The sequence below is a fragment of the Macrosteles quadrilineatus genome, unplaced genomic scaffold, assembly GCF_028750875.1.
Source record: "Macrosteles quadrilineatus isolate MER2022 unplaced genomic scaffold, UCM_ALF_1.0 Scaffold_3__2_contigs__length_128488019, whole genome shotgun sequence".
NCBI lineage: Eukaryota > Metazoa > Arthropoda > Insecta > Hemiptera > Cicadellidae > Macrosteles > Macrosteles quadrilineatus.
Window position 1 is genome coordinate 47226788 of NW_026542596.1, and position 50947 is coordinate 47277734.

Genomic DNA, 50947 nt, shown 5'->3' on the forward strand with positions numbered 1-50947 from the left:
ATTTCCCGCCATCTACCGTATGTAATGTAGCCTACTATTGTTTCAAGAACTGTTTGTAACATATTTAATGTAATATATATATATATATATATATATATATTCTTATTTATGGTTATATTATAATTGTCAAGCTGTGTTTACACGAGGCCAGTAGACAGATGCAGGTTACCTTTCAGATAACTTGAAATACACTAGGGACAGGTAATCAGGCTGTCTACTAGCCTTGTAAAGAACAGCTTGAAGGATAAAAAGTAATAAGAAAAAAATTTCAAAAATTATAAAGTATATATTTGGAAATAGCACAACAATGTAAGCTCAAACTTAATAACTTAACAAAAATAACTTTCTTGGAAAGGAAAAATATATTTTACACAAAAAAATTGAATTACGATGGAAACATTCCTTGTCTCCTCTTCTTAGCTGCCATTGCTCTGCGGTTGTGATTACCACGGGAAGATTTGTTGGTATTTTTAAACTCCCGATTTCTGACAACCTCTTTTTCTTGTCCTTGTCCTTTGGCTTTTCCTGTAATTGATCATTTACATTTGAATTAGTTTTTGTACAAGTGAAATTTATATAGTAGACAATAAGGTAACTCCAGGGGTATTTTGCCTTTATCTTGGTTAAATATTGACATGGTGTAGAAAAAGATGTATAACAAAATACATATAATGACAAAAAATAGAAAAAAATAAATGTAATGTAAAAACAGCCATACAATATAGAGCTTGAGAATAAACATAATGTTTAAAAAAATTATGTATTCAACCAAATAAGATTTGCAAAGAAAGAATATTACAGCAAAATATTAGTCGAAAACAATTAAAATCTTAACCCTCCGAGTGTCCCTTGTTTTGGCCTTAATGTCTGCCAAAACAATTTATATGCCTATTACGTTCTATTATATTATATGCCTAAACCTCTAAATTATATGCCTATTTTTTGCTCATTTGCTAGGTTTTATTAAAACGGATCTGAGAAGCTTGAAAACAATGTTAATTATACTGTTCTATATACCATTTTGTTTGGAAAATCATGGGCTTCAATATTATACATAGAACATAAGGAACATTTGTTTCAAAAAAATTTTTTAGGTAAAATAAATATTTTGGAAAATTTTCAAAAAAAAAATAAGTTCGCGCTCAATGAAATTGTATAAATTATAGGCCTATAAATATTTGAAAATAGCCACTTTGTTCTAAATTTTATGAGGATTACAAATATATAGTAATATAAGGAAGTAGATTTGCAAATAAATAAGTTATGGGCAAAAAACAGATTTCAGTACATAGCGATTAGCTAAGAATGCATAGCCTAACCATAGCTAGGAATCTGGCTGATAATTTACATCAATATCACTACCTACTTCTTCAGGATCATCAACCAGCCCTTCAAAATCACTTAAATCTTCTTATAATGCACCACGTATATCACTACTTTTTATTTTTAACACTAAAACAATGATAAACGTAATAAAACACATCAGTCATCGGTACGAGGTTAATCAAGCTGTTTACAAATACGCACGTCAGCTGTCTGCTACAATATTTTCGGAACTAAAATGAATAGCGCTTAGAGACAGACCTCCGGAGAAAGCTCTGAATCTGTAAAATAAAACGATACCTAACTCGATCCAGTTCAATCCGATTTTGTCAGTCATAGAGCTTTCGCCGTAAACAGTGTTTGTGAGTCGCTGCAGCGACAAATAACACTCGGAGGGTTAGAAACAATGGAACACTATCAAAACTCTTATTGGAGAAAATACGAAAGGATGTAGGTAGAACACATTGTATTGAAAGGTGATGATAAAGAATTAATGATAAGCCCTGAAGTAGTTGCATATTAACCCCCCCCCCCTCTGTTTTGTATTATTTTTTGTTTGTACAGTAGAACCTCGATAAATCGACACTTTGTGGTCTTAAGGGGTGTCGAACTACAGTAGAAACTTGATAACAAGACAATAGGGATTATAAAATAAGACTTGTTATCAAGGTTGATTTCTTATCGAGGTTTATCTGTTATGCATAAGGTTATGCAGATTTAGGCAAGTTGAAGTACATGTATTTTTATACAAAATTTTGTGGAGAACGCGATGGTACTGTTAAATGTTGATGAAAGTTTTAAAATAACCCAAAAAATGCAACATTTTTGCAATTATGCAATTTTTTCAAAAAATTTTAAGCAACTCTTCTCTGGGGGTGTTTATGAGATATATTTTTTCAAACCACGTTTACAAGTTCCATTTATGCTCCTCTTATACCCAATAAAAAGTTTAACGCTTATTCGCGACCACCCTGCATATATAAACTATACAATATTAGTAGGATTATAGGCCTACCAGGGACTTTAATAATTATTGTTATTGCAAATCGTTCAACCAAATTCATTGTAGTCTATACACTTGTGGCAAACGAAAAACTTGGGATCGTTCGAGTTAGACAATTTTTTGATACGTTGAGAAAAGTAGGGAAGATTGGAAGACGACGGACACCTTCAGCCATATATGGCAGGACATTTTCAAAGCTTGCAACTCGTCAAAAACACATTTAAAACATGGACGACACAAACAAAAAAAAAACATTAAAATGGTACGAATACACAATAAACATTTGTGTTCGTGTTGTCCGTGTTTTAAATGTGTTTTTGACGAGTTGAAGCTTTGAAAATTTGGTCTTCGCAACGAAACATGTACCTACCTAAGCTGATGAACAATATTAATCGTTGGACTATTTGACGGAGGTATGTAAAAAACCTATTATTGTCGTAACACAGTTTGGTTAATGTCTCAGTCTCAGACTTCGGTATGGGGGCACAGGTTTAATTCCTGGCATAATCACAAAAACTAGAATTGATGTTTTGTTTTTGTAATGGACTTTCGCATCAATATTCTACCTTTTCCCCAAGCATTATTGATTTGCAAGAATACCCTTTCAACTATTGCCGATATGCATTTCAAACAGAAAATGTATTCCAAAATCAGACCAAGATTTCAAACTAGAACTAAATTTAGTGGGGGGTCACGTCCCCCTTGATGCCCACCTGAGGCAATCAAGAAAATACTTTGTTTAACATTTTACTTCACCTTGGTTACAGCAAAACATAGCAGAAACATATAACTTTTGAACAAAGAATCGTAAATAAAAATAAGTTACCTAGCAACAAAATTCATATTTGAAATGAACTTTTAACAAGTCACAAGCTCTCTGTATCGTGAGTAATAATAATAAGAAATTGAAGAGTAAACTTTAAATTAGAAACATGTAGATAAGTTTTAATTGTATTCTTAGCTTTGCGAATCAATTATGAGAACGTTGATTATTTTGGACATAATTAAAAGTATCTTAATCAAATTTCTATCTTAGCTTTGTTAAACTCATCCCATTTCTATGATTGTAGTTTGATTAGCCATAAGTTTGATTTCAAAGGTTTTTTTTCTGATTGAGATAGGAAATCCTTAATTATTTAAGTTAAAATATCATTTTTTAAATGTACAAAACATCAAATTTATTTATAAGGAAAAACAATTACCTTCTGGTCCATTTTAAGTTTATTATTGAAGACTAGGCCTATTGGTTGTTTCATGACTTCCTAGTTCCAAGCTCTTTTTCACTAAACTTGCAAACATGAACACGTTTCAAAATTACATTAAGGAATGTAGAGTAGTACTGCATTCCATCAACACTCAAATGAATAAATTTTGAAAACTAATGTGTATAAGGAAGTTCTGAAGATGTCTATTATTATATTGAATCAAATATTGAGTTAGAAATTATCTATACACTTGGAGGCAGTTCACGAGTCACGGGTTATCCTTAGTTCGAGCGCAAAATCCAGTTATAGCCAGTTTTTTTGCGCCACGGCTTAGAAATCGGCTTCACGAGTACGAGGTTACGCGCGCTCGGGCGCAGACAGATAAACTTCACCCAATTATGACAAGGATAAACCCGAGCGCAAAAAGTCGGCTTCACGGGTTCAATTAGAGAAAACCCCGGGCCAAATGTCGGGTTCACGAGTCATGGTCTAGCGCAAACTGGATAATCTCAGGCGTAAATAACAATGGTTTTGGACTTCAACTTAACCCTGCTAGGGGGCAGGGTTAAGGTGACATCATGTCGGGATTATCTCATTTGCTCGTTTATTGTTTTTTTGTTAGCAAAAAGAATGTTATATTCGGATTCGCCATTAAATTCTGAAAAATTTCATTACCCTCAACATGATATTTATTTTTTTTTATTTTTTTACTACTGATTGCCGAAAACATGCAAAACATCGTAAAAAGTAACTGTTGAGACATTTTAATTAATTATTACTAAGTAAAAATATAACTAATAGCTTAACATATTCATATAAATTTAAATTGCCATCGAATCTTATTGCGTAAATGTTTTATATTTATTTTAGCAATTTTGAATCCTTTTATCTCAGCTGAATAATATCAAAATGAAAATGGTTCCATCAAACACTGTTAGGTTTGTCTAAGAATTTTTATTGTATAAAATTAGTACAATTATTGTTCCGCCATAAAATTCATATAAAACATAGGTCATTTTAACTAAGTATCCAAATTTTACTTTGTATGTTTTAAATTATATGTTTATATTACTATGTTTATGATTTAACATTTGTTAAAGAAAGACCTTTTCATCTGATAATGTCATTTGTCATATCGGGATTTACAATAAATTGCTTCAATTTGCTGAGGTAAAAGATTAATTCTATAGTTAAATATAAAAAACTTTGTATTACAACAAAATATTTTTTAAAATTATAACCTGTTTTCTCATGCTTAGGGCTGCGCTCTGCCCGTCTGGCGCGCGCAAATGTTCTTAGGGGTTTAGTTCTTAGGCCTGCTGTTTGTAGCCCCAATTGTGAACCGATTTAAAAGATCTTGGTGTCATAAAATGTTATTGTAGGTTTGCCATTTTATATTTACATTTATTACTGTATACGTATGAAGGCATATCGGCTCCTATAATAGCCAGTTGTTGCTCCAAATTTATTTTTTATACAAATTACTCATACATAAAAGATATTCATAAATCTTTGAAAAGAGCAGTCATTTTATTAAATAATTTGAACGTTTTGATACAACTGCAAACCTGATAAAGTATGTCTTATTTTTGAACATAATTGGTAATAGAATTTTATTGCAAACATTACTAAGATTTGTATAAACTTTTTTTAAAACATAATTGCATTTTCCCAATTCAAAGTATTCAGTAAAAGTATATTATTCATAATTCAATGATAAATTGAGTAACCTTAAACTTAAGTATAAAATGAATTCAAGTGCATATCCACAACCTTTTATACGATATCAGTAAATACTCTGTTTAATTATAATAATTTATGAACCAATCATTATGACGTAACGTCATCCTATTGTTTTGGAGCTCGTCGACCGCGAGCAGCGGCCCGGCAGGTGGCTGTTGCCAACCTCCCAACGAAAATTCCCAGTTAATCCCTGCTCTTGAGCGACGGCCAGCGTTGGTCTCGGCTAAGCTTGATCTCGGCTAACGCTCTATGTCGTGAACCCATTTTTTGACCGTCGGTTAAAATTGGTCGAGATCAACGATAACCGCGGGCCACGAAACCCCGTACTCGTGAACCGCCTCTTAGTTATCAATAGCTAGATAATTTTGATTTATTTTGGAAAACTATATGTTTTATTTGATGTTTGTTTACATAAAATAAAATAAAAATACTTAAGCCTATACTTTTAATGGCAGATTTTATTTTGAATGGACAGCTATTAGATTTAACCTTCAGTATCCAATAATCAATGATTTAACTGAGATCTGATAAGAAATGTTTTGCTAAAAAAAAATTTTAAACTTCTTTAATACTGATTTATATATTTCTAAAATGAAAATTATGTTGCATTAAATTAACACAATGTTACAAGTTTTTAATACTTTCTAACTAGTTTTAAGTAGCTCAGTGTCTCTGATGAAAGAAAACAGCAATAAGACCAAGGTAAGTCTGTTTAATTATTTATAGGCCAATTTTATGATGCAAAAATTGTTAGAAGTTACCTACCTGCTATTACTTAATTGTTTTTAAGCTAATGTGCCTAACATAAAATAACAATTTTAAGAATCATTTACTAGCTGGTTGAAGTGTAAATGTTATTTTTATATTGATTAGGATGGTCCTCATGTTTGGTATATGCTTTTTTTCACGAACAATAGGCAAAATTAAAAGAGCCAAGCTTTGAAAAATATTTGAGAAATAAACAAAATATTGCCAGTAAATGTTGGTTATGAGGTTTAACCTTACAAGATAATGGTAGTCAGAGTTCAAACAACTGCAAACACAGGAACACTAACTTTAAACTATTTGGGTTAAAATATGCACATAGGTAGCGAACCCATCTCAATAATTGATAATACAAAATTACACACATCAAGATGTATTCAAATTACACAGGGGTATATTTGATGTAATGGAGCATGTTGTCAAATTATTGGAACCTTAGGATCTGTATTAAAAAACATTTTAATCTGATATTTTATTGATTACAAAACAAAATAATGAAGTATACAATGTTACTGCTTTTGGTTGTTCAATGGCACGAAATTCTATGAAGGAGCAGGAAATAACAACATGTAAGGAGGAATCATGTAAATAACTATATTTCTCACACATGTTTCAGTTCCGGTAAGTCAAATATTACAAATCAACCTATTAAAAGCACATTTATCAATTTAACACATGTTTTCATTGAAACCGTATCCTTTTCACAACAACTTTACCTCAGCAAGTACAGTATTTAGCTTATGCAAGTGGCAGAAATTATGTTTCAAAATTTCTTATTTTGAAAATATTTGAAAATATTTGTAACTCCTTAATCATACTCGTTTAGTACTTTTATTGACATAATACTTTGAAATAAAATAAGTACTGTACCTAGTGTTCATGTTTCTTTTTCTCTTGTGTTTCAGATTGCTTGAGAGGAGACTTACACCTACAGCTTGTAGCCATGTTAGCTACCTTTTAGCAACACTGTTCAATAATCTTCGAAAGACTCTCGACACACACACACTACACCAGGGTGGTCCAAAGGACATTTTGCCGGTTTCCTCTTAGAGTCTTTTATAGGACTCATTGGAGACTTGTGACGTGTCGGCCCTGTCCCATGCGGTTACTTTATCTGACAAAGCCTAAACGTTTTCAATGCAATCATCTCATATCCCTGAAAACTTCAGACCTAGTTTCTCTATGAATATTCTCAGATTTTCTTCACATGTTATTTTACAACTCGCTTGTCTTGACCCGTAGTCTTCAGACCACCTTGCAACCCGCCTGTATCCCTCCCTGTGACATCTGTCACCGTGACAAACTACACATAGTTGGGTGAAGGAGTTACCCGCTTACGAGCCTGGTCAACATACTTCAAAGAACCATTACACCTCAGAATAGTAGTTTGTTCACTCCTCGAGTGTGGACCAGAAATGTTCTAGGTGTCAGACGAGGCAACTCAACACAGTTCACACTCCGCTTTAACAAAGTATTTATTTCTACATGGCTGCAGATTTATCAAGGCCTTATCACTCTGAATTGAGTCAGAAGAATGAAAAGGAAACTCTGGACACAACCCTACAACAGGTAGCTTTCCATGGTTATTTTGATAGTGCTCGTGTTTAAGGAATGTTACATTCTAGGCAGAAATAAAAATGTTAAAAAGTAAAAATTTTACAGATAATCAATCTGTAAAAATCTAGGAAATGTCTTTCTACATCTCACAGTAGTGTAATTAAAAATACAGCCATCAATAGTGAATGGGTAAAACCAAAAGCAATGTTCTTTCTTAAGAAATTATTATTCATTTATATAAATCTATATAAATAAAATTACAGTTTTGTCTGTACATTGCTTAGAATCATGCAGTTTTTGGTTATTTTTACGTTTCATAGCCTAAGAAAGCCGAAACGAGTCTTATCTCAATTTCTGTCTGTATGTCTGGTTTGTCCATTCTTTGGTTCCGTCTGTAACGCCAAAATGTCATTTTACGCGGCCTACTCCTAGAAAACTAGAGTACCGATCAAGGTTCTAATCATTTTTCTGTATTTACTGGATTAGTGAGAGTGTCTTTGGCTATAAAAACATGGCCTCGCTTCTTGGATAACAAAATAACGAACCATCAAAAACCCAATTTTGTTCGATTTTTGTCAAATTTTCTCCCAATGTTTACTATTACATTTTATGAAATAACGATCAGCTGTTTGGATTAGTTCTCACTTCTAGCTGTCACTGATATGTTTACATTAAAAGTTGTTTACAAATACCGCAACCATTTCGATCAAGTTTTGTTATCACATCCAAACCAAGTGAGATTAAAAACGTTGTGCCTTACTTAACCGGTTTAATTAATCGCAAGTGCAACGATTGTTCTTGAGTTTTGATAACCGGGGAAAATACCGTGAATCAGTGTTGTATTAGTGCTGGGAAACTTACATGTTCTTAATCATCATCACCAATAGCTTACAAAAAAGGTTTCCACTCATTGACGGTGCTTCAAGAACAGTTGTGTAAAGTGCAAAGTAAAAAATCCCTACTGCATTGGGTGATCGTGGATGTTGCTGCGATCTTGGAAGATGTTTCTGATTTTGCTGTGATCGTAACCTGTAGCTAAACTCGCTTTTCCAATGTGTCACTTTTGGTTTCTACTTACTTACATTTCGACAACGATATCGGTACTTTTCCTACTTAGGAAGTAAAACTACAAAACGTCCAAAACCTCAGATTTTTGCGTTTTTTGTAACATTTCCCCCGAATGTTTGCTAGATATATGTACCGATTACCGTTTAGAGATTACGTACCGGTAATATTTTAAATAAGAAACCTTTGTTTGGATAAAGGTGGTTTCTTCAAACTGTCATTAATATGTTAACATTAAAAGTTGCTTACAAATAATCCTATTAATGGAAAATAACTTTGATTTTCGAAAACTAAAAAAAAATTAAAACCAAGGGAGATTAATAACTTTGGTACTGCACCACATCAAGTGAAAGTTTTTTTTAGCAAACCATAGTGAGTTTTTAAAGCTTTACGTTGTTTACGTTACATGTTACATGTTTTGTGGCCTGTGTTTTTATTTATTTATATATTTGCCAACGGATTAACACCTATAATACAGTTTGATTAGAAGGACAGTTTGAATTGGTCGTAAGTACTATAGTTCTTTTCTTAAATGTAAACGTTGGTTTATGGTACTGCTACTTTTCCTTAGAACCGGTGGTAGCAGTAAGAATAATTTTTACGTACAAACACATCACTATTTACAACTATAGTATAAGTAACTATCGGTACTTTTCCTACTTAGGAAGTAAAACTACAAAACGTCCATAACCTCAGATTTTTGCGTTTTTTGTAACATTTCCTCCGAATGTTTGCTAGATATATGTACCGATTACCGTTTAGAGATTACGTACCGGTAACATGGCCTCGCTTCTTGGATAACAAAATAACGAACCATCAAAAACCCAATTTTGTTCGATTTTTGTCAAATTTTCTCCCAATGTTTACTATTACATTTTATGAAATAACGATCAGCTGTTTGGATTAGTTCTCACTTCTAGCTGTCACTGATATGTTTACATTAAAAGTTGTTTACAAATACCGCAACCATTTCGATCAAGTTTTGTTATCACATCCAAACCAAGTGCGATTAAAAACGTTGTGCCTTACTTAACCGGTTTAATTAATCGCAAGTGCAACGATTGTTCTTGAGTTTTGATAACCGGGGAAAATACCGTGAATCAGTGTTGTATTAGTGCTGGGAAACTTACATGTTCTTAATCATCATCACCAATAGCTTACAAAAAAGGTTTCCACTCATTGACGGTGCTTCAAGAACAGTTGTGTAAAGTGCAAAGTAAAAAATCCCTACTGCATTGGGTGATCGTGGATGTTGCTGCGATCTTGGAAGATGTTTCTGATTTTGCTGTGATCGTAACCTGTAGCTAAACTCGCTTTTCCAATGTGTCACTTTTGGTTTCTACTTACTTACATTTCGACAACGATATCGGTACTTTTCCTACTTAGGAAGTAAAACTACAAAACGTCCAAAACCTCAGATTTTTGCGTTTTTTGTAACATTTCCCCCGAATGTTTGCTAGATAAATGTACCGATTACCGTTTAGAGATTACGTACCGGTAATATTTTAAATAAGAAACCTTTGTTTGGATAAAGGTGGTTTCTTCAAACTGTCATTAATATGTTAACATTAAAAGTTGCTTACAAATAATCCTATTAATGGGAAATAACTTTGATTTTCGAAAACTAAAAAAAAATTAAAACCAAGGGAGATTAATAACTTTGGTACTGCACCACATCAAGTGAAAGTTTTTTTTAGCAAACCATAGTGAGTTTTTAAAGCTTTACGTTGTTTACGTTACATGTTACATGTTTTGTGGCCTGTGTTTTTATTTATTTATATATTTGCCAACGGATTAACACCTATAATACAGTTTGATTAGAAGGACAGTTTGAATTGGTCGTAAGTACTATAGTTCTTTTCTTAAATGTAAACGTTGGTTTATGGTACTGCTACTTTTCCTTAGAACCGGTGGTAGCAGTAAGAATAATTTTTACGTACAAACACATCACTATTTACAACTATAGTATAAGTAACTATCGGTACTTTTCCTACTTAGGAAGTAAAACTACAAAACGTCCATAACCTCAGATTTTTGCGTTTTTTGTAACATTTCCTCCGAATGTTTGCTAGATATATGTACCGATTACCGTTTAGAGATTACGTACCGGTAATATTTTAAATAAGAAACCTTTGTTTGGATAAAGGTGGTTTCTTCAAACTGTCATTAATATGTTAACATTAAAAGTTGCTTACAAATAATCCTATTAATGGGAAATAACTTTGATTTTCGAAAACTAAAAAAAAATTAAAACCAAGGGAGATTAATAACTTCGGTACTGCACCACATCAAGTGAAAGTTTTTTTAGCAAACCATAGTGAGTTTTTAAAGCTTTACGTTGTTTACGTTACATGTTACATGTTTTGTGGCCTGTGTTTTTATTTATTTATATATTTGCCAACGGATTAACACCTATAATACAGTTTGATTAGAAGGACAGTTTGAATTGGTCGTAGTGATGCACCTTATTTCTTATTAAATTTAATTGATGTCTTACTGTATAATTTTTGCGTTTTCTGTCTGTACTTCAAAATGTTTGTTATGCTAAGAAAATTATAAAACGTTAGTGAAAGATTTTTTTTTAGAAAACCATTATGAATTTTTAAAGCTTGGCGTTGTAAAGTATAAATGTTTTGTGGACTGTGTATTTATTTACTTATTTATATATTTGCCAACGGATTTACACCAATTTTACAGTTTGATTAGGCCTAAAAACGATTATCATAACATTCGATGACACTATAAAAACTTGCAAATAATTATTTTGTTTGTAATTTGCTTTGGTTAAAGCGTAGCAAATACCCTAATTCAATTCTGTATTTGTGTGTGTATGTCTGTTGGTAACGCATTAATGTCCTTATTTCTCAGTGTTTCGTGGAAAAGACAAGAACTCCTTTGTTAATGAACATTTCAACCTGAATAAAGTGTGCAGTAGTGAGGTTGAGGTAGTATTTTAACTACTTTTAACCAGTGTGAAAAGTAACTTTCAATTACAGGCCTACCTTAGGGCTATGCCTCATAGATCTATAAAGCAATTCCTTTTATCATTAGATTTAAAATATGGACTAACACGATAGGGTGACATTTAATTGCGAAGCATTCGTTTTGGCTTTGAAACTGTCAGATATTGTAGTTGCGAAGGTTTATATGTATTCCTATACAGTAATAGTTTTGCCAGCATATCTGGAAAAATGCACACTAAATATGCAAACCAACTCCTGTTCTGAATATAAGGTTTCAACTTACTACAAGATTCCCGTACGTAGAACGGGCAAACAACTACTATACAAATAAAGACAAGTAAAATGGAACTTAGCAATAAGAATATCAATAGGAAAATATCCCTAATGACTAGTTCCTACAATAACTACAGCAATAATACTAATTGATAAAACATAATCCTCACTTAAACGTGTTTTTTCTTCTAGACAAGCAACAAGAATCATCTCCCTTGCAACTTCTGAGCAAACGGTCAAAGAACAACTCATCCAGTTCATCTCCATAGGATTCCAAATTAAATCAGGTAAATACTCAACACAAAAATACCTTAGTTTGGTAATGTATCAGTCTCTATTTCTTTCTGAGGCGATGGGTAAGTGGCAACATTTCTAATAGTTAACCAGCATAAAAAAAACTTGTAACATTGTGATTCATCTTAAAGAATATATTTTTATTATCTAAATAATCCTATAAGTCAAAGGTGCTAAATAAAAACTAAACAAGATTTTAATTTGATAAGTTTACTGGAGAAGGGAAGTATGATGGCAGGAACGCAATCTGATAACGGAGGTACCTACTGGGCAGTACTGACCACCTACAGTCTCGACTTAAACTCCGTCGGATTAGCGGCGTCTTTTACTGATCAATTCCATAAGTTTCAATAAAGCAAAAACTGAATTATTAAAGTTAATTTTTTTAAATGTCTTGAACCTTTAAGTAAATTTTTTTTTAAATGTCTTGAACCTTGAAATAAACTGGGAAGTTAGTACACATTAACCTAGGTCAGTTTGATTTTGTATGTCCCAAATTAGCTTGAAAATTGCTCATTTAAGCACGTAATTTTCTAATTTTTTTGGGGGGGGAAGCCCCCAGACCGCCATCCTTTGCTGAGGGGTCAATATCTAAACACCTTTACATTTACAATAAAAAATACCCTAGCCGCAGCAAACCTGCAGATTAAGCGAATTTCCATTCGCCTGATTTGATTTTAACTTTAATCTATTTAAACACATTAAGTTTAATGAAGACCTAGGTTTGCAAGGAGGGTGATAAAATGTTTTTTTTTTATATATATATCAATATAACATGGGAATTTTAAATTACAGTTATTTTGAGCGCATGAAAACATTTCAATATGCCGTACTTAATTATTATTTTTTTAAGCTCCGTAAAATGGTCAGGAAAGAAATTGAAAAATTTGAAGTTTTAAGGATAAAAAATATGGAAACCAAATTTTTACCCCATAAATCCCGTTCCCATGGTCCAATCATGCTGGTTCGCAAACTCAGTCAAGTTTATCCAGCCCTACACATTAAAGCTAAATTTCATCAAAATCAGACAAAAATTACTCAAGTTATTGGGTTCACGGACACACATAACATATGAAATTTGAACGAATAGTGCTTTTGGCCTCTGGGGACATCAAAATGAAAAAGTAAATCGGTCCCGGGCCAAGGTCTTACTGTGCCACCTAAGTTAGTAGTTACTCTTCCCTGTAGGGAAATTTGCTAAAATCACCAATTGTATGTACCCAAAACTTCTGAACAAAATGCACATTACAGTAATTTACTAATTTAACAGTACAAAATTCTAATTTATCTTAACTGCCCCACAGCGTTGAAATAAATATCATCCGATAATCAAATTTATGATTTTTGATTGAGTCTTAAACTTAACTCATTAAAACGATTAATAGGTTCGGTTGTTCACCTTGCTTTTGCTGAAACTCGGCCGATTTGAATAACTAAAAGCTTAAATGACAGTCGGTATTTCTCTGAAGGTTCTTATATCAAAATATATATGATTTATAATATAATTAAAACTGGTGAGATACATTTAAAATTGAAGTAAGAATTAAAAAAGTTTTTTGGTCAAGTGAAACAGTAGATAAAATAATAAACCGATGCTTGATGTGAAATCTGTGCATGCATGCACCTTCAATTTGAAACCTCAATCATGAAAATTGGTTGGATAGAAGAGCCAAACAAACTCGGAAAAGAAAAACCAAATTTAACTCCCATAAGAAATACATGGGGAGCAAATTTTGTTTACGTATAAGCCGATTGGGACTGTAGTTATCTAATGTATATAATGTTATATAAGTTATATAATGTGTCACAAATGTAAGGTATGCACACACAGATTTCACATCAAGCATCGGCATATATTTATATGTTTATTATTTATATATATGCCGATGCTTGATGTGAAATCTTTGTGTGCATACCTTACATTTGTGACCTCAGTCATGAAAATCGGTTGGGTAAAAGAGCCAAACAAACTCGGAAAAGAAAAACCAAATTTGTTAAATTTGTATATAAGATTGCCATCTTATTTATAAACCCAGGGTTACCAAATCCATTCTTTGATGTCCTCATTAACTGGAAGACCAGAGCTAGGAGTTGGTAAGACGTTTTGGAACTAGAATATCAGTTCCAGACCAAAAATACAAAATTTAAACTGATATTAAATTTATTTTTACCAAAAACACTGTTTCTTAAATATTTTATAATTTTGGTACTTAAAAATTAATATATTTTTTTGTGTGTAACCATAACGATTATGAAAACTCACTCTCCCCTCCTCGCTGTGTAACGTTAAGTCGAACCCCTCCCTCCTTGAGTGTTATGTAATTTGTGAACGGCCCAGCTTTGCCGCTTAGATAGTAGAATAATTGACACTCTATTGTATTCTCTCTCCACTCTTACCTACGACATCATGCTGTGTGTGGCCGCCCCGACCTCGGCCTCTTCCTCTCGCCTCTTGTCTTCTCTGCTCAGCTCTTGCTCTCAGCTCTGCAGGATCCTCACAGAACAAGTCTCTCTTCTCTTTTTCTGGCTCCTCTTCCTCCTCGTAGTCTTGTGGCTCTTCTACTTTCTTATATTGCTGCAGGACTCTTGGCACTACAAAAGCTCGTCTGCAAGAAAAAAAAAGGTAGAAAAAATCAATTTACTGTTGACTTAAGGTGCAAAGTAATAATGATGAATGTAAGTCAGAAATCAAGGAAACTTATTGATAATGAAAAATTAATGGGGTCTACCTTTCACAAAATTTAGTTTAGCGGCTGAGATAAAATTTTATATTTCATATTACGTCTCCAAATTTTCTTTTTTGCGACATAAATAATTATCTTTTACTGTGGGTAGAACTAGACATTCCATTTCCACGTTAAAGTTGTACCCAGTCTAAGAATAAAAAAATATAATTTAGCCACTGATAGAGTGTGCTGTTGTAAATTACTGATTTCTCTCGAATATACGGTAAAACCTCACTAACTCGACATCCAGTAACTCAACAGCTGACGGGGGCACACAATTAAAGCAATTTTACAGAACATTTAGTTTTAGTTTGAATTGTTGAATACTCCAAATTTATTTAAAGATTGTCTACACAATATGTAAAACTATTCAAGTAGTAAATTTATCTGTAAAAATTAGTATGTTATGTACTCATTTATTGAAAACAAATTAAAAACGTCAATGTTCTGGAGAAATTTACAACCCCCAAACTCGACAACCTCTTGGTCTACAAATTGTTGAGGTAGTGAAGTTTTACTGGTACCGACATTTTTATCAAGACAAACAACAAACCGGAAAGACAACTTATCATAAACTATCATGTCTCTTATGCCAAATCAACTATTTCCGTAACAAGAACTAAGGGAGAAAATATAATTTTAGACTGTACCTCAATCTGTGAGTGGCACATTTAATTATGTTCTTTTTTTTATAAAAAAAGCTACGGCCTTTACAGAGTGTGTTAATTAAGTTTTAAGACTGATTTTTTCCCGTTCACGTGGCTCTGGCTGGGTAGAGGGGTTGCTAGCAAGATGCTAAGAGTGAAACATAGTGATGCAGTAAGTCAGAGTGTTTGTGATCACAACAAAACATCTTGAGAATAAAAATTCAGTGCTTGAAGGAGCAGCGTTATTCCATCAAATTGCGTGTATAGAATAGTGCGGAAAAGCTTTAATTGCTTCAACAGGCCTAAAAAGAAGAGGCAGTGGAACGTGTCGTGATTTTCATGCGGCACAAGCGGTTAAAAGATGGCCGCAAATATGATGATCGTAATGGAAGGCAGGATGTCAACTACAGTATTCAGAAGTCAATGGCATTCAACCATCTAGATCAGTTCATTCCAAACAATGAAAATGTTACATCCTCCTCATTCATTCATTAAATAACTACCGCTACTCCCAAAATGAGAAGAAAAATAAAAATGGCCGTTAGTCAACAACGTACCTCTCTGCTGTCTCAGTATCATCATTTCCGACCGCCACATCAACGTCATCATAAGTGTCATCGTACTCGTCGTCGTAATCCACTATGTCCTCCACAATGCTGAGCTCTTGATACACGTGTCGCATCTCTCGAACGTGAGACTTGTCATTCAGCATGTCAACCAAGTCCTTGTGCTTCTCTTGCCTGCATAGACATTTTAATTCCATTAAGACATAATTAAAGTCAGTATCATTATGCGATGCATTTACACAAGAGAACTAGAACAAACTTCAAAAGAAAAAAAAGTTGCAGTTTAAGAGCCATAATTAAAATAAAATAGCTTGGATATAGTTTTTAAAAGTAGACCTTACAAAAACTAGTTTAATATTATAAAAAAAAAACTATGAAGTTGGATCAGTCCCTGGAGAAACTATATCACACAAGTTGTATGGTTAAATATGTAAATAATCAACTACCTCTAGATATGTTCTGACACCTCGGAAATAACGTAGTTGAAAACTTGCGCTTAGCCATAAATAGTGGCTAATCCAAGACTTAATACTGTACAAGACTGAAAAAAGTACGATAACTTATCTAATTTTCTCACTTTACCTTTTTCCTTTGTGAATTCTTGACGTATCCACATGGTCACGTGTCATTATATCAAACTCATCGTTGTCAAAAGCATTGATCCTTTCATACACATTGGTCGCCTGGAAGGAACAAATATTAGTTAAAATTGTATTATTAAAACCCTTAAAAACTTAATATATAAAACAGTTCATAATGTAAAATAAAGAAAGATTGAAGCTATTTGTTCAAAAGCACAAGAAAACAAAGTAAACAAATCAATTAAAAACCCCTCTTTTTTACAAGCTGTAAACAGAGGGTTTTTAAGGATAGAGCAGTATTTTTACACTTTTTATAATTTTCTTAGTGACAGTCAACTGGATTTTATGTTTATGTTGGAATCTTGGTAAGATTTTTATTTTCTCCCCTTATTTGAGAATTTGTATGGGAAATTTAAATTTTGTTTAATAAAATATGTGTGTTGAAGAAAGTATGACTGTCATGAACCTTTCTGTAGCTAGGGGAAGATTCTTAATGATTTAAAATACATCTATGAAGGCTGTTCAAAGTAACAGACGTTTTGGTATAGCACAGCACATTATGTGTCAGATTGTTCTTACACTCAATTCTTTAAAAGGGTCCTTTGACATTTTTTTTAAATCTCACAAAGTTTTTATTATTGAACGATCGTCTGACGCTTGAATGCTACTTATTTTGTGGTAAACATGAGTTTTTTTTCTTAAAAAAAAAGGTTTCTTTAGGGCATAAGAAATTTTACACTGCAATATTTTAACTTAAGCGATCAAAAAGTTGAATGGTAGTTTTAGTTTAGACAAACCTCCGCTTCATCCGGAGGTATCAAAGGCAAATCACGTTCCAACATCAATAAACACTCGGGCAAGTTCTCTTCTAGAACTGCATTGATAACATCTGCACTGACATAGTTGTAGTACTCCAAACATTGCTGAAACAATTATATGAAATTATCTATGAACATTGGATAACAATTTAAACTAAGTAAAATTGACCTTAATAGTTCAAACATTTTTAACTTTAACCTACATGTTCCGTCCCCATGTTAAAGTTGTCATGCATTTATTATGCAAATGGGCATAATTGAAGGGAGCCAATGACAGATTGCTCTAAGTTAAATTGCTAATTTCTGCCAGATATGCAGACTTATTATCCAAGTAAAAAACTGATAGGAAGACTTATTTATTGTAAGCTATATCATCCACCACTATATCAGTGACAACAAATAAGGTAGAAAGTAGAATTTTAAACACCAGTACAATCTGTGACAGGTTCACTCAACTATGATCTTTATGATTGAACCATTGGCTATAATTCAAGATAGTTTTAGTAATCTTACTAATATTATATAAATAATAATGAAACAATTTGATCAGCATATAAAAAAAAAGTTTCAAGCCAATGTCAAGATAAGGATATATGTTTAGAAAACTCTTTGACTTTTGTTTTAAAAGTCATTGATTGCATTTCCAATCTAACTACGCACTCTGGTCTTTAGAGTGGTTCATTGTAGTGAGTGATGATGTGTATAAACCCATCTCAGAGAATTGGCAGACTAAGGTTTTAAATTGAGTAATAAGTCCACAATATAAAAAATTACCAAAATTAAAATAAACGAAGCTAACAGTAGGTAGATTAACTGTCTATAATTTTGTCTAGGATTCATTCATATTTATTCATTCATATTTATCTACTTTATTACCAGGAAAAATACCAACACAAACTAAATATTATGAAGAAAACTCACAGCCACAAATCCATCCCCAAGCTCAGTTAGAATATCTTTGACTTCTGTAATGAGGGACTCCAATTCTACTCCAACAACTTTCTTCTTTGTACTTCCTGATCTTGCTTCCTGTTTTGAGCCCTAAAAACAGTAAATTTCAACTATTTTTGTCTCCCTTTACATATTTGTTGTCAAAACACACGAATTACATTTCCAACATGAGTATGTAGTTAAATTTTAATGGTGTTAGTTTTTTTATTAATTGAAGTATCTTGAAGTAATTCAATTAAAGGCACATCTTTAAGAATTGGCTCGAAGGGACTTTTATATAATTTGTTGAACTTAAATCTCACTTGAGAAACATTGATGAGAAGTTGTGAAATACCATACCATTTAGGGAATTTGACAAAACACCAAGCATTAACCATGACAATTTTGAATCAACAAGATAACACACTATTTTACAGTTCATTTTTTATATATTTTTGTGTGCATATTTTACAGTGCACATTTCCTTCCTATATTTCCAAAATATCTTTCAATAAAAAGATTTCTTTTTGAGAACTTTTACTTCAAAGCACTTTTAGAATGCCTAGATCTACAGATTTTATATGCTCTAATAGACAAATGAAAAAAGTGGCATGCATCTGACTGCTAATGAAAAAATACCTCAAGAGAATGAAAACTGTTGCTTGAAGATGGATTGACACCATTTGAGGCTGTAGCAGAACTTCTTTTCCGTCTTTTTGGAGGTTCAAATAACAAAGCGACTGATTCCACGATGAAATCAAGCTTTAAAGAATCACTGTTACAAGTTAAGTAAAACTGTAGTAAATATTACTTTTACCTCTAACCATATGGTTAATATAATATAACCCTTATGGTTAATATAATGGACGTTTTAATTAATTATACTATTTTTTTTATTACATTGCAGTAGGAACATAAACAAGGATAGATCGTTCCATAGCACTTTTCAGAAAAAAGACGCACTACGAGATATCGTCGCATAGCACTGAAAGGGTTAACAAGATTTTCATAGTTGATTATTTTGTGAACAAACAGTAAAGTTTAAGTTATATTGGTTAGTAAATTGGTTAATAATTAATTGGTTGATAATTAATTGGTTAATAATTGGTTGGTAAAAGTTATTTGCTTTGATTTTCACTTTGAATTTGGTAACAGGTGATCTGATAAAATTTAAATCCTTTGCCTGCAAATTAATTTGTTGAGGCTTTTGTCCCAAAGCCCAATTAACATTTGATATACTTTTGTTAGCTTCTGAAATCTAACTTTAAACAGATTTAAAAACTCATTTTAAAAACTTAAACGTGAACCAAAATAAAAAAAACTCCAAAATATAGAACAAGCAAAATTGAAAGTTAAACGTCAACAAACAAAAGTTGGCTGGGTAGACTTGCAATGGGCGAACAGACCATCAGAAGCATAATTATTACATATTCAAATCAGACCAAAAAGGACTTAGCTCTTAGTTTAAAACTTAACAAAATTCCTTTTGTTTAGAAAATCGCCATTTCATAACAATTCTACCTAATCAGTTTACTCTCTGACTTTCAAAATATCTCACTTGTAAGTTGTAACCACACTTAAAGTAAAGGATACATTTCAGGACAGATTTCACTGAGCATGCTGAGTTCCCCGTGGATAGGGAAGGCCGAGTTGTAGTCTCTTATAAACGTATGTTCTGACAAACAGTCTGTGAGAGTGCTCATGTACATGTCCACTTTTATTTTCAACTCTTCATCAGTTAGATGGTCCCTGGAATACAGAAACTGTTTAAAAATGAATTCAAAAACTGTTTTTGACAGTAAAATTTATAATCAGCATGTACCACACCAAATCACCAATGGATTTTATCTAGGTGATAATGCCACAACCCCTATGTCTAGCCTGAAATAATGTGAAAAACAATCCCGGGCTCGTGCCTAATGTCCTAGGAGAATAAAAAGGTATCGTAAATTAGAGGCGCATATGAAAGTTATTTTATGTTTTGTTTATAATACAACTTGACATTCCATTCCCATGTTTTAAGTTGTTGCCAGTTTTTAAACCAAAATCGTCGTAGCTGATGTGAGCCACCGACAGATTGTGCTGATCTAAATCACTAATTTCTGTTGAATACACAGACTTTTTAACAAAGTCAAACTAATGGAATGACTCATGGTGAGCTATAGCAACTGTTATTACCCATCTTCTTGGTAAGCAACAATAAATAAGGTATAAATATAATTTTAGACCCTAGAACATTCTATGACTGGCTCACATAACTATATTCTTTTTTAATAAAAAAATTTGCGACAGCTGTTCCATATAGATGGGATGTCTGTTTCAGTATCCAATGGTCAATGGTTTAATTTACTGTGAGGATAGCAAGTTAGAATTTTAGGTTAAAAACCAGTAGATCAATACTTCAGATTTATTATGTAAAACTGATTTTCTGTAACACACTGCTACAAGTTAGTTGGTTTATATCGGTGTGCATAAATTACGGTGTGAGGCTGTTTTTTACAAAATTGTCCAAGTCGTTTTAGTAAACATCAATTTTTTTGTTTTATGGGTTTTGGTAAAAAATTACCATTAAATAATTTTTTAAATGAAATAAATACCTTGAGATATTATGGATTAGTACCCACATACCCAATTTAATCAAAATCGGAAGGTTTAGTCCAGGGCTACAGATATACAAGGGCTGGCTCACTCCTTTGATGTTAGCGGTCGCCGCCTGATCCTACTTCCCCTCCCCCGCCCCTCCACAGTGACGTAGCGGAGATACATCGGTGCGAGGCGCGACGGTAGCCTAGCACGGCAGTACATATGTCGCCCAGCATCTACGCGCGATTAATAATTGTGTTTATAATAATGTAGTTTTATAGTGTGATTTTTAAAGCTGGTTTCGTTAACCCTCAAACTTGCAATGGGCGAACTCTGTAGTGGCAAGGCATTTTTGGCGATTTTGCAGTCATATTTTCGAAAATTCATAAAAACTAAACCAACAGACCAAACCTATGAACCGTTATTATCTCCAACTTGAAGTGTTCGTAATGAAATGAAGACACTTCGTAATTTGAAAATGGCAACAAAATAAATATTAAAAATATTGTAGAAAATATTGACAGTAGGTAGAAAAATTGCTGCATGAACCAAAAATGTTTCATAAGATATACACATTGTTTGGAATTTATTTCCCTACATGGAAATGTAAAAAGATTCCAATTACCATTTATACAAAGTTATGGCCCAACAACAATAAAATGACAAGTTTCACGATTTTGCACAACAAATTTCAAAAACCAAATAAATGTGTTATCAAGAGATAAAGTAAAAGTAAACATTTTTAGGCAATAATATTGGAGATCAAATGAAATAAGAATTGTTTAAAAATGATCATTTCAATAGATGTTTATGACTTTTAATAAATGTTTATATTTGTCTAGAAAAACATTTTGTTATTCACAGGTATATATTATTTTTTAAACCCCACATACCAACTATATAAAATGAAAGTAAACTTATTCCCCTACACGAATATACATAGTTATAAAGGCAAATATATAAAAACAAATATTTTATAGTTTTTTCTATAAAATGCTGCTGTGTCTTTTTTATTTGGCGATTAAATCGTTTGTTAATTAGTCTATGACGAAATGTTTCAAAAACGGGCTAAATTTAATGTCCCAGACCTCAAATTAAGTAAGTATATCCACATAAAACAGTTTACAAACTAAATAAGTAAATTTTTTACAACTAATAAATACGATTAAAGTGATAAAGACAAACCCGCCATATTCGTTGTTGGGAAACAGTCAATGAAGTTCACAAAAACCGGCTAAAAAATAGTGTCTTAAGTTTCTAAAAGTAATGTCACATTACAGTCGAGGCACAATCAAAAATATCGAAACTAAACATTTACAACTTTACAACTTATAATCACGATGTAAACTGATAAAGTAAAATCACACCAAAACTCGACTTGTTAGTTATTGGTCAACAGAGATTTAGGTTAGTTAGTCAGGCAACTTAATGTATTTTTGCATCTATATGTTATTTTAATGTATTGAAATACGTAGGGCCTATAATAAAATTCAATTGATTAATTGAAATTATTTTCCTTACTGTAAAAGTTACAAAATACTAAGTATAGGTAATGTATTTTTATACAACCGCAATGTATTTTATATAACCTCAATGAATCCTAAAAGGTATGAATAAATAATAAATAAATACAATTAATAATCAATACATTAAGATTTAAGATACATTCGAGCAATACGAACACAGATATTACACAGTAACTTAATGCGTTGGATCAATAACTACAGTATTCTTAGCCATCGCTTTACATTCCACTCCCATCCTTAAATATCTACAAAAGTTAATTTTTAGCGAATTTCCCATATAGGGAATAAGCTATTACCGTAGTACTCATGGTAAGACCTGGACGCGGGACCGATTTTTTTTCGTTTTGAGGTCCCTAGAGGCCAAAAACACCATCCGTTCAAATTTATATATATATACTAGTTAACCGCCCGTGCTCCGCCACGGGAATATTGTCATCAATAAAAGAAATAATAATTAACAAATACTGTTTATCTTTGTATTTTATTTAGGGGTTGTTTAATTTTTTACATGAAATAGAACTGATAGTTTGCCTGTATAAACTATTTTATGTTAATCAAACCGATATATTATTTTAACCAAATGAATGTTTTATATTCATTCGAGTTTCATTTGAAAAATAAATAGTATACGAACTGGGCAATGCTGATAACCTAATAAGCAGCTATTTATGCTATTTAGATAGTTTGCTCAAGTATATTCCTATATTTGTCGTTTTTTTTCATTACATTTGTTGTATGGAATAAAGATAGTCACTTAGCCTACATGTAAATCACGCATCAGCCATTTCACGAATCTTTGAACCATACTGTGAGTAAAAGCTGTGTTTACGTCGTATATATAAAGTTGGGCATACTTTGTTCAATGTTATAGGGTATTAACGGTCCAATTTGATGGAAAAGGAGTCGTGGATTTTAAAACTATGTAGACTACCACTACCAGAAAGATGTTGATTCAAGTGAGACTTAGAACTGGCCATTTCAAATGCAGATTTGTATTATATTTTACTCAAATAGTTTTTTGTCTCTTTTGACCCTTAATACTTTTTTTAAAGTCGCTGTTGATAAGGTTTCCATAAACTCAAAATGTTGATAAGGAGTTCATTTTACCTTCCCCTTGTGACAACATAAGGAAAAAATATTTGTGTCCCAGTTAGTCTGTTCTGACTCAAAATTCATAGATTTGCAGTAGTGACAAATCCAATCTAACGACCCCAATTTAAAAAAAATTGTATTTTTTAGAAGGGACTTCCAGAGCACATTTAACACCATCACTGCTCTTTACCTTTTTAGTTCGATGGTTCTCTACATGTTTTTTCGTTCCGTATGTCTCTTTACGCCCGGTTAATGATTACCTTTTCTTTTTCTTTTTGTACTTTTCACATCCTGGGGTTAATGATAAAGTTTTATAACGCTATAATGACCCGAGTCAACATTGCCATTAAACATCAAGTCAGATACCTCTTCGCCAAACCCGAAAACGTAAGTCACAGTTTCTCAAGCAACTTCCCTGTGTGAGGCTACTCGAAAAAATATAGTTAGGGTATAGTTCACTCAGGCCCGTTTTTGACCCTGTCAGCGCCCTAGGCACAACTAATAGTAGCGCCCCTTTGCAATATATATAAAAGGGTGTCCACCGACTGGGAAATCCGGGAATCATGCGGGAATTTTATGAACCGGGAATTTTGTGCAAATTTTGTATTTCTACCTGGAGTTTTCAAATTACCGTGATCGCGCATGACAACAGTTTCCGTGACCGCGGGAGACGATAATGTCTACACTCGGCCGCTAGATATTCAGAATATTGCCACGATCACGGAAGACGATGATAATGTCCACACGAACGCGCGAAACAGCAAGAATTTTACCGCGATCGCGGAAGACGATGATGATCTCCACACAACTACGGAACATGATTAACATTTTGCTGCAATCGCGGGAGACGATTGCCATGTATACACGACCGCGGGAGACGGCTACGATGTCTACAGGACTGCGGGAGGTACAATAATGATTTACACGGCCGCGAGGGACGATCGGAATTATGCCACGATCGCGCAAGACAATGATAATGTCCACATGACCGCGGGAAAAAATCAGAATTTTGCCTCATTCACGGAAGACAATGGTCTCCATATGTCCACAGGACCGCAGGAGATACAATAATGATTTCTACATGGCCGCGAGGGATGATCAGAATATTGCCGCGATCACGGAAGGCGATGATAATGGCCACATGATCTCGGGAAAAGCTCAGTACTTTGCATAATTTGCGGAAGAGGATGATGATCTCCACAAGACCGAGGGAGATGATTACCATTTTTTTACAATCGTCGGAGGCGATTAATATGTTCAAACGACCGCGGGGGACGATATAATGATGTCTTCACGGCCGCGAGGGGTGGTCAGAATTTGATCACGATCGCGCAAGACGAAGATAATGTCCTTACGACCGCAGGAAAAGATCAGAATTTTGCCTCATTCGCGGTAGACGATGATAATCTCCTCACGACCGCCGGATATGCTCATATATTACTTCGATCATGGAAGACGATAATTATGTCTAAACGACCTGACCGCTGAAAATAGTAAGAATCTCGCCGCAAACGCGGGAAACGATTACGATGTCTACACGGCGGCGAGGGATTATTAGACAGTTTACCGCAATCGCATGCAAACATCCACCAATTTTTTTTTATTTTCCAAATGTTTGGCGCCCCCCAAAAAAGCCAATTGCCTCGCGCCCTAGGCACGTGCCTACCGTGCCTATTCGGTAAATCGGCCCTGAGTTCACTGATAAATTGTAGTTCCAAATATCCCAGCGTACTCGCCATCTTGAGAAGGTAAAATTTGGACGTCGAACACTGATCTTGAGTAAGGTCACTTACGATAAAATGTGTGTATGTTTACCAATCATTAGCAATTATCTGTACAACTTGCAAGCGGATTTCCCTATGATTGTTCTGGTGGCTATAGAGAATAAATTATATCGATCAAAACAATAAGTTTCCGTCCCCTACTATGGGTATTATTTCACATTCCATCCTCAAACTTAAACTCAATTACCACTTTAATTCAGATCACTTTGCAGGAAAACTAAAACATTTTTGTGTCCCAGTTAGTCTGTTCTGACTCGAAATTCATAGATTTGAAGTAGTGACAAATCCAATCTAACGACCCCAATTCAAAAGAGTTGGTATTTTTTTTGTAGGGACTTCCAGAGCACATTTAACACCAACACTGCTCTTTACCTTTTTAGTTCGATGGTTCTCTACATTTTTTTCGTTCGGTATGTCTCTTTACGCCCGGTTAATGATTACCTTTTCTTTTTCTTTTTGTACTTTTCACGCCCTGGGGTTAATGATAAAGTTTTATAACGCTATAATGGCCCGAGTCAACATTGCCATTAAACATCAAGTCACATACTTCTTCGCCAGAACCGAATGGTAAGTCACAGTTTCTCAAGCAACTTCCCTGTGTACTTGAAAAAAAATTCACTGATATATTGTAGTTCCACGTATCCCAGCGTACTCGCCATCTCGAGAAGGTAAAGTTTGGTACCACTGAACGTCTAACACTGATCTTGAGTAAGATTCGTCACCTACTATAAAATGTTTGTATGTTTCCCACTCATTAGCAATTATCTGTACAACTTGCAAGCGGATTTTCCCATGATTATTCTGGTGGCCGTAGAGAATAAATTATATTGATCAAAACAATAAGTTTCCGTTCCCTACTATGGGTATTATTTCACATTCCATACTCAAACTTAAACTCAATTACCACTTTCCTTCAGATCACTTTGCAGGAAAACTAAAACATTTCAAAAATTGGTTAACAAATACACTTTCCTTGATCAAAATCGTGTGTTAATAAACAGAAACTCCAAGTTTAATAATTGAATACTTAAAGTGAGGTTATAAAAATAATAACAAATGTCTGACAAACATTAAACAGCTGACGAATAATTTTTAAACTGTGTATTATATTCTTCAATAAGAATTGTATTGACTCGACCTTTAAAGGGCTGTAGGTCGTAGCCCTTAGAAAAAACGTAAATTCTAAGGAAGTTCGGCAAATCTACACAATATCCCCTATAATTTGAGACATAAATCTTGTAGATCGGTCCAGTAATTACTGAGAAAACACTAAACAGTGTTACAACTGTGTATTAAATATATAGATGTGTCCGTCAGCACGATAACTCAAGCAAAAATGATCCGATTTTGATGTAATTTGGTACAAACGTGTAAACGTACGTTTATTCGAACGAGTTCACGATCCAGCATGATCGGACCATGGGAACGGGGGTTTACGGGGGGTTTTATGGGGTGAAAATAGGTTTTTCTCATTTTTGACCCAAAAAAAATAAAATTTAGCAATTTCTTTCCAAACCATTTTGTAGAGCTTAAAAAAACAAATAATTTAGTATATTGAAGCGTTATTATGCGCCTAATGGTTACGGAGAAAATTCCAAAAGATTTTTAATTTAAAACTCCCATGTTATTCTTATGGAGAATAAGTAAACTGTTGTAGTTTGCTTGTTTGTGAACATATTTTGATCAAATTTGGAAAATATTTTTATTTCTTACTAACTATTCACATTTTCCAAAAAAAAAAAAAAAACAGTTTTACCCTCCCTGATGCAGCAAACCTAAGTACTTGTTAAACTAATTCTATTTAAATCTATATAAATAAAATTAGAGTTTTGTCTGTACATTGCTTAGAATAATGAACTTTTTGGTTATTTTTACATTTCATAGGTCAGAGAAACCGAATCAAACCTTATCTCAATTTCTGTCTGTCTGTCTGTCTGTCTATCTGTCATTCTCTTGGTAACGCTAAAATACGCACTTTATTACAACTACTCCTCAATAACTATAGCACTGTCCCGCCTGAAACTTATTTTCCAAATACTATACATATATGAGATGGTTTTAGACGTATTTCATCGAATATGAGACAGTTAGATATTTAACAGTAAACCCTTGAAAATCAAGTTTTTGTCGATTTTTGACGTGGAATTTCTGGAAGCCCATGTTAACCTTATGAGAAATGAAATTATTGAATCTTAACAGCTGTTTCAATTAAACAAGTTGGTTCTGTTCTGTGATGTTCAATAGCATTAAAGTTACAAGGATTACCAACAGGGTGCAGCACTAGCACTATTATTTCTTTTACATTTATGACAACAGCTAATTTGCAACCTGGAGGCGAGTGAGCGTAGCGAACGAGCTAACCTGAAGGCAAGTGAGCGTAGCGAACGAGCTAACCTGAAGGAAAGTGAGCGCAGCGAACGAGCTCCAACATACAGGTGAGTGAGCGTAGCGAACGAACTTCAACCAGGACGTGATTGAGCCATGCAAACGAGATCAGATAGTAAAAATAAAAGTAAGCCTACCGTTATAGGATCGACCGGCAGACACAGAGGTAATTTAACCTTTTATTGATTGTCATACCGATCCGGAACAACAAAAAACAACATAAAATGAAGCTATGTATAATAGTTTGGCCAGCATATCTTAAAATATGCAAACCAACTGCTGTTCGTTATATAAGAAGGTTTCAACTGAATATTATAAGATCCCCGTGCGTAGAACGGGTACACAGCTAGTCAAGAATAAATGTTATATTTTTAAGTAGATATTTCAGTGTAAATCCAATCAGTCAAATGGAAATTCGCTTAGTCTGCAGGTTTGCTGCGGAGGGGGTATTTATTTATTTAAATTGATGTTTTTATACGTAATCCTATTTGAAAATCAATTACTTTTATAAAATACATATACCTAATAAAAAATGTCCAACATAGAGCTTAATAAACGCTAAATGTGCGGTAATACCAGCGCTCACACAGGCAAAGATATACGGTGCCGGGAGCCCGAGGTATCGCCGTGACGTCACAGCGGCGGAGTGGTGGGGAGCCACCTGGCATCACTTTCTGAGCTCGCGTGGCCTAGCCCTTGTATATCTCTAGCCCTGGGTTTAGTCTGTAGCTCTACACACATCCACACATATATTTTACATACAAAAACTGTGAGATACACACACAAAGACATCACTTAAAAAACAGGGGAACCAAAATGGATACTTTCACCCAAAACTCAAGAACATTTTGATAAATACAATACTTTCTCCTTTTGTTTAGGTGGAAAAAGGAAAAACAAGGAAAGGATTCTAAGAGACAAATAATTTACCTGTATCGGAGAACTCATCCCACTAAATTACAATTCACAATAATGATAACAAAAAGTATTAACTAACCTCTCTTCCAATAGGGTAGCTAGGTGAGAGGAGAGGCATCCATGGACTGAAGTTATAAGGTTATGTCGGCTGATATCGATTTTCATCTTGAATTTCGCATGCTCTTCCTGAAAGTCTCCACTTCCGTTTTGTGAATCCAAAAATTTAATAAGCAAAGGAACTGTGTTCTCGTAGAAAGTTGCAATTCTGAAAAACATAAAATGTGAGTAGCAATCTAAGAGGAGTTCAATCTACGTTACAGTTACATTTTTAAAACTTAGTTAATATTTCAATCCGTTTACCTAATTAATTGTACTTATAAGTTAGCAAAGGGGTACATCTAGTAGATATGTTAAAACATTGTTTGTTCCTTTCATAGATCAACCATGTTAACAGTAATTTGTTCAAAATATTTGTCAAAAGAGCCTGCTTTGTTGAGGCTTAGTTCATCATACACACTGGTTGTTAGTTTAAACCATACAAAGTAAACTGATAATCGTAAGCCACATTTAAATTTGATACACTGCTCAGGTTAAATGGGGCTAATTTTTTACAGTTTGTAAAATATTGACAGTTTTAAGTCAGAATCACACATTATTTGTTATACTTTGTCATATCATCTCTACCTCTACTTTTTTATCTAATACATAAAAAACTGCAATAGACACGGAGATTAAAGAAATTAATTATCGTTAGGAACAGATTCTTCACATAGGCCTATGAATAAAGAAAAAGGCACATGAACAAATTTGGAAGTACTACTCTAGTACAACTAATGTAGAAATTAACTGTAGAAAAAGAAAATATTAATCATAACCACTCAAAAAGTTCCTATTTTATAGGATAAACTAATTTAATTAAAAACCTTTACTATTTTGACATTAATAACTGCACCCAGTTTAGCTGAATACGGGTATAACACTAACAAACCTAGGCTCCAACAGGTGTTGGTGGTAGACAGCAGCGGCTTGGGGACACACTTTGATGAACGTATCCAGCGAGTAGCTGATGTCCAACATGAGATAGACCAGCTTGGACAGTGTGGAGGGCTCATGTCTGGCATCTAGCTGAAGCTCAATGTTGGTGAACACCTGCAAGGACAAAAGAAGATATCATATTAGGATAGGACACAATATCTTTTTAAATTTATATTTAAAATTGTATTAAATCTTTAAGCTTCAACAGCTTATACATCAGACCATTGACTATATAGTCAATGATCAGACCCTAGAATAACATAATCAAACCACCTAAATCAAGTGACGACGTAGTTATGTTTGGTGGCTGGCCACTTAAGCAGAAATTACTCAAGCTCCCCCCCCCCCCCCCCTCCTGCCACACCGAACATAACCAATCATTCTTCTTTAAACATAAATGCCTTCTTAATAGATGGGTCAATTATTGATACAGTCAGTTGTTGTTTTACCGGTTATTAGCACAAAAAAGACCAAAACCGAGAGTGAAAATGTCAGTTTTGGTTTATGGGTTGTTTGTTGTTACGTCATTTTTGTTAATCAATTTAAAACGTCATTCACAGGAGACGTTAGTGATATCGTTGGTCGTTGCGATCGCAGATGATGTTCTCAATTTTATTTTGACTGCGGGATACAACGATGATGTCTTCACGATTGTGGGAGATGTCCAGGATTTTGCTCAATATCAAGGTATCAAGATCAAGGATGGTGTTCGAAGGGTGTTAAAGATTATACCGTGATCTTTGGAAACAAAGATGATCTCTTCGCAATCGTGGCGGATGTTCAGGAATCATTCATGACCGCAGAAGACAATGTTAGTGTTTGTGCAAAGGTAGCTCTTAATTTTACCAAAATCAATAAGATAATAATCTCTTCGCCATCATGAGGAATGAAAGATCTTACCATGGATCGCAAGAGACTATAGGTACTGATGTCTTCAGGATCACAAAACAGTTTGTCATGATAAATGGATGACAATCTTTTGCTGTTGCAGGACGTGTTCAATATTGTGCTGCAATCTTGGAAGACTGCAGCACAGGCCGCAGCGACTTGGCACAGTGTACAGTAAAAATCCAATCATCCTAATCAATTGGGACCGGAACCCATTTGTATAGTCAAAAATTCAGATAACTGGAATTTTACTTAAGTTCAGGGCATTTGAAAGAAAATAGGCCGAGCCAAGCTAAGATTTTACTATTGCGATCACAGAGCGCATATTTTAAAGGGATATACAAGACCGCAGAAGATGTTCAAGGTATTGCCGTGATCGCAGTAAACGATAAGCATGTTTCCGTGACTTATTAGGACGATGATGATGTCTTCACGACCGTGGGATATATTTAACATTTTGCCATCATCACGTAAAAACAAAGACCACAGGAGATGATAATGTAAAAAAACAGTTGTGAGGAAGGTTTTGGATTTTGCCGCGATCAGGACTTCTGCCTTCTTTAACAACGATTCTTATTATTGTGGTTTTAAGTTTTAGAATTTTTTTTTATTATTTCTGTAAGCGATTTGGATAATCGGAAATTAGGATAGTTGCAGTTTGAAAGTCGGAGTTCTACTGTACATCCAAACTTCTAAGTTAGAGATTCATTAACAAAATATTATACTCGAATACAGTTTTTAATAAATCATATTACTGCATATGACATTTGGGTTTCCAAATAGAAACATTATCGACAAAAAGTCAAACTTAGTTGTATGTCTGGACAAATATAATCTCTAATAATCAAGACAAAGACAATATTATTTCCTCTGATATGTACTACCCTCCAGAATCATCCACTCCGGAGATACTGGTTCCAATCCCTCCTCTGTCGCTACCCCACTGACCTAAATATATATCTAAATGTGTATATGTCCTGAAGTTATCATCTTCTCCTGCAATTTCAATTGTTGTAAAATTACGAAATAAGAAGTTCAAACTAATATTCCTACACTTACAATACACTTATATCAATACACTTACATGAACCATTATCGCTTACAAATAAACCATTATCCTAGTACCGGTACTCAATTATGTAATTTTCATATCACACTCAAATGGTATAATTATCTGTTCAAATTTTCACTTAGTGATTATACGCTTTGTAGACTTAACTGAAGTATTATCTGCAAACCCTTCTTCGTTGTAATTATGTTATACCCTTGGTTTCTTTGTGTCGCTTTTTTTCTCGGGGTCAACCCTTGCGCGCGAATAACATCTTTAAAAATCCATAAGGTTTGGTATTTATTTACATAATTTGATTGATGGTTATTGGTGAATAGTTAACTAAAGATAATTATGGGAATATGATAAAGAAACTCTTTAGGGTTTAGCCTTTCAACACCATTTTAATGATTTTACAAACTAAGTTAAAGTTACCTAGTCAGTCTTACTGAAAGTTGAAACTTATTACAAACAATATAACAATGTGTGCTGTTATCTAGTTTCAACAAGATAAACTGTAAATTGTTAATAGGCCTACATACATTTATGAATTTAGATATATTGCCCCAAAGTGTTTTTACATAAAAATACCAATGAATGGTAAACGAGTGTAAACTTTAGAATACTTTAATGGCCTCACACATTTGGCTCTAGTATTTTTTGCCCTATCTCCTATCTAATTGTATTTGTCAATATTTGATTTTGATCAAGAGTTCTACAGTTCTACCTTAAAGACAATTTTCTATTATCAACTACGTTAAGCTAAAGTACGCGCAAGCAGTCTGGGCGCGTGGTTCCTTCTCTACTAGCCATCCTGTATACATTTATCCCACCCCCTCCACATCGGCTAGACATGAAGACAGCTGAACAACCCCAGAGCCGTGTGGGCCAGATGTTTTTAAAAATGAGCAATAAACACTTCCCCCTTCACCCTGGGCCCTAGCGCACCCACGCGCCCAGACTAAATGTGACTTCTGTTCTCGTGTACCTTTTCATACCTTGCTTGTACAGAGTTGATTTTTTTCCAGATTTGTGGAATTTTGGATTTAACATACAACATCACATATGGAGTCAAGAACGTCTATCAACTGGCGGCTGATGGAATGAGCACAGCTGCCGTATTTGCCATTGCTTACAGACAATTTTTAATCTGCTTTTTTGCCTTTGTTGGGATTCTTGATGGGGCAACAAAAACTAGTTTTTACGACGAAATCCTCAATGAAATTGATCCCACATCTAGAGGAATGGTTAAGTTTCTTATCACTAATTTAACTGTAGGCGGTAGGGAGTTTATATTAATTTTTGTTTTGGTTTATTTGATCTAAATGTAAATCTTGTAGCTATTAGAATACCGAAAATGTTATTTTGTATGAGCTCCACAAAAAATACATGGCAACGGGAACTTTTTAGTAGCCCAACTAAACAAACAGACTTGGATTAAAACTATCCATGCATAGTACCATTGACTATTGGATACTGAAGTTGTAGTATTAATAGTCAAAGATAGTTCCTAATTGAAACCTAAAATCCTGCAAAATTAAAGAAACATTAGCGTTCGATATTTTTATACCCTTTTATAAGTAAATAAATGTATTTTTACTAATACGAGATAAGTATTTTGATACTTTGAAATCTGAATGATTACACAGTTAAATATTAGATACGCTTTGAAATTGTCTCCAAGAACAATTTGCTAAGGTAAAAAATGTAAAACACTTTTGCAAAAAATGCTGTTCTGCCACAGGATCTATTAAACATAATAAAAATAATTTTTGTTGGTTCAACTAAGAAATATTTCATCCTTTTTTTATCATGTTGCTATTAAAATAACTCCTTTTGTAAATTCCAATGGGAGGACAGAATGTAAAGTAATATCAGTTTGTTTGATAACTGAAAAGATCCGGGGTTTAAAGTTGTTGCTGCATTATTATAATGTACTTCATCTGATGTTATCTTATATCTTCCTCTATTTACAACATCATGATTCTCGAAGTTGTATTTTTTTTTATGTTTTATAAGACCTTATGAAGTTGTATATTGCTCCAAAGACAATACATTAGGTACAAAAACATCACACACAACATTTTTCTCTTCTTCTATACACAATAGATAATAGATCTTGGTCAGGTAAACCACAGCCACCTCTAATACAAGGCCGCGACGTTCGAACTGGCAACGCCGCACTCATCCGCCGCCTGGGTCCGGCACTCGTGCTAGACTATAAACATCAATAAGAGTATTGCTGCTCTGCATCAATGAATGAAGTATTTAAATTACATATTATAGTAAATTTTAGGGTATGGTAAAATAGACAAATTAGAATCTAGGTTTTTTATTTAGTGGAAAATTGCAACATACCAAAATATGATATGTGGTATGTTCATATTCGTGAAAATGTTTCACACAAAAACGAGAATTGTTTTAATATGTCTAATTTGACCAAAGAATATCAGGAAGCCATTGTTGCTTACGCGGTGGATCACTTAGAATCTTAGAACACTGTATGTATTATTAATTTTTAATTGAGCTTTCGTAATTATTCTTGCATCCGATCCAGGCACATCACATCTATCTGGCATGCTGTAGTAACAAGTTCAATGTCATTACTAATGATTAAGGGTAGTAGAAACGTGATTATGTACGTTGGTACGCGACTCCTCCATTCACTGTAATGGTAAGACGACCGCCCACCAAGACACGGATGCAACGTTGCCACTTTTCGCACATTTTACCTAACCCGCCATGTTAAACTTCCCTATCCCAAGCGTGATGTATACAACTTCTTGACTTCACGAGTTATGTAAAGTTGAAAAAACTCACTCGGTGAGGTAATGAAACCCATTTAAATAACATTGAGTGCTTAACTTAAAGAATATACCTCTATGGCGCCAACAACATTCACCTGCGTGATGTAAAAATGCTCTTACTACATTTGTAATGTAAATTAGCTATTATTTCATTGATCCGACTTTTGATCACCTTCTATACACAGTTTTCAAGCTATTACGGCTTTTATCACACATTTTGACAGCAAATGTATGCTGTTTGCTTTTTCCACTGACAACTCTCTGCTACTCGCTTGGATGAAATATGCTGTTTGCTGTTTATGGCTGTCAATACCAATTATTGTTTTTACTTATTTTGTTTTTCCAGGTGTTTGCCATTAAAGACTTGTGGTGTTTGGTTCTATTCCTGACAGTTTTTCCCGAACACATTATTGTCAACGGGAATTTTAATCTCATTGGCGTCTTTACATACTCTATTGGTGTCTTAATCCCAATAGTTTCCATGGTGCAGTTTTCTCTTTGCTGTACTGCATTGCAATCTTCATACCGCCAACTACAGAATGGCTTGCTGCAGAACGCTCCAAATATTTCCTTCTCCACTTTACGAAACCTGAGGTTAGTTTTAGCTCTGGTTTGAATGGCTGATTTACTTTTTTGAAAAATGCAATAATTTTACTGTAATGAAAATGAAAATGTAAATAAGATTTCCGAGTTGGAAGGTAGGGAACACTTATTTTTACAATTAACTATTTTGTAAAATTGTGTGCAATATGTAAAATCTAACTCAAAGAACTAGACCTTGGTTATTAGGTATATAAATCATTCAAAAACCATTTGAACAAAAACGTTATCGGAAATAAAATGTTACGGTTTCATCTTTCTTTTTTTAGGTAGTGACCTTTTAAGTAGTGATGTGTCAAAACCGAATCTCAAATCTCAAAACCATCAAAACTTAGGAAAAGTTTCGGTTTCGACATTCGATCACCAAGTTTCGAGATTCAAAAGTTTCGAAATTGAAGATTTTGGCAGTTTTATTTTTTAAACTGCTGACATTTTTTTGTGCCATTGTTATTGTTTTCAATGCTGTTTCTAAACAAGCTAGTAGAAACAGAGCAATCCCCATTAACAGTAGTGAAACAAGTAAATTTTATTCTGAACTTCAAAAGGTAACTTAAATACTAACTGGTACAATTCAGTTTCACATAAATATTTACTAAACACAAAGAAATATTGACCACTAAATGTTCTAATTAATCTAATATTCATGTTTATGTTGGTCTTAGTCAGTCACATTCACATATTTATGTTATGTCACGGTCAGGAGTCGGTCTCTTTCAGTTGATTGCATACTTAACATTTTATGATTATGTGTATTTTTTGTAACCTTGGCCTTTCTAACCAGCTAAGTAAAAAAGTTTCGCGTTTTGGTTTTGAGATTCGAGATTCGATTTTTTTAAGTTTCGGTTTCGGTTTTGAGATTCGAAATTTCTGGTTTTGACCATCACTACTTTTAAGATACACATGCACAATACACCAAGAAAAACTTAACTAAACATTAAGTTTTCTCAAGGCAAAAGCTAAGTTAATTGCCTCAAGATTTCAATTAACTAACTATTTACCTAATGTGACAACGTTTTTTTGATGTTACGTAGCATAAAATTAATGTATATAGGATATTCTGAAATTAATATACAGGCTACAGTATTGTGTTAATGTTAATCAAGAACAACAATTTGAGGATTACGTTAAGACGATGTATTGTAGACTTGCATCTGCCAACTGACTTACCAAACTTGCAATTATGAGCAAATTTATAGTGTAATCAAAGACAAGTAACGACTTAAAATGTCTTAAAAACCACATCATGACTTAATTGAGGTTACTTTTAAAGTAATCTGATGGGTGAAATAGGTCTGTCGTCACCACTTCTTATAAACGTTCAGAGACATATTTATTTGGCTTTGACTACCATTAAGAAATAATATACACCAAATTTATCTTTCAGAATCCGACAGTTGGACATAGCCGATCATGTTAGAGACATAAGTTCTGCTTTCGGACTTCGCCAACTTCTATTCATTGTGATGATACAACTGGTGCTTCTTGAGAAAATAGACTTTCTCATCAATGGAATAGCTTCAAAAGCATGTGGAAAAGAATGCCTGATGACATTTATTAGCTTTTGCGGATATTTCCTCACCCTCTGGTACTTTTCATATTGTCCCTTCAAGGCTTCCAGAGAGGTAAATAAACTATGTAGCAGTTAGGCAAATACAATCTCTGAAGTATAATAGAGGACTGTTTTTTTTTGGGGGGGGGGGAGTTTGTTTGGGCCCGCAGTTTGCATGTAACACGTGCTATGGTCTCGAGAGATATTTTCTCCCCCTTCCACCTTTCTTGTGGGGGAATCCCAAATCCCAAATCTTTTTGTTCCCCAGGATTCAGGAATCCCCTATTTGGGGGTGGGTGATGAAATTCAAAATCATGATAAAAAGTGTGACATCGTCACGTGTACTGAAGGTTATTTGAAAATGTACAGGCATGAAATAAAGTAATGGAATGTTAAGTTTCAGTTAAATTCACGTCCAACATTTCTTGCCATAAACTTTTGAATATTTGTCGTATCAAAGTCAGATTTGCGACATTAATTTTATTTTTTGAAGCTCTTTTAAATGATGTTCTACTTGATAGGGGTTGCCATTTAAAAATTGTAAGTTACCCCCAGAAACCCCTGTTGGAGGGTGGGGGCGAATTTCAAAATACCAGTAAAAAGTACTTTACATTACCCTAGTGACGTGTACCGAAGCTTGTTTGAATATATGCAGCCGTTCAAAAACTAACCAGGGGGGGGGAGTAATATGGGACACCCGGTATAATATAGAATATAGGATACAAGATTAAACTATGTGTTTTATCCTGTGGATATTTTTATATAAACCTAATGAATTTTTCAGCATCAAGAAGCTCTAGCTACAATAACGGATGTGAACACTGGAAATATGGATTTGTCTGCGATTCAAGAGGTATTGTGATTCTAATATTTAACAGAACATAGGCCTATTGAAATATTCAAGAATGAAAGTCAATTAGATGTTTTTTTATTAAAAATCTATTTCTACCCTCAAGTTATGGTTACACTCAGATAACGTACCTTAACACTAGTTGTGCAATCCACAGGAGTATTTCACAAAATAAACTTCTAATTTACTCAAAAGAAGAAATAACTAAGGTCAAAAAACATATTCTATTGCGCTGGGTCAAAAGTCTCATTATGATGAAAAAAATAATGACGTTACTTACTACGTACCTAGAGAAACTTTTCCAAACAGTTAAATTTAAATATTTTTTTTCGATTCCTTCATCTACAGAAAAAACATTTCTCCTTTCTAGTTACAGGGAAAAAATTAAGAGTTTCCTTAATTTACAAAAATCTGTTTGAAAATTGTAAGACTAAAATAAAAATGTAGTAATACCGTTTAGGGGTTTTTTTTGTATTGCATAAAACGTGATAGTAGTAAAATATTTGATGGATGAAATGAAATTACATTAGGCCTGACTGATTTTGAACAGATGACCATCTTGACTGAAGAACTTGCGTACCGGGAGACACAATTCTCCGCTGCTGGATGTTTCTATGTTGGTTTCAATATATTTTACTCGGTGAGTTTTTAATTTACTTTTATCTATTATTAGTTTTACAGTAAATAAACCAAGGGCAATTTCCAAAACAAAGCATGGGTTACTACATGTGGTGATTGATATTTGAAGATGTAATAATAGTTTTTTTTAAACAATTTGCTATACATAACTGAACAGAACAGGTAAGTTTTATTTTAAGTTTTAGAAATGGGACTGTACTTATTTATTAAACAGTTATTTATCGAGGGATTTCCTTTAGACTGGGAAATCATCAAATTCATTATGAAGAGGAAATGTAGAAAATCTAGGGTAGTCTACACAACCTTTGTGTTTAATTCAAATAAATAGATAAGATAGGTTGGTTTGTTGGGTTAGAGACTCTTAAATTACTGTACAACAATAAAAATTAAAAGCATTCCAAATATGCTAACGCTGGGTTTTCCTAGGCGGGGAAGGGGAGAGCGGAAGGAGGAACGCGGAGAGCGGAAAAGAGATTAACATGGAGTTCCGCTCCGCTTCTAGGAAAACAGTAACTTTAAATTGCCTAAGACAAGTGGAATCCGCTCTCCACTTCCACGCCTAGGAAAACCCGGCTTAAAAAACACATTCCTTCATTCTATCCCAACTTGTATTTTTTCCAATCGTCAAATGATAGTATTACTCTTAATTTTAAAAATAATAAAAATCTTGTTATTGTCGTAAAACAATTAGCATTATTGACAAAGTCATTCAGTGCAGTCAGGACAGTCATAGTCAACATGATATTAGCAATAAAATTGTTGAAATGTGGCATTTACACAGAATAATTGAGAATACTTAACAAGACTGGTAAATTTATTGATAGTAAAAAAATTTTTAAATAATTGTTTTGATGCATAAATAATTAAAAATCTTTTTAGTCCTACATTTCAATTCAACAAAACTAAATTATTCCTCAAGCATTTACAGAAAAGATTTGTTTAAATACTGAATTCTTTAAGAGAAAAAGAGTTGAACCTAAAAATCCGGTGTCACACATCTTTGAAACCTTAAAACCTCTCGCAACGTCGATGACTAGAATGTCTTGATAGACTGTGCAAAAAATAAAGATACTATTTACACTTATAACACTTTTGAGTTTTTTAATAACTTTTATTATGTTTCAGGTTATTGGTATTGTATTCTCATACTCCATGATAATTGGTCCGATGGCTTACAACAAACACAGACATTTGTGGACAAAACCCACTCATCGTCAATGATGCGGTATTATTTGTTGTAAAACTTTTTGCCACCAAACCAAACTGTAGAAGAGTTGTGGGAGTATTTGAGTGATCAAGTATTTTCAAACGAGTATTTCAGTACTCAAGCTTTTCGACCCTCAAAGTGTTTGCCTTTTATTCTGGAAGCATTTATATTCGTACAGACTGGTAGAATCAAAGCACTATCTTTGCTTTAGTTAGTAACTTTTACTGTCAACTGACCTTAAAAAATACTGAAAGCAATTTCTTAAAACTGAGAACAGAAGTTTCAGTTGCTCGGTTTAGATACTCAAGTAATCTAAACTGTTAGTTTTATTTTAAATTGTTTGGTAGGTGCTATAATGTAGGCTACCTATTTATTAATTCTGAGAACCTTTAGTTTAATATTTTGAAGCAATTATGCACGTCACTTCATTATAAAAAAACCTCAACTCGATAAAGCTTTAATCTCACGAGTATTTTTGTAAACTCTACTCGACTCATCAATTCACTACTCGCACACTCCTAGTATGCAGTGTAAGCTTAGAACTAAATAACTAAAAATAATCACATGATACCCTTAATAAAATTGAAAAATGCTGTAGTAGCCTAGTGTTGGAGAAAAACTTAAAATAAAATACCTTTTTCAGAGTTCATAAGAACCTAAATTAAATGTACTTATAATAAAAATACATCTTACCTCACACATAAATGCAGAAGACTTTTTGATATCGTTCATGTACTTTGGTTGGATTTTTAAAACCCTGTTAATAAGAGCTGAGACTTCCTTAAAATTGTCATTCACATATATCAGACTTATTTCCATCAGTTGAGGAAAAGAAATCACAAAATTGTCGTATAGGATTTTCCCCAAAGTGCTGGGTTTCATCCATGATTCCTAAAAAATAAAAAAAATTTAGAGGAATAAAATTAACTTAAGGTCACCCCATGGTCGAAAACTCAAGCAAAAATATGTAGCCTATTGTGCAAACATCTCTATTTTCACCCCATGCTGAAAATAAAACGTATGTTTGGAATTTCTTCAAGAAGACACTTGATAAAGTAAACAGCACGGGTGTTTATAAAATTAAATGTGACTTTTGTCCGAGTTTTTATATCGGACAAACTGCCTGTTCTTTCACTACAAGGTTCAAAGAACATCTACCAAGGAGAAACTCCAAATCTGCTTTTGCTAATCACCTCATTAATTCAAACCATAATTACAGCCTCGACCTATACAATAAGGCGTTTGAACTTGAGCGCAAATTGTTTTTGTCGAGAGGTACGCTAATGTGCACCGTCAGGGTAGTACATCACTGCGCCTCTCCGCTGCCGCATCGCGCATTTCCCCTTCGCCGGCAGCCACTCCCACCCTAGCCTACCTCTCCCCCTACTCAGGGCTCATCTCGTTCCTCACGACCTCGACGCACCTCGTGTTCGGACTACTTGGTCAAGTTTATTATTTGAAATACCGGTACCTAAATGTTGTTTCGTATGTGTTTTGTGTCGTAATGATGACCTCATTCACGGATGAGAAAACTGTAACTAAAACATTTTACATTCTTCCAACCTGAAGATGTGCTCGCTTAGCAGCACGAAACAGCTGTAGTTATTTTATTTATAACACAAGGACCAATTGACGCAACAGGTAAACTAAACATTTTTTATTTTGCATTATCTTGATCCAGATGTTAAACCATCATAAATTAGTCTGTATGAAAACTAAAAGCCCTGCAGCTGGTTTTAATGCATCAAGCAAAGCATACATATTTTCACAATTACGTATTCCAAGCATAATAATAAGTTTGAAGCAAAACTTGCAACACTGGACTAATTAGAATGGCTTTTCACTACCAAATTTTAACCCTTACATTTAACCCTTTTTAACGTATAATTCATGCTTTTGTCTGCATAGCCTAATTTATTTTTTGGTTTCCTTCTAAGCTGTCAACTGGTCTAAGCAAATTTCTACGACACCAAATTTTGCAATATCTTACCTCTGATTCTCTGGTCGAGGTTAATCTGGTTAGAACTTTGAACACCAATCTCTGCACGTTTCTGAACATTTTCAACACATCTTTGTCCTCAGGTAGTTGGTCTATCATGTAAAATGGAGGGGCGTTTTGTAAAAATGTATTGATGCCATCCAAAAACTGTTTGTTGTAGGCTACTTCTGACCAAAACCTGTAAACAATTGTAAATAAAAAATTGTATTGAAATTTATAAGTAAAATAAAAGATACATTTATTTAAGCATATGATATAAATTGTGTTTATGTTAAGCTTAGAAGCATTGTCAGCCTACCACAGACTTAAGAGTTAGTCCCATGACTGAAGCCGGATATTGTGGTGGCCGGTCCTTGATACAAATCATCTTATTTTGCACAGAAAATCAGTGTAATAGCGTCACAAGGTTTACTCTTAAACTAAACTCTAAATATTATAAAACTACTAAAATTCAAGAGAGCAGCATGTCTTTGATTTTCAACTTTAAAAATCTTGTATAGAATATGGAGCGTGTTCTACTAGTAGGTGTTTCACTGCTCTCCTAAATTTTGTGGTTACTACCTCTCGACCTAATTATTCCAATAGCTACTAAAGGAGACTTATTAAGCTCAATAGCAACAAGTAATTCCTTAATATTTCAGCTAAAACAATGCAATATTGTGGTTTTCTCTTTAAGTTGAGCTAATTTGATACCAAATTTCATGCAAATTGGTCAACATTTTCATACAGTTGTTACTTTCAGCGATAAAATATATATTGAGCTCTCTAGTTCCCTTGTAAACCTCTACACTAGTGAACAACCCATCTTAGGACACCAACCCAAACCTTGAGTCTATGGAATACGTCTACTTTGTATAGTCGCCATTTCATTGAAAAGTATTAAATTATTAGTCTGGCCACTGTTAAAAGAGTATGGATGTAAACTTGACAGGCTAGTCATCAAGAGGTCTACTACTGGAGCAGTTTCAGTCATTGCTGATGAAATCGCAAACGCTTTTGAAGACAGCGACTCAGTATCTCTTACACTGTGTGATCTGAGTCGAGCGTTCGACTGTGTTCCCCATGGAATCCTTGTTGATAAGCTTTTCGCTTTTGGTGTCAGAGGTAAAGCTCTCTCCATGCTTAGTAGCTACTTAAGTGACAGAAGACAAGTAGTTGACTTAAAGGGTGCAAAATCCGCAGAAAGGGAGGTTCTGCACGGAGTCCCTCAGGGCTCAGTTCTCGGGCCACTTCTCTTCCTGATTGCTATTAACGACTTGGGGTGGCATGGAAATCTTGTGCTGTTTGCTGACGATACTACCTTGTATACCAGAGGGAAAACACCGCTCCTTGCAGAGGAACTGGCGAAAAATTATCTGAAAGATGTGGAGCTGTGGTTCAGGGCAAACAAACTGCAACTAAATGAGACCAAGACAAACTGGTTGACTTGCACTCTGTCACGCACCCCAAACAACATCGGTGGGAGTGTTAAACTATTGGGTTTCTACCTTGACTCAACACTGGACTGGAGCGATCACGTCAAACATGTATGCACTAAGCTGGCTCGTGTCATATTTCTACTGAGGAGATTGAAGAAGTGTGTTACAGATTCCTACCTGGTTATGGTGTACTATGCTATGTTTCATTGTCATATCTCTTATGGCATACATCTCTGGGGACACGCTGCTGGGGCAGCCAGAGTTTTGAAGCTCCAGAAGAAAGCTGTGCGCATTATAACAAGCAGCCATCGCCATGAGCATAGCAAACCCATCTTCAAAAACCTGGGCATCTTGACCATCTATAGCCACTACATATGGGCATGCATGCAGGAAATCAAGAACAATGAACTGGGCCTGGTGGCCAGGGCTGACATTCACAACTACAATACAAGAGGCCGAAATCAACTAGATGTTCCTCGCACTCGCCTCAGTAGAAATAGGGACTCATTCCCTGGAAGCGCCATCCGTTTCTTCAACAAACTCCCAGCTGCCACTAAGACCCTCGCCAGCAGAAAGTTTAAAACCACCACAGGAAATTTTTTCCGTAAAAATCCCTACTTCTCAACAAAGGAATTCCTGGAAGGTAGTTTGGATGAGCTGAAGTAGAACATAGCGACCGCCATGAGTACTAAAATTATGTTTTTTTTTACATATTTTAAACTTGTGAGTCTTATACATATGTGCGGAAATAAATAAGTAGTTTTTTACGCAGACACAGCCTATTCCCATTATACGATGGGTCAACGGCCAAGAAGATGGTAATAAGGTAATCAATCAGTAGGTAGTCAGTTTTATTCATCCCTGGCCAAAAAAGCTTGAAAAAACTAACAAATGGTCCCAGGAGCGTTGTGGCACTTTATACTTTTATTATACTCCGTTCACAAAATTTAGACGGTTTTAGAGGAAAGGAAGTTCACCCACCACCTATTTTTAAAACCACCTAAATTTTGTAAATACAGTATAGTTCTGAGTTAACTTATACTACCCCTCCTGAGATTCCTGTGAGAAGTTTTACTGTACTTAAAGAATACGGACATGAAGTTATTGTCTGTCCTGCCTGACCCATCCACCTTGCAGGACCTCCTCAACAAACAAATTCTAGGCCACCCAGTGCTGCAAACATCTGTCTTTAAATTAAGGAAGATAAGTTCTCATCCCTTGTACCTTGGGGTTCATTTTGGGATGAGTTCATTACAGAAACTTATTTTGTCTCAAAGAACTGCAATGACTACAATAAAATAGAACATCCTTAACAATCCAACAACACATAGGTAATCCTTAGGTAGGTGTCCTTAACAATCTACAGTACTGTTTTGACAAATGACTTGTTTCAAAGCTTCATAGGCCTACTCCATTTATAAATCTAACCATTGTATAGGCCTACACACATGTATAAAATAACACAGCAGATGCAAGGTGCACAACCTTCTTCTCAACTGGTTTGGCATGTGGACTGGTTTTGATTTATATTATTAAAAATAATTGTAATTTAAGTGAATTGTCTCTTGAAATACAGGGTGCGGAAAAAAAAACGGTCCATTTTCTGCAGAGCACTGTTCAGCGACAGGTCGTCTGAGAGTGGTGGGAGTAGGCTCGTTGGAAAGCCTACACAATGCCATTTTTTGGAGTCATAGAGCAGTGGTCGCCTGAGGTACCTACGTGCTGTTGTTATGGAGTTGTTTTTAAAAAGTATTGAATTCATTCATTGCAGCTCAGCGAAGTTCCGTTGCGTATCACAATAATGCGGTGGGTTACTAACTTTAGAACAACGGCTTCTGTGATGAAAAGGAAGCTGAAAGGCCGTCCAAAGTCAGATCGGACGCCAGACAACAAACATTCGATAGAGTTCGTGCTACTGTGGAAAGCAGTCCTCGCAGGCCCGCTGAAAACTAGCGGCTTGCCGAACATGTCTGACTGCTCAGTTAATGGAATTTTGAGGTTAATTTTCATCCCTACAGATTAATTAGAATAATAATATGTTTAATTGTGTTATCCATACAGATAAACACGACGGAACCTCTCCATGTCGACCTAATAAATAAAAGCACGGAACTGCCACTGAGTTGCAATGACTGATTTACTACTTTTTTTAAGTGACTAGATAACACAACATAGATCATACAACCACTGCTCTATGATTACAAGAAATGGCATTGTACTCCCACCATCCTCAGACGGCCTGTCGCTGAACAGTGCGCTGGAGAAAATAGATGAGTTTTTTTGCCGCACCCTGTATATGCTCAGTGTTGGTGCAAAATAGAATACCGGGTATAGTTTTTATGTATGTTACCTGTGGTATTCTAACTGAAGAATACGATTCATATCAGTACTGAGAAATATCATTCTTTCGAGCCAATCTTCTTTTGATCCCATAGGAAACTCTCCATCGGCACTTTTAGAAGGTGGGGATGCGTAGAGAGTGTACATGTACCCTTTATTGCACCACTTCTCGTCCTACAAAGTTGGTTGAATGTTTTACTGTTTCACATTGTTACAAAAGATGAATGTTAATTTAAACAATATAACAAATGCTTTATTCCTTGAAAAAAATTATTTTTGTAGGTCTAAACATAATCGTTTTAGAACCAAACACTTTTTCTCTCTAAGTTAATTAGGCTAACTGAAACTGTTCATTCTGGTTACAAATTTAATAGGTAAGTTACATAATAACACATTAATTTTACATAATCTAATATATAAAATTCTCGTGTCACAGTGTTTGTCTGCAAACTCCTCCGAAACGACTTCACCGATCGTTATGAAATTTGGTGTGTAAATTCTGTAGGTATGCGAATCGGACGTAAACTATTTCCCGTTTCAAAATTCTTAAAAGGGCTCCGCCCCAGTGGCTCTGGAGTTTCCCATGTTAACCTTATGAGAAATGGAATTAATGAACCTTAACAGCTGTTTCAATTAAACAAGTTGGTTCTGTTCTATGATGTTCAATAGCATTAAAGTTACAAGGATTACCAACAGGGTGCAGCACTATTATTTCTTTTACATTTATGACAACAGCTAATTTGCAACCAAAAGGTGAGTGAGCGTAGCGAACGAACTTCAACCTGGAGGCGAGTTAGCGTAGCGAACGAGCTAACCTGAAGGCAAGTGAGCGCAGCGAACGAGCTCCAACCTAAAGGTGAGTGAGCGTAGCGAACGAGCTCCAACCCAAAGGTGAGTGAGCGTAGCGAACGAACTTCAACCTGGAGGCGAGTTAGCGTAGCGAACGAGCTAACCTGAAGGCAAGTGAGCGCAGCGAACGAGCTCCAACCTAAAGGTGAGTGAGCGTAGCGAACGAGCTCCAACCCAAAGGTGAGTGAGCGTAGCGAACGAACTTCAACCAGGACGTGATTGAGCGATGCGAACGAGATCATCTTGAAAATTAAACGTAACGGTACTTTCTTTCCATCGGTCTGTCTTAGGGGAAACCTATAACTTAGGCGATACGAAGTTCGCCGGGTCAGCTAGTAATCTATATAATTAATACGCTACATGAAACTTTGTCGGTTGAACTCCTCCGCCATTTCTTAATTTTATCCATTGACGTCTCATTGGAAAGAGCGTGTCGCGTAGATTTGCAAACTGGCCTTACATTTTTTTTAAAGTCCCTTGGGCTCTGCCCCAGTGGCTTTGAAAGTTCCCATGTTATCCTTATGAAGAACATAATTGTTTACATTTTGATCAGCTGTATAGTTTAATTGCTGTTGTTTATTTTTCAATTCAATGAAACGCATTGAGTACATTTATTTACTATTTGAGTTTGTGTAAACATAACCCCCAAGACGGATCGTGATAGTATGATTGTAACTTAAATTTGTGAATTTATCGTTGTTTTGTGTAGCTATAATTTGTTTATTTGTTGTTTTTTTTTTCTTTTAAATGCCTCCGACGCTACGGCAACGAAACATAGACAGGAGGCGTAATCGTGATAACGACCGTAGCTACAGAACAGTGACACGTAATAGTCTCAACTATTAGGTTAAAAATGCGCCCTAACCCAAAACAACATTTCGTTCTCAATTGGCCCTCTATCAATGACCTGTGTTGCCTGTACAACGAGGCATTTTGAGAAGGAAAAAACCGACCGGAATTCCTTAGGTTTATCAATAACGAAGATAAACATGGTCTGAGTTACACACCGGTAATCTTTGGGTTGACTCTTTTAAATTTATTGTAAATATGACTGTTATTCGTTTTGAAATAACTCCTGTAATACTTTGTAATTGCTCGAATTCGAGCAACATGTACACTAGTTTTAATTAATAACATTAATTTTTAGTTTACGTTAAGTTTTTGCAGTAGGCCTATGTTAAATTATAGCTTAAATCTAGCTGACAGTTTGCCATACCAAAGCTGAAATATACTGATCATATCCATTCTCCTGTGAAGTGAATTTGATCTTCAACTCTTCTAATGGTGGCAGTAGAGGATTCTGAAAATGGTCAAATATCAACATTAACTGTGCTGGGCTAAAATAACAAAGCAAAAAATATGTTTTAACCCTCCGAGTGTTATTTGTCGCTGCAGCGACTCACAAACACTGTTTACGGCGAAGGCTCTATGACTGACTGAATCGGATTGAACTGGATCGAGTTAGGTATCGTTCTTTTTGTTAGATTCTAAGCTTTCTCCAGAGGTCTGTCTCTAAGCGCTGTTTGTTCTCTGAGCCGATCGTAATTGTAGCAGACAGCTGACATGCATATTAGTGGTAAACAGGTAAACTCGGACCGATGACTGATGTGTTTTATTATGTTTATCATTGTTTTAGTGTTAAAAATCAAAAGTAGTGATATAAGTTACGTGGTGCATTATAAGAAGATTTAAGTGGTTTTGAAGTGCTGGTTGATGATCCTGAAGAAGTAGGTAGTGATATTGATGTAAATTATCAGCCAGATTCCTAGCTATGGTTAGGCTATGCATTCTTAGCTAAACGCTATGTACTGAAATCCGTTTTTCGCTCATAACTTATTTATTTGATAACTTACCTCGCTATATGATTATATATTTGTAATCCTCATTAAATTTAGAACAAAGTGGCTATTTTCAAATATTTATAGGCCTATAATTTATACAATTTTATTGAGCGCAAACTTTTTTTTTTTTAATTTTCCAAAATATTTTTTTACCTAAAAAATTTTTTTTAACAAATGTTCCTTATGTTTTATATATAATATTGAAGCCTATGATTTTCCAAACAAAATGGTATATAGAACAGTATAATTAACATTGTTTTTAAGCTTCTCAGATCCGTTTTAATAAAACCTTACAAATGAGCAAAAAAAAGGCAGACATTTACCCTCCGAAGGTCACGCTTCTAAAAATAGACGCACAACACACTTTGTGTAGTGTCACGCGTCTATTTTTAGACGCACGAACATCGTTTACGGCGAAGGCTCTATGACTGACTGAATCGGATTGAACTGGATCGAGTTAGGTATCGTTCTTTTCATTAGATTCTAAGCTTTCTAAAGGTCTGTCTCTAAGGGCTGTTTGTTCTCTGAGCCGATCGTAATTGTAGCAGACAGCTGACGTGCATATTAGTGGTAAACAGGTAAACTCGGACCGATGACTGATGTGTTTTATTATGTTTATCATTGTTTTAGTGTTAAAAATCAAAAGTAGTGATATAAGTTACGTGGTGCATTATAAGAATAAGAAGATTTAAGTGGTTTTGAAGTGCTGGTTGATGATCCTGAAGAAGTAGGTAGTGATATTGATGTAAATTATCAGCCAGATTCCTAGCTATGGTTAGGCTATTTAATTATGTCAGTCAAGAATGCTAGAAGAAGCTTGGCATGTTATTTATTATTTATTGTATTGACGTAGCCTATTGTCCTGTATATGAACTGAATGGCCAAATAAATCATTTGAATCATTTGAATCATTTGGCTATGCATTCTTAGCTAAACGCTATGTACTGAAATCCGTTTTTCGCTCATAACTTATTTATTTGATAACTTACCTCGCTATATGATTATATATTTGTAATCCTCATTAAATTTAGAACAAAGTGGCTATTTTCAAATATTTATAGGCCTATAATTTATACAATTTCATTGAGCGCAAACTTTTTTTTTTTGAAAATTTTTGAAATTATATTTTTTTTACCTAAAAATTTTTTTTTGAAAAAATGTTCCTTATGTTTTATATATAATATTGAAGCCCATGATTTTCCAAACAAAATGGTATATAGAACATTAGAATTAACATTGTTTTAAGCTTCTCAGATCCGTTTTAATAAAACCTTGCAAATGCGCCAAAAATAGGTGGACATTAAGGCCTAAACTATGGACCTTTGGAGGGTTAAGGCCAAAACAAGGGACACTCGGAGGGTTAATGTACCCTAATAATAGCCTATATTTTAAAAGTAGGCTAGTAAGGAACCATTAAAAACCTAACTTATTCCGAGTGACTGTTTTATAGTAACCTGTGCCTTCAAAAACTTAGCTTTCAATAGAAGGTTAGTAAGTTAGACAGTAAGACTACGGCTAAGTTAGACCTGTTTTACAAGTAGCCCGAGAAGGATGAAATCAACATCTGAAGTTTATGCTTAAGTTGGAATTGGCCTATCGGACTAAACAGTTTTGGAGGCTGTTAAACTTAATTGTTCTCTCCTAAGGTTTCTAGGTTAACCTAGGCCTACTAGGCCTGGCCTAATACCTTATAATCATGTTGAATTTGAACATAACCTAAACTTAAACAAATATCAAACAATAAACGTATGGGCAAAAAAACTACCGGTAAGTTACCCTACCATATTGGAATATTATGACAGGGGGTAACTTACAGTTTCTTAACTGGGCTACCTATGCTAATATTGATTGAAACTATCGATTCGATTATTAAACCTTCAAGCGATTTTTTCATTATCAGCATGATTGGTTAATTAGGTACCTAATTAGGTTAATAGCCTAGGCCTAGGCTATATTTACAATATATATTATTAGGCTAATCAATATTTTCAATTCGATAGCTTCAATCGATATTAGCATAGCCTAGTTAAGAAACTGTACCCTGATAGGGTAAACCTATGTCTAAATATGATAAAAACTTTAATGAGATATTACCGATGAAAAATCCATGTTCTTATCAACAGAATGCAGAACTCAAGTGTTCGCTAATCCCCTAACCTTGATCTTTTCCTTTATTAATGGAAATGAATTCATCAAACCATATTTTCTGAGTATTGATCAAATAGAATTCTTAATAATACATCCAAATTACAAGGGAAATAGGCCTAAAACACCGACCACATACGTAACATAACCTAAATTAAATTTGAGGCTAACAAAATATAAAAAAAAAAAAACAAAGATAAACAGAAACAGAAGAATCTCATCTTTGTTGTCTTCATTGCTAAGAGGCTAACATTACAACCATGCAGCTGCGATGTTTTCTGCTATTTTTCCAACCAAGTTTAGAGGGTAGAGTGATCAGCGTGCCTTCACCGCTTCACCACCGCGACCATGACCATTAAATATTAAAATACTTGACTTGATCCATTACTATTCCTTTACGGTGTGTATTACTCAAGCATATCTAACTTAATTTTGAATGCTCCAATTTTACTTTGGCAGTCTTGCGTCCACTAATAGAGAAAATTCTCCTTCCCTCTTTAAAAAAAATTGAGGTGGTTGCAAATAATATAGGGTATTTGACTTTTTTCGGTCCTTTATAGCCTTGAAAAACATTTAAAACCCTGAACTATGTATCTTAGTACTTTCTGATGGAATTATTTTAGTCACTCAAGTAAGATCATAAAGTAGCTAATAGGACAAAATAATTCAATTCTCCTGAGCCACTCTTTGCAAAAGAATTGAAGAAACACGTTTCACCATGTAATTTCAGTTCAAAATAAAACCTCTTGCAGGTAATGCAATGCTTGGGAAAGGGCTTTAGGCCAGAATATAGGTTTGATTTTGTTTTTGTATGCAGAGCAGGCTAGCAGGCTTACCTGTACATACAGTGGCCAGAGGGCGAGTCTTTCCCGATAAGTAACAATAGAAGACATAGGCCTACTAAATTGAAAATACTTCATTGTCAGTGCCATATTTTACTTCAAATAATATATTCCTCATTACTTTTCATAACTTTGAAGCAAAT

The 50947-nt window shown here is 34.4% G+C and overlaps 1 protein-coding gene across 1 annotated transcript; it reads right to left on the reverse strand.

Moving 5' to 3' along the window:
* Positions 1 to 266: 266 nt before the first annotated feature.
* On the reverse strand, positions 267 to 50089 carry LOC128990948 (activating signal cointegrator 1 complex subunit 2). Its single transcript, XM_054413624.1, has 15 exons — positions 49912 to 50089; positions 47193 to 47276; positions 45138 to 45301; positions 41361 to 41547; positions 40064 to 40261; positions 29736 to 29896; positions 28827 to 29012; positions 20053 to 20208; positions 19099 to 19234; positions 18451 to 18570; positions 17509 to 17634; positions 16713 to 16813; positions 16122 to 16304; positions 14589 to 14797; positions 267 to 525 (listed from the first exon to the last, which is right to left on the reverse strand). The coding sequence occupies exons 1-15, from the start codon at positions 49924 to 49926 to the stop codon at positions 386 to 388; spliced, it is 2166 nt and encodes a 721-aa protein (XP_054269599.1). The 5' UTR covers positions 49927 to 50089; the 3' UTR covers positions 267 to 385.
* Between the last annotated feature and the right edge of the window lie 858 nt (positions 50090 to 50947).

What these genes read in the sequence shown, in the direction of transcription:
- LOC128990948 (XM_054413624.1), bottom strand. An exon ending in CTTCAGTTAGAATACCACAG is followed by an intron (nt 41,548 to 45,137) that starts GTAACATACATA and finishes AATTGTTTACAG; the next exon opens with GTTTTGGTCAGAAGTAGCCT. An exon ending in GATACTGAGACAGCAGAGAG is followed by an intron (nt 14,798 to 16,121) that starts GTACGTTGTTGA and finishes TTTTTCTTGCAG; the next exon opens with ACGAGCTTTTGTAGTGCCAA.